This window comes from Anopheles coustani, chromosome 3 (genome assembly GCF_943734705.1).
Source record: "Anopheles coustani chromosome 3, idAnoCousDA_361_x.2, whole genome shotgun sequence".
Classification (NCBI taxonomy): Eukaryota; Metazoa; Arthropoda; class Insecta; order Diptera; family Culicidae; genus Anopheles; species Anopheles coustani.
In genome coordinates this window covers 27,022,613-27,081,093 of record NC_071288.1, presented here as the reverse complement: position 1 = coordinate 27,081,093, position 58,481 = coordinate 27,022,613, and the positions used below count along the sequence as shown (strand labels likewise).

At 45.0% G+C, this 58,481-nt stretch overlaps 4 protein-coding genes across 6 annotated transcripts; 1 reads left to right on the top strand and 3 right to left on the bottom strand.

The window, feature by feature from the left end:
- Window positions 1-27,708: 27,708 nt before the first annotated feature.
- On the bottom strand, window positions 27,709-36,210 carry LOC131271448 (fatty acid CoA ligase Acsl3). The gene is made up of 9 exons (XM_058272881.1): window positions 35,619-36,210; window positions 32,441-32,576; window positions 30,605-31,250; window positions 30,195-30,529; window positions 29,963-30,102; window positions 29,723-29,895; window positions 29,383-29,646; window positions 29,027-29,302; window positions 27,709-28,933 (listed from the first exon to the last, which is right to left on the bottom strand). The coding sequence occupies exons 1-9, from the start codon at window positions 35,639-35,641 to the stop codon at window positions 28,779-28,781; spliced, it is 2,148 nt and encodes a 715-aa protein (XP_058128864.1). The 5' UTR covers window positions 35,642-36,210; the 3' UTR covers window positions 27,709-28,778.
- A 13,558-nt stretch (window positions 36,211-49,768) lies between these two features.
- Window positions 49,769-51,209, top strand: LOC131261219 (queuine tRNA-ribosyltransferase catalytic subunit). The gene has a single exon (XM_058263189.1). It carries the CDS (start codon window positions 49,818-49,820, stop codon window positions 51,120-51,122), a length of 1,305 nt encoding a protein of 434 aa, XP_058119172.1. The 5' UTR covers window positions 49,769-49,817; the 3' UTR covers window positions 51,123-51,209.
- Window positions 51,192-52,077, bottom strand: LOC131261220 (coiled-coil domain-containing protein 25). Its single transcript, XM_058263190.1, has 2 exons — window positions 51,914-52,077; window positions 51,192-51,854 (listed from the first exon to the last, which is right to left on the bottom strand). The coding sequence occupies exons 1-2, from the start codon at window positions 51,984-51,986 to the stop codon at window positions 51,301-51,303; spliced, it is 627 nt and encodes a 208-aa protein (XP_058119173.1). The 5' UTR covers window positions 51,987-52,077; the 3' UTR covers window positions 51,192-51,300.
- A 273-nt stretch (window positions 52,078-52,350) lies between these two features.
- On the bottom strand, window positions 52,351-56,110 carry LOC131261500 (G-box-binding factor-like). Of its 3 annotated transcripts, none has more exons than XM_058263552.1 (6): window positions 55,667-56,110; window positions 55,292-55,555; window positions 54,567-55,224; window positions 54,334-54,494; window positions 53,922-54,046; window positions 52,351-53,862 (listed from the first exon to the last, which is right to left on the bottom strand). In XM_058263552.1, exons 1-6 carry the CDS (start codon window positions 55,929-55,931, stop codon window positions 53,707-53,709), a joined length of 1,629 nt encoding a protein of 542 aa, XP_058119535.1. In that variant the 5' UTR covers window positions 55,932-56,110; the 3' UTR covers window positions 52,351-53,706. The 3 variants fall into 3 exon arrangements, with proteins under 3 accessions (XP_058119535.1, XP_058119536.1, XP_058119537.1); XM_058263553.1 differs by having other exon boundaries at window positions 54,573-55,224; XM_058263554.1 differs by having other exon boundaries at window positions 54,621-55,224.
- Between the last annotated feature and the right edge of the window lie 2,371 nt (window positions 56,111-58,481).

The following is a 58,481-nucleotide window of genomic DNA, read 5'->3' as shown; positions in this document are numbered from 1 at the left end:
CAGCGAAAGCAACATGGGCAGCTTCCACACGCTGCAAAAGAGACTGCCCCACCTGCATCGAGTATGCTGGCGGATCCTAAGAGTAATGATGATGGGCTACCGGTTCTAGAACAGGGCCTTCCACCCGTTTCATTTTCAACCATTGAACGCCGGCTTCCATTTTCAGAACCATTATTTTCCCATCTTCCCGCGAGCGTTGACCATTTCACTTTTTTTTTTGCTCCTTCCCTGCCTTTCGCCCCGGTATGAAAATGTAAATGCATTTTATCAACTGCCAAGTTGAGCGGCAACACGAACCACTGGCGCAACGGAAAGGAAACTCCTCTCGGGAGCTTTTGTGCCCGCGGGACAGTCTGTGTAGTGTATTATCATAATAAATTAAAAAATCATGCATAGAAATAAGCTTCGAAGCATGCTTTCAAACGTGCGGGGAGGAGCCTGAGTTTTCTTCTGCTTCAAAATAATAATGCATAACAATGATTATTAAAATGCAACCGGCAATTATTCATGTTCCAGGCAAGCCCAGCAAAGCGCTCTAAGTAGTGGACTATGTGTATCGTTTAGGGGCAGCAGCATTGGCGACATGTCTTTTTCTGAAAGAAAGTCTGAAAGATGCTCTGACGAACGAAACTCGATGGAATGAAGATTCTTCTATCGTTTCTTATGTGCTTAAGAAAGTGTCATTTTAAAACGTTCCGAAAGAAAGTATTACGAAATTTTATTTTATAAACATCGTTAAATCACCTAGTCCAAATCAAAGGCAAAACCGTTCCAGTCCAAAACGAAACATGGGATTATTTTCTCTGACTGCTCGTAGATTAAACTTATCGAAACGATCCGTCGCCGGTGCTTTTTATTCATCTTTTATCTCATCCCGTCAGCAACACTCAGCTTCTTGTTAAAAGTTCTGCAACTTTGCCGAGGGAACGGAATGAACAAATGGTTGAAGCATATTTTCCCATAAGTTCCCTTATTCGCAACCTACATCGTGCCATCGAATCGATCTCGCGGGACCGATTCCGTGCGCGTCAAACGAAGGCGAGGAATAAAATACGAGCGAGTGTCATAAAACCGATTCCGAACGAGCAAACTCCTTGGTATGGCGTTTAAGAATGAAAGAAAAAGGTCTACTACACTCGTCGCCATTTTTTTACGATTTAATGCTTTGTAATGAACTCTAGGATCAGTTTCAAACACTTCTACTGAAGAATACGGACCAAGCTGCCACCCGTTGAACTTTTGCAGTTGTGCATCGTTGTAGGAAATCCCAGCAAACTATAAACCCCTTTAGAAGTGCTCCATGGCCCGTCGCGTGAAATAGCGGTGTTAGTCCATTACTTGTTCCGAGAAGGATGTGAGCTGACAGTATCCCAACAGTCCCTTAGGGTTATGCAAGTAAAAGTGGATAAGCTTGGCTAAACTCGCTTGACGGCTTGGGAGGAATAAGTGTGAGTTACACTCACCATGAAGGGACATCCTGGATTAGAAAATACTCTCAAATAGTATTGCATAACTCACCTGTATAAGGATAAACATTCAATTCTTCACCGTTCGCCACAGGTGTTTCGTTAAGGACATGGTAACAACATAAAAAATTAGCTTGCTAAATTCTTCGGAAGAAGAACGAACAGCAGCCATCCATCCAACAATCCCAAAGGGCTGTCTCCCGAATGAGGCACACGTCTCGCAGGTCGAGCAACTACGTGACGTATTTTACGATAATGGATTTCATGCCTTCCCCGACACTGGCAGCAGTCTGAAGAGACTGGATCAAGGAACCTTGAGTTGGAGCAAGAACTGAATCGAGGTGTTATCATTCACGGTATAAACTCCAAGACTAACGCAAGTAATACAGCAAGAAGCATCGTCATCGGAGTAGAACTGAGCTGTTCGTTTTACAATCATTAAGCCATTACGCACTGCCGATGTGGAAACTTTCATGTTACGGCTGGTTAGTGTCACACATTCGAGAAACCTTCATAAAATTCATGGCAGCAGCAAACCCAATTCCTACGGCTGGGTGGCAAAAACTTTTCCAGTTCGATTCTCACGTCCACAAAGATTGAGTTTCATAATTGGCAAAAAAAGAAATAGTAGGAGTATCATTTCCGAGTGCCAAAAACCCGCAGCAGCTGGAGTAATATGATAGGAAGTGTTGGGTTGAATCTGATTTCAGTCGCATCGAAACGTTTTTATTTGATCAAGTGTTATAAGAACAGGCGGAAGGAACCATCATCATGATGTTTGCCTTGCTGAAAGCATGTGTCAGCTGGTAGGTCAATAAATTCGAATAGGTCCAACAACAAAGTGAGGGAAATCTATAACCAGAACGAATACATTTTACGTGAGGTAGAAAAAGCTAATAGGATAGCAAACTCCAACACAAAGTGGGACGTACAAAAGTTTCATGGAGATCTCCAGAGATTGAAGCGGTTCACGTTTCGCTGCCTAAACGAGAGTCAAAACAAAGTTTTGGCTCTGATTGACTGTCCATCCCAGGTTTTCCCACGTGAGTCCATCATGGCGGTGCGGACGCCCGCCATATCTAATGACATCTCGATAAAGACTCACGAACATTGCAAATTAATCACGATCGCCTTCGAGCCGGCCATCAGCACGGTGTTTAACCGACGGAGAAAATCAATTCGTTCGGCTGACGCGCACCGGCCTATCATTACCAACGGGAATCGGGTAATCGATTGGCTCGTCCCAATTTCCACGGGAATAAATCTCGGCTCGTCTGCACTATCGGCCGCCTGTCATCGCGAAGGGGCGGTGTCGGCCGAGTGGCCGACCTTTTGGGTCGCCTTGGGCCGGAAGTTTAATTTTCTTCCCTAGCCCGAGAACGCTCCCGTTTCGTGGCCCACTTCGTGCGCAGGGAAGAGACGTGCGTTACAAAATTCAGTCAAACTCAAATTATACCCACGCGTCTCGTCGGTTTGTTTCGACAATTTTTCCCGCCCGAAGAGTAAAGGCCAAACCTAGAATTACGGTCCCGGTTGGGCCTCGGCGCAGCTCGGCGAGTTCTCGGAGTTCCATCACTATCAGGAACATACGGTCACGACACGGTCTGGCCCGAGCCTCGAATCGACGCTGTCAATGATGGCCAGTGCCATTGGAGGCCGGGTCAGTCGCAACCATCGGGTCCACCATCGCGTTTCTAATGACGGAGCCCTGCTCGGCACAATGTGACTGCGAATTCTCGGTGGCAATTTAAGTTGCAGCACGTAGCCCGATAGGATCCGATGTCGTGAGTGGAGTCCCTAACCAGTTCTAGGAGGCGTCATTGCAACTGACTAGATCCTCGCTGCAATTCGCAAGCCTCATAGGGAGCTCCTACCCCTTCCCTGAGCCACACGAAAACCCAAAACGCACGCGGGTGAAAACCCGCCGACATCCACATCGGGGCGGCAGACATAAATTTCCCACTGCCAGGGCGCACCCCGGCGATAGATAGCAATCAGCCGAGACGTTCCAGAACGCTCCGCGAGAACTCCTGGCCGGCCCGGAGCACCGTGGTGCGGTGTTGCTATATGTTCTAAAACCGAACCACCATTAATTCGTGCCAAGTCGAAGATCGAACCGTGCGGATAAAACTCATCGTCTCGCCCGAGGACTCGTCGGGACGTAAGTTGAGCCTACTCGTCGCAGGACCGACCGCGGCGTTGGCTCATCCGCTGGGCCACCTCATCCCCCCAGGCTCCGTTTGCCAACACTGTTGTTCGTGAGAAAATGGGACTCCACCGCGAAACGTCAGGCCCACGATTATACCTCGCAATGATAGCGATTTCGCAGAAACTCTATGCACTTTTTGTCCCCGGTGGAAGGATTCTTGCGGGTCTTTAACTTTTCCCTCCGTTTGACTCAAGAGAGTACCTATCTTTGTCCCAATCGAAACCATTACACAGTTCCGTCCGACATACGGGCAGGCTCCAAGCTTACCAAGGGGGACGACATGCAGTTACGATTGCTTCGCTCTCATTTGGAACAGCACAGCGCCGGCACCCGAACGCGGAAGGGTCTGTTCCGGCCGCTGAGACCGCCCATAGCCATGGATAGAATATCGACGATTACGACTAAGCTGGCGGGAGAATAGTAGAGTAGTAATAAAAATGCAACCCAACATTGCCACCGTCGCAATCGGAACGGCCCATAAAGGGATTAATGGGACTATTAAGTCACGTCAACATTTGTTCGCGCTGTAAATAATCTCTTAAACTCTCGCTCACACACACACACACACACACACACACACACACACAGGGTGTTCTTGCGTTTATATGAAAGTGTTTATGATGCAGGTTTTGAAACCACTAAGGAAGATATGATGCTATTGGAACGTGCGACTTAAAAAGAAAACTATTAACCGATATCTTATAGCCTTATTATGAAATATTTCTTTCAATTATAAAAATGTATCGATTTACTGTACATTTTCGCCAGTTTTGCAACAAAGACAAAAATAAGAATAAACTTTCTGCAAAAATTAAAATATTTCAAACCTGAAGCACTTAGGTTTCGCAAAAGTTAACACCTAGCAATACTTAGACTAAGTGGGGACCGTCAAAACAAGCAGCGTTGATGGAAACATCCGCAACGAAATTATAAATCCACCCGACAGCACGAACCCTTTCCGAAACCGACATCTTAACTTATTGACCCTTTCACGGCAGAATATGATTAATGTATTCGGTGGTCTCATCCTTTTCCCGCCACCGGCACGTTCTTTCGCCGACGCTGTACAGGGAGTTCGATGATGCATTATCCTTTTTATCCCCAAATTGCATCACAAGCAGCCACCATTTTCCACTCCAATCCGTACCCTTTAACCCCCGTGTTTCGAGTCCTATCTGCCGCCTGGAAAGGAGCGGACTTTGGAACGATCGGATGGGAAGGGTTGCAACACACCTCGACAGTTTGACTGATGAGTTTTCGAAAATGCAAAGGACTTGATGAGTACTTTGGGAGGAATTCGTTCGAGCGTATCCTGAACGCTTGAGCTGTGTTGTACACTTCTTCGGTGCGGCGTGTGTTAAGAAAATTGCTGTGGGAAATGGCATTTTCTTAATGTAGTAGTTTTATATTTCCCAGGAAAGTTGAAAACCTGAACAAAAAGCAACTGATGCAAGGAGCAATAAACATGGGAAAGTAAAACATTTTATTTTACCCTCCGGGTGTCAACGATGTAAGAATGTTCGCAGAGTTTGGTTTGGCTTAAACTCAAACATTAAGTATGGGACAAAAACATCCAGCGAACAAAATCTGAGTGTATATCGGGTATGTTTGGGTGAATGAAATCAAATTCTTGTTTTCCAAAATCACAGCAGGAGCTTCAAAATGTAAGGAGCGTGAACCTTTTCTGCCTCGCTTTAAAATAGATTACGCTCGTGAGCATACGAAAAGCGACATATTTCATGCGGCGTACAGAAAACTCGTCCCGAGGGAGAAAAAGGATGAATTTTAAATTACATTTCCGATGCTCAGGGATACGGGACGTCTGGTGCACTTTTGACACGTGCGAACCTTACATACTTACCCAGTGTGCACGCGCTTTCGTTCCTTCTTCCAAGAACAGCTCATTTTTCGAGCAAATACTGCCCAAAACCATCATCTCGGCAAGCTCGTGGCGGAAATATGGCGAAGAAAAACATTCCACTTCAACGCGCTTAAAAGCAACGGTTTTCTTTTTCAATTTCTCCCGTCGTAAGAAGTGAAAACCCACACTTACCAACTTTCGGCACGCTCTGCGTCATGAATCAGTCTAACGCGTGTATTTCCTAAAACAAGCACGTGAAAAAGCGTGAAGCGCCAAGGTTGGGTGCGGCGATCCTCTCGATTGTGGTTAATGGATTTTTAACATACAATTTAAAAACTCATTTCCCGCATAAAGGACTCGTTAGTGATTCAATTAAAATGGTATTCTTTCTTCGACGCGCGCTCGCCTGGTCGCGAACCGTTGGGGAGGAACAACTTTTTGGAAAATGGTACAGCGGTGCAAAGGTGTCAAGTATTTACAATGTATTGATGAAAAGTTCTCTTGCGCCGATGAGAGTTTGCTTAAATTTGATTGTTTTTGTTTGATTTCGGTGAAACCGATTGGGGGGAAAGTAAATCAAAAATGGTTTTCTGTTTTGTTTATACTTTTAATTCACTTGTTAAGTCGATAAGTCGTTGCAATGGTTAAGATATGCAGTGTTTTCTTCCTTTATTTCAGTTTTCACCAAACCGGTTCAATCAGAATCATTCTCTTCATTAGCATCATCTTGATCGTCGCCATTTCACCCAAACCGCTCCGCTCCATCGTAATGAAACGTAAATTTAATCCACAACGAAACTGATTAAAAACAAACGCCAGCCCGACGAAAGTGTTTCGAAGCGAAGGATGAACGAAGTGGAAAATTAAATTCACTTCCGATAAGAACAGGGTGCCCGCAGCACACCTATGGCACAAGAGCCCTAGGAGAGGAGGGTTTGGGGAGGGGGTGGGATTTGTCGAGAGCTTGCGAAACGGCGGACGACCCACGATCATCACACGTACGGCGAACGAAAATACCTTCGAATTAGCCGCGTACGATAAGCGGTTTTCGACGCGACGCGGCCTTTGGAATTATTCTGATAATTAAATACCGGTGATTTCCGTCTTCGCGGGTTCGCGCCGGGAGACGCATTAAGAGTACTGTTAGAAATTACGATCCGAACCGCTTCGGGTTTGCTGGCCCTCCGCTGCTGTTCTGGCGGACAATTAACGCAAAGTTGGGAGAACTCGGCTGGATTTCGTCGTTGTTTTTCCTTGCCTAGGTTTTGCCTTAGGTTTTTGTTGGCCCAAACCGACCGACCATTAACTAACGGTGGTTCTCTGTTTGGAATTGTCTTACGGAAAGATGAGGTTTCTGTTTCAATTAGCGATGCTACCGGTAGCCCGGGGCGTATGAAACCTGTGACCAGCCGGACCGATGCTAAATTTACATTTTGCTTTTGATGGAAATTTACATTAGCCGGGCATGTGGTTCGTGAACGTTTTAATAAAGGAGAATTTTACTTAGATACTGTGTGGTGTAGTTTCAAACTGTTTTAAAATAACACAAAATTTAAATGATTATCCCTGGTTTCAGCTTCAAACTTGAAAAAATAACTCAAACTGAATCATCATTATTTGCCATTGAGTTTTCCCCGTTTCCAACCCATTTACTAAAGTAAATTCTATATTGTTTGGAAATTGATAGTGATATAATTACCCGACATAATAATTATGGCATTTCAACACATGAATGGCATCATTAATGGAATGTTTAGGAATTCCGGCAATAATTTCATCCTGGAACCGTTCCATTTTTAGCAGAAAACGATTCTACGACTCTAGAAAACCGACGTTGCAACGTGGCGTTCTGCATTAAATTACAGTTTTCCGGAAATGTCGACTTGTACCAATTACCCTCCCCGTCGTACAAACCCATACCAGTTGCCAACATTTCAATATTCCATTTACATAGTTTGGCATGCAGGGAAGACGTTTGCCCGATGGGAGCAAATTGCTTAACTGAATTCATTAGATTATGGTCGGGGCAGAACGGTTCGCCCGACAGGAGACGGCTCCCCTGAACATACTCGGCAGCATCTACTGATACTGGGCCCTCCGCACGGCACCATTGTTGTGGTGTTGGCAACATTTTTGCTTAACACCTTCGTGGGAAACATTCACCGAACGCATTCCGACCGGCTTTTCTCCCAAACGGTCGTCCTTGTCGTGTGCTGAAACAGTTATCGAATTAGCTCGTACTAGTAGCATGCGGAAAGGTTACAGTTTTCCGTTTAGTGGATAAGCGAAAGGTCGGAAAGCGGCGCCGAGGCGCATATCGTGATAAGCCTGTTTGTTCGTCAATCAAGCGCAAGAAGAAGATGCTTGTTTTGCTAAGGCAGGCGAGGCAGATACTAGACTAGGGCTTTGCACGTAAACTTCATTATCCCATTCAGCTCACGAGTAACCACAAACAAGCTAACTTCGGGGAAAACCATCACTTTCATTCGTTTTGCTAGCGACAGAGTGGCGTGTGCGAGAACAAGAAGCTAGTCAACAATATTTCGATAACGACGTGGAATGGAACCTACTTTAAAGATGTGCTAAAAGACGTCAATTAACTTTCGACTGAAAGGTTAAGGCGCTATGGTAACCCAAGATTGTAACAGAAGCACATTACTTCAAAATTCGATTGAATAAACCTTGTACTTGGAAAACCTTATTTTCGCAGTAAACTTCGTTGTTTACTAAGTTAGCAAGATTAATCAAAACTGAATTTTTTCCAAGAAATAATTTAGCTAAGAAATTTACTTCTGACGGCAAATATAGATCAAAAGCAAAGAAAAATAACAAAATGGCTACAAAGTAACGAACGAACAATTTGCTTCGACTAAGTTGACGCTCGCACTTTGTACAAAACGTTTTCTTCGCCGTGATTATCCCGTTTGATGAAAATTGCTCAATTACTCCAGCGGAAGCAATGGGATACGGAAAAACCACTCACCTTCGTTCCCATTATCGAAGTAAGTTTTCTCATGCAACGTGAGCGGACCAACGACGGGCTGCATTTTCATGCGCCCGCTGGGATGGGATGGAATCAAAGTGACCACCACCCTCACCGAGGGCACCCAGCGGCAACAATGTCAACAAACTCACTATCCAAACCCACACACTCAATACGAGTACGGAGTTTTCCCTTCTGACATTGGGGCCATTTTCCACCCGTTAACAATCGTCATCACTGTCAGGAGAATGTCTTCACCCGCCCTACCGCGCTCTTTGACCTCTAGAATCGTGAACGGGTGTGCTGAAAAGCGGCACTTTTCACTCTCCGCCACACCCACTCCCACCACCCAATTCGCTAGGCAATATTTCATCGTCCACACGATCGTGCTTTGTCCATTCTTTCGAACTATTTCCCATCATCATCATCATCATCCTCGCCGTCGTCGTCGTCGTCGTAATGTCGTAATGCTGGCGTAGGGTTGTCCGGCGGCTTTTCGGGTTCACTGAACCTCTTCTGACCATTCTTCTCGACCAACACACCACCACACGTCGGCGGAGAGATCCATCTTCTGCACGAAACCGAACGCCACGATTTGCGCCGGTTCGTAACAAACAACAACAGCAAACACCGGTGGTGCATGGAGGTTCCGGTGCAATCCGTTGGCGAACCGAGGCGACCAAGAAACGTGGCAGGGTTTGAGCTATTTATAGACTCATAAATTACTCGCGGTTCGTATTTATCATTACTCCACGTGAGCCAAAGACTTTGGCCAAGCCGGCGAAGGGAGATGGGGGGTAGGGAATGGTGTCTCAAGGGGTCCTGACCTGGGCGCACAATTATGTGCTGCATGCCGATCCACCGGTTTGACGGCGTGCGATCCTGAAAGGAAGGAAATGCGAGAAGGAACGCGCGAGAGAGAAGGTAGGAAAAATCAATGACCGATAGCCGATCGCAGCCTACCCGATCGCGGTATCGATCGAAGTCGTGATCGAGTTGAAATAGAGTAACACACACACACACACACACACAAACGTGCAAGATACTGCCACGGATCGAAACATTGGACCCGCGAGAAGCGAATGCGAGAAGACTTCGACGAAAGAGCTGGCGCGTGGTACAAGCGACGAACCCGATCCGGCGAGCAACCGGCAAACATTAACGAACCTGTCGTTGGCGGACGTTGCAGCCGGCAAGAAGAGGGTATGAGTCATACTGTCGAGTGATGTCCCCGTCTGCCAGCTGCCAATCGGACAGTTTCAAGCCGGAGCTGATTGTCATTTTCCGGCCACCCCGTCTGCGAGCCGGCAAATAAATCATAGAACGCGAGTCCGCCGAGCAGCGATTCTACCGCGAAAGAAGCAGTTGCACTTCTTGGACGGTCAATCTCCGCGACGGTCCTACGTCTCCGCTCCACCCAACTGCAGAAAGAATGGAGGGAGAAAAATCGCTGGTAGCTTCAAACGGCGAGCGATAAATCTTCCTCACTGCTGCTCGAACGCGCTCCAGTCGGTGGTAATTACGACGATTAAAGACGCGCACCGGCCAAGATGATGCATGTTAGCACCGGCCAAGCGTGTGGTACTCCGCCGGCGCTCCCGATTGTCAATCGATAAACGGATCAAACGATCGACGCTGGTGCCCTCCGTTACCGTACGACAGGCACTTTCCCACTCCGTTCGCCCCCCCATTTCCCCAACGGTTTCCTGCTGAACCCGCGCGCAACCGGAATCGCTTTATTTATTATGCTTATCCGATTATAAGCAATTTAAATTTATTCACCCCCGATGGCGGGCGCTTCCGTCGGGATGGGCCGCTCCGGGTTTGACTCCCCCGGCATGGGCTGGGAATTGTTCCGAACGCAGTCGGGCCAGTCCTCCGCCGCAGCATCAGCAACGACATGGGAATGCATTCCAATTATGGGAAGACGCTTGTACGAGCAGGGGGGTTTTTTTCTGCCTTTTCCACCAACCAGGGCCCTTCAGAGGAATCAAATAGAAACACTCGCGCACCAGCGCTCGGCTTCCTGCGATTGCAACCTTCTTGCCGACGGCTTCGTGCACTCGCTCGCTCGCTGCAGCGATCGGTTCTTCGGGGGTCCTTCTCGAACTGGCATGACCCCGTGGCGGGTCGTTCCCTTGCGACTATTGACCTGTGGCACGATCGTGGATGCTTTATGTTTGCTCCCCCGTGCAAGACGATTGCGGCGGGATGCAATTTGCCACATCACTCCTGTGCGAGGTTGTTGGGTCCAAGCTCGTCAGATGGGCATGGGAGGAAGAAAACTTACACGCTCCAGCTGACAGTCTAATGTCCGAGCCCTGGAGTGCGTTCTAGTACCGCACACAATATTTCCTAACGATCCTAGCGATGGGATCCCACAATGGTTCACCAATCAACCGCAGACCAGCGTAGTATGTTCGAAACGATGGAGCTGTTCGTATGGCGTTCCAAATATTTTTCTTTTTGTCGGTTGATTGATGCAGTTTCTGGTTGCACCATTTCGCCGAATGCAATCAATATTCTGCACCTTCTAACCATGGAAGCACATTTGCGACTGCGTTCCTGTTAAAAGTTCGTTAAATATTTCAATAAATGTCTATGAAATGGTATCAAATATTCGGCAGCAACATTTTTAAACGTTCTTGCGTTCTTCATTTTTAAAGTCATTGAATCCATCGAGAAAAACCAACCTGTCAGTGTTCATTAGAACTGGTGCATCATGATGTTCAAACAACAATGTTCAATAACAAAACACGTCAATCACCACTGCTCGGCACAAACTAGGCCGGTACGGGGAAAAAACTGAAACATCATTCCCATTTCATCGCGACATCATCGAACCGTTAGTAGTATTGTTTTCGTTAGTAGTAGTGTTTTGTTTTTGTTTCGTCCTGCCACACTAAGCCGATTGTTAGTAATGTATCATGTTTGAACACTGAACAGTTTGTTTTCACAAGAAATTTACAAAATATTTCCCTTTGACAAATTTTGGTGGCGTGGTGTGAAATACGAAAAATGTTACGGAATTGTTTCAAAACATGAAATTTTTAAACGTGTTAACATTACTTAAAAAAGAAGATTTAGGTATACTATCCCGCACTCTTTCATCATTCATATAATTGATAATTCTTAATAACATGTATGGTTACAAAAAGAGTATCAGTTTAGCAAATTTGTTATTTTAAATCAAACATATTATTTATTAGTATTTAAATTATATTTAAAGTAATTACGGACAAAAAACATAAATATTATTTTGATGATTTTTTCTATCAGAATCCTTAAGCCTGGATTTGATCCCTTTGGATCTTCACCCCATTCAAGGGTACTATTTAGACTGATACTCTAGCAGATGAACTCGTATCTATGAAGTAAAGCTGTTGAAAGTACCTCAGTTAGTAATTAAAGTAAAAACTTTAAAGTAGTTGAAAGTAGCTTAGTTGATAATGAGATGAACTTCACCAAAATAAAATTATTAACAATTTCTGAATAATATTCCTACCTGACTTCATTCGCCTCTGATTGGAACAACATTACAGAGCAATAAATAATTTTGCTGTTGGTGCAGCCTCAACACAAAACAAAATGCACCCATTAACAGAAAAAAACGAACTCACCCCAAACGGGCTCGTTTACCATGGAATCGTCAGTCGCCGGGCTTGAATACAGATGAAGTGATAAGGGTACAGGGTACTGGTAGAAAAAACGATTTCGCACCATGTCACGCCACATTACGTGGCATAATTATCCACCAACCTTGTTCGTTTCGCCAGGACGCACAACTGTGCGAACTGGACGGTGGAATTTGTACGAACAAAAAAAAATAAACAACGCCAGCTTTGAGGTGTAATTTTCGGTGTATTTTGTCTCAATTACGACGACATTCTGTCCACTTGACAACCGCGAGCGGCGGGGGCGATCATGTCGGTACAAAGTGTAAACCAGAAAAAATGTACTGGACAACTTTTGATATTTCTATTTCCGTTTGCAGTGATTTTTTCCTGAAACCCGCCACGAAAATAAGGTCCTCACGGTCGAACCAATCCATCAGGCTTGGGACGACCGGTTTCCGGAAGGGTCACGCTTTTGCCGTCGCTAGGAACCATTTCGCAAACAACCAACGGACCAAAGGGGCAACAAAAAAAAAAAAACCACCCCGAAAACCACCTCACATCAAACAATCAAAAAAGTATGGCGAACGGAAAAAAGGCATTCCTTCCCAAGCACCGACCGTTGCTAAGACGAATGCGAAGGTAATTAGCGTTTCGACCGCTGGACGAAAATGAAACTTGAGCTTGTCCGGAGGGAAGCCTAAACAAAAACATAGGTTTGGTGCAAATAATAAAATAAAAAAAAAACCCTTCACCGGACGAAACCGAAATGAACGAAATCGAAACAAAACTGAAACGAAACGCGAAAGAGAAAACGAGGTGTTCCGTCGTGCGAACGTCAGGGAAGCATACGCCCGGTACGGCCACGAAAAGGCAGAAACCCTTTGTTGATAGTGGGGGGGGTGGGGGCGGGAGAGAATCGGAGGGAGCGGTCAGCATAGGTTCGCCATAAGTCATTAAACTTCACAACATAACGCGCACGGAACGGAACGCACGAGGCAAATCTCTTCAGAAGTCGAGCCGAAGAACGTCTGCCAACGATTCGTTCTAGTGGGGGGGAAAAAACGAGTGGGGCGGCTTGCTCCACCCGTCCTCACCTCGACCCCTTCCGCGATCCCCCAATGCGATTCTGGAAACGCATCTCCGGCAAAAGGGATTCGATGGAAGCAATCGATTACGGCGCGAAAATGGTGGAAAAAAGGGAAAACCTGAAAACGGCAAATCAGGGCTCGGGGCGGGGAAGCCCGAAGCACGTTGTGTGCATTCCTGTGTGCATCGGGCGTCCACCGCGTCGTGGCCGCTTTGCCTTCCGCCACCGGTTGCGGTGCATGTGCATAACCGCTTTGCCGGCCGACAACGCAACGCTCGTTTGCGGCGAAATGCGTTCGTTTGCGTCCTTTTTTATCCTTACTGTTGGGTGCGACATTGTACGATACGCCGGGGATGGAAAGGGAGTGGAGAGGGGAAGGAACAGCACAGCAAAGCTAACCGGTCAGGATTCGTACCGAGAGGCGACTGCGGCTGATGCACCGAGTTGTGGTTCGCCCGCAAACATACTCCATTTGCGATGGCCGCTGGTCGCGTTCGACAAAACTTTCGATGATTCGACAAACCGGCGTACGAACGAAACGAAACGGGCGAGATTCAAGGGAACAAATTGCGTTTCCACCTGAGCTTCACTATTCAAGGGTGGTCGAAACCGAAATTGGAATTACGATTTCACGCTTAAAGGGTTATTGTAACAGGAAAAGTTTTCCCTAGGATTGGATGCTAGAGCTACAGAAAATCCATTAATATCCATGTGCTCTGTACGATTGTTTATCCACAAATAATAAACATCAGATGGTTCGTCCAGGCGTGTCTATTAATCTACGATTCTACTTTACCTTGATTTAAAAAACAGTTTAATTAAATTATTCGAAACTATTTCGCCATTTCAATTAGCAAAATTAATTATGCAGTGCAGAAAATCGCATTGAATTGCATGTATTCCACGTAACGATTTCCTACGTAAAACATAATTCTATCATAAATTACTCTTTAACACGAGACTACATTGATTTTTGTTGGAACAGGGTGTGTAGTTTAATGCAACTGCTAATAAATTTGAATTTGATTAGTGGTGAATTTCCAAATGGCAGGTAAAATTTCATAATTCAGCATGTTTAGCTTTGGTACCAGGTTTAATCTGCTCTTTCAAAATGCCAACAAATATCGAAAATCGTAATGATCAAACAATAAATAAATCTATCAAACAATAAATCAATTAAAATCGTAAATGTCGCAACGATATTCTCTGATAACATCGAATTCAAAAAATATTGTTCTAGCATATCAAAAAGTGGTGTTTATGTATGTTTCCACTATCAAATTCATGAACTGTTCCATAATAAAATGTAGTTTATTTCCTTAACTGCGGTTCCAGAACAACCATCACATTGCATAATTTTCAATCGAAAACTATTACGTTAGTACTTTATCAGCATCGGGCAGATAATTATAGAGATATAATGTGTCAAATTTAACTTTTGGTTGGGTTTTTCCCACACGGCAATCCGTTTCTGTGTTCAAACTCTTTTGTTCTAGGTAATTTTAAGTTTTACCAGATAAGTCTTTAACAATTCGATATTAATATTTTTAAAAAGGGGTTTGTTTTGTATATAGTTCGGAATACTTATTTTTTCGTTTTGTCTGTCCCACCTTATCTAGTTTTGAAAACAAACTACCATTAAATGCTGTTCCATCTTCACAACAATACTATTTGGTCAGCTTGAAATTGCCAATTCGTTGACTCTCTCCCAAACTGCTCGAAACTGCTCGATTTCCCCCCATTGTTCTCTTGAGCTACCGATGGTGTATGTTTTCCTACAAACAACCCGTGCCTCCCTGAAGATGATGAACATTCGCATTCACCAGCATTGTTCCACTGTTGCACTTTGAACATATTCCTTGTCAAGCCGTGCCGCAAACAGCATTCCAAACAAAGCCCACTCGCGCACGTTCCATGTCTTCGATTGTGCAACGCCTATTGTGCCGTACTCGGAGCAGCGTTTTCCCGACATCTGCAGCATCGAACCGCCATTGTCACGACACACTCGCGATTGCGAAACATCCCCGTACCACCACCACTGGCGTGGCATCCAAATCGCACCCAACCGTCGTTGCTTCGGTTTGCTCGGGAGCTTCATTTCTCACGACCCCATCCCGCGGGGCTGCGGGTTCAGCGCTTGAACTTGGCCATGACCGTGGCCGAGCGAGGTGCTCGCGTAAGAAACGCACGACCTGGAAAACTGGAAATCGTGTAACACAACCCTCCATATCCCATCTCACCCCGCCGTCCTTTCCGTCCCATCGGTCGATCCGAACAGCGCCAGCATTCTTTTCTTCGCTCGCCCAACATGGCCACCTCGTGGTTCGCTGTTTTCTTCGCAGCACCAAACGGACGCAACGCGTTCGCCGGATGAAGGTAAACGATTCGTTTCTTCCCCGCTCTCACGTTTGCACGGGTTTTGCGTTGCCACGGTGGGTTTTTCGTATTGTTAATTCCTTCTCCATCTCCGCCCGTCCGCTCGCCCCCGCCCCCCTCCCAGGGTCCGTGGCTAAGCCATCTGATTTCCGTGGCGGTTAGTTTTACTTTCCTGCCACGTTTTTGCCGCGCGCGCCCATCCCCGACCGTTGACCGATGCGCATCAGTATCATCAACATCATCAGCAGCGGGAGCATCATCACCACCACCACTACCACCACCACCACTGCCATTAGCATTACGATGGCGCAGCGGTTGGCCGTTCGGTTTGCTCGCAGCAAGCAAAGAAGGTAATTTATCCGGCAAAGAATGGCAAGCAGTGCTTCAAAGCGAGAACTAAATGGAAGACCGAGTTCGGCGATCGGCGGAAAGATTTCGACCGAGTCGATCATCCGATTCGCTTAGCACACGCGTAGCGCAATCTGCACCACCCGGACCTTCGATGGCGCTCAGGCGTCCCGAATTCGGCATCATCCCCCCCGAAATCCGATCCGATCCGAGTGGATGATTAGTTTCCTATCTTTTTCGTTCCCCCGCAGCAAGTTCCGTCCCGTTCCTACCGTGTGACGGTAGAAAATTGGAAACACTTTTCTTGATCGGTCCCAACATTCCAGCTATTTGTGTTTTTTTTTTCGGGTGGAGAGGGAAATTCCCTTTTCACATTGAAACCGAAAGTAGCCCCTTTAAGGGAATCTATTTGACCTCAAATAATGTTACTTGGTGCAGTTGTCATTAACAAGCGCCACCAGATATAGAAATTCTGCTGACAAAACTTTGTCTGCTAAAACTAAGTTCGAGGCATTGGAAAACACATAAATTTCCCTTATGCAAACGATACCGAGCATGCAAACCAACCAGACACGAGCTTCCGTGCCATGACACGATCGCAACTGCACGCAAACACTCCTGCGGAGTGTTGGGAGAAAATCGTGCCGAAAACTGTTGTCAACGATGGACAAACTTCTTGCACCCGTTCGCCCTCTCACCCCGTCGGAAAACTTACTCACCTCTATCGAAGGGTTTCCCTTTTCGGAGCAATGTCGAGTCAGCTATCGTCCTTTTTTCAACTTTTTTGTCATATGTTTTTTTCCAGTGTAAGTGCACGACTTTGGTTGGCTTTTTATGTACGCTAAGGTCATGGCCAGCGGCGGTGCTTGCCGAAGGAGACAGACCAAACTATAACTGCATTGTCCTTGCAAGTTCGCTTTCGATATGCTGAATCCAATTACTTCTGCCGGACCAGCTCCCGTGGGCAGAATGACAAAAGTACGGTAGCTTATTGAGCTCGAAAAGTTTGGCTTGTTTTTGGGTTTTCAACTCGAAAAACGCAGCTTTTCCACATCATTATATTTGAACGGGAAACATTCCTAAACTTCGTTGACTTCGACATGAACTTGGCGGAGGAATTGCATAGATTCAGATGGTCTGGTCAGATCATTATTTGGAATAAAAAATGTCCCGGGCTTTTCTTTGTCTGCAGAATGGATATTAGTGCAATTGGAATGAAACCATATTTCAATTAAAAACTCTTTCCAATATTCGTTTGAATCAAACCGTAAACAAAGTGTACAGTTGGAACCAGGCTTAACATATGCGAAAGACTCTAAAACAGATTGAGCACCTCTTTAACAACAAGAGTATAAATAACTGCAAACCACCTCACTTGGAAAAAGCATGAACAAAACGCAGGAACTTCCCAACGAGCTTTTCGTAGCGGTGTTTATCCGCCACGTGCGCAGTTGATATCGAGGATTACTATCGAATCCTTTTGAAGAGCTATATTTGCACCGGTATCCTGATATCAATTTTCCTCGGAATTGGTTTCCGAACGCAATTGGCAGCCTTGCCAGAAGAGAACTTAACACAGAGAGAGAGAGATTCATTAGCAGTGTTAAAGAGTCATTATCACTTTCTCGAAATAACCCAGCAAGGACGAGACCATTAAAATCCGAACAACATCGCATTCGTTTGGACTCAAAACAAAATAACAAAATATCACCTACATGTTCCTCATTAAATCGATGAAGCAAAAATGAAGCAACCAGTTTTGACGTGGTAATGTATTTGATTCCATTGACCATTACATTTTGTAGCATAATTAATAACAATCGATACTTACTAAACAATGATATGTTACAATCTTGTTGACTCGAAGCTAAATTTAATAACTAAACTCTGTTTACGATCGTTTTCATAGGCTTCTTTTCGGTTTACATTGTAAAATAGATGTAGAATAAACCTGTTGCACTAACGATGCAAGTCTAATTCACTAGAAGTCTTGAACAGTACAAACCATTGCGGAAAACACCACCGGAACTTTTTCCATACTATTTGATGGACGAGTGTTTTTCACTACTTTGTTTGCACCATCTGTTAATTACTCGGCTGATCGGATTTTATCGTGAGTTTTATTTTTATTCTGTTCTCTGGTGCCTTTTTTGCTTGCAACAAACAGTATCATACACAGTAGATACAGCTAGTTTTAGTTTTCCCCGCGCTTTGTTTTCCACGACCACCGGAACGTGGCGGGCCGGAACTGTTGCGTATCGGTTGTTGTTGTTCTGCGATGCCGGGATACGCTCATTCCACATGCACCGTCCGTACGGAGGCAAATTGCTAATTAGTGCCAGATAAATGTTCCGTTCCAACTCCCCGGCCGTGTTAAGCCGCTCCCAAACGGCCCATAATCCACGGTTGGTAGTAGCTGTAGTATCGTGGAAATAACCATTCCGACATTGGCATGGCTTCGGGAGCATCTCGCAGCAAAGTTCAGGGACCGTTTTACAAGGTACCGTATGTGTGATTGGTTTCATGAGTTTGCTCACGTTTCGCCAAAAAACCCCGCAAGGGTACACCGCTGGGAGCCAATAGACGAGTGACTCATCGGCTGAGGTGTCGTCGAGTTAGAACTGTGGCGAAACATGTTTTCAACAAACTTTATCTTTAATTCCGGCTTTAAGAGCTCGTAGACATCTGCCCCGGTTGGCAGAGGAAAGGCTAGTGGCATTCGCCACGCACAAAGACAGTAAAGTTAGTTCCGTCCCGTCACTCCTTGCCACGATCGACTTCTTCTTTCTTATCCCTACACACCCCTTAAAGCCCCCTGGCTTATCGAGCCACCGAGATCGAATCCGAAGCGATCGGTCTCGTACGTTTGTGTGCGACGATTTGTTCCCGGTTTAACTGTACTCGCCACCGGCATATGGACTCGCGGCAGTCCCGACTCGGTACACACTCCTTAATGGGACTATAAAGAAGCATGCTTATGGGCAGTCGATTGGCAGGTTTTAACCGATCGACAAGCGGGTCAATCCACCGTCCGGTGCTTATGTCATACTCGCTCAACTGGACACCGTACTACACTCGTGATGATTCGTTTCCCCATGGCAAGGGAAAATAATTTGCATTATTTTGGATTGCTCGAGAACGTGGGAGCTTTAAGAAAACAAGAAGTTTATACAAAATCCATACGTATCTTAAAACATTGATACATCTTTAGAAAAGTTGCTGAATCTTCTTGAATCTTTCATGAATCTTTTACAAATCTTCACGACTCTTTGTTTGCCGTAGATGAAGTGAATCAAGAAAGGATGCGTTTCTCCGTATTTAGTGACTTTTTGAACTTCTGTGAATAAATCTTTGGGATTCATCTCTCGTCAATTGATTAATGAATCTCAAAATCGAAGCAAAGAGTTATTTTGATTCATGAATCTAAATAGAACTACCCTGCTCAAGGTATGTGACGAAATTAATTTCTCATTCCAAATTGTTTCTCATTCTTCCAATGTGAACGAACTCGTTGATTTGTCCCTCCTTAGCAACCACTGCTGCCCACTGTGCAACGGCTTCCGTAGAACGTATGTTGGCAAATTTTAATCCCCGCACTTTCCCTGTCCCATTCCCAAGCCAAACATCTTCACAGCAATAGTAGCAACGGCAGCAACATCCTCTTGAGTTGAACAGGTGTTCAAGAGCTTCATAACCATCGACACGGTCATTATCATCGCGAGGCTAGAACTCAACTATTTCAACCGCTCGTTCAAAACACTTCAGCCTCTGACCAGCGCTGGCTTCCGAGACGCCACCGGACGCCGACCTCGACCAAACGAGAAACAGAAAGAGAGAAAAACAGAGCTTGAACGGTAGATCGCTTATTATCTTTACATAATAAAGAACATATCGGACAATGTTACGAATGAAAGCACCTTCAATCCTTCCCCAGCGAACTCTTCACTCGGGACCGATGGTGCTGGTGTGGCGAGGAAACTGGGAAAACAAATGGAACGAATTTCCACACCACCAACTGTCTCGTATATTGAGGAGAAATTATAGTTCAAGCAAAAGGCCCCGGCAAACGGCGCAGCTTCTTGCGGTCAGTTATGCTGAACCCAGCGATGATGATGATGGTGATGAGAAGGATGATGATGATGCCTAGTGCATGTCAATGGCCCCTGTAGCTACAGCGCTTAAGCGAGGAACAGCCGGGACCAAACTGGCCAGTTGAGCTTCGGAATGACTCAATACATCTGCGAACGGGGCTCGGACAAGGGGATTTGATGGTGGAGACCGATCGCGGCCCCACCAACTAGGAATGCCAAACCCGGGCTGCTTATGTCTCAGACGTACTGACTTGGTAAATGGCTGGTAGACCTATTGCACTTGAACCTCCAAGAGGTGGACGAAGGGTTCGCTGTCCGGCCGGGTTAATTATGCAATCGAAGACGACGAGATCGGGAGGTCACAAGGGAAACGCTAAACGCAGGACGTACTGGTTGCACGCCCATTGACGGAGTGCTTCCGCAGTGTTTAATAAGCAGCTCCCGGAGGAGTCCTCGAGAAACCGTAACCGAGGTTTACGAACGGGAAAGATGAACGGGCCGTAATGGCATCCATACCTCACCATTAGCTGGAGCGTTTGTTTGCGGCCGTCGGTGAATTCTTAGTCAACACCGATTGCGCGTACTTCAATCCAATTGCCGTTAGAAGTCATCAGATGCATTAATGGGTCGCCTAACGGAGGGAGACACACGCTTTAGGATTGTTTCAATTATGCACATTTTCTTCGGAAGGTAAAGTGCTTAAGCAGACGGGTAAACCTTTTGTTCGGTGAGGTATTTCAGAGTTGGTTTTTATACACATTAAAGTATATGTTATAGAAAGTGTGTAGGCGAGTGTTAGTATTCTTGCACTAAAGTATCATAAACTCAATTGTAAATAAGAACATAGATTTTAATAGCCAAAAAAAACACAATATTTATGTGCTTTCAAAATTCAGGTAAGAAACATAATATTCAATTTAATTAATCTTGTAATCATAAGTGAGCGTTAGATATAACACCTCCTTGCTAAAATACAGTTTTAGAAATGCAACTAAACTAAAAAATTAGGAAAGTTTTTTATACACAAATCAACTATAAAGTAAGATTAATAAGAACTTATTTTAGAAATATTGGAAACACATAGAACTTTCGAAATCTATCCAAGGTAGCTTTCAAAAATAAAAGCCATCATACCTTCGGAAACAACTGAGTATTATTATTTAAGGTATTATTTATGAAAGTAAGCATCTATGATTAAAATCTAAATTCCTTCAAACCAAAATCATACCCATAAAGCTTTTGATTTTCTCAAAATTGTCGGATTAAAAACTAGGCCCCCAATGGCTATCGAATATGAACAATACTCGTGCATCTTTCACAACTTTCGGGGCAGCAACTCGGGCGTTAAAAGTTTCTGCCCTCTGTCAATATTATCTATTCCCAAAAGAGCCCCTTCTCCTCTTCCGTCTACCGAGGTTGGCAAATAACAAGAAATGAATAAGCAGAATCAATTATTCTTCCTGATAGCACCGGGAGTCTTTAAAATGATAAACGAAATTGTTCGAAGTTCTTATGCGGGCCTGCTAAAGCTTACCCCGCGCGAACCCTAACACTCCCAATTCTCGTGCAGCACTTTCTCTTTCTCGCTTTTTGTCTAACTTCCCATCGGCACCGACATTTTATAGGTAAACTTTTCCTCTGCCCAGCCGGGTAAGAATAATCCATAAATGCCCACCTCTCAGCCGCTATGCTCTGATCCGATGGGTGTTTTCCGGCCCTAGAGTTTTTCCCAGCAACACCCAAAGGAAGCCCGAACTGATGAAGATAACCCCCGGAGGATCAAGACCGCCATGCTGCCCGCAACCAAGACCGGTACGAGACGCACCGTTCCATTTTCCATCGAAGCAGTCGGGCGGAAAGAATTTCTCAATCGATTTTCATTTGTTGTTCACCATTTCGCACGAATCAATCGGCAGGACCAAAGACAATTAACAGTCAGGTCGCAGCATACCATGTAACGAGCCGAAAACCGTGGGAAAATTTTTGACAGTTGGTTAAAATTTTGTTTACTTCTCACGAACAGCGAAGAAAGTGGGGTAAAACTGCAAATTTGGTATGTTTCATCAAAAGAAAAAAGAATTGAGGCGTTCGGAATATGTTCTAGAGGAAGGCTGGGTATAAAACAGACCAACACACTTAATTTCGGCAATCACAGCGAGCAAAAGGATCTATATCGAATGATTTCACACAGAAGAGCAGTTTCTATCCGCAAGACCATGGATACTGTGATCTAGAATTACCAACTACCTATTTCGCGAAGATTTTGGCGGAGATCTCTCACAAGTAAGCTGGAATTTTTTGAAAACACTTTTTTAACCAACTGTCACAACAATGGCGGAGCAAAAACCAGCTTTGACCCGACCTGTCTGTTAATTGTCTTTGGGCAGGACGAAAAAAACACCAACCGGTTGCGGTGAAAATCGAAGAAGAAAATTAGGAGCTGTCGAAAACAAACGTAGCGAAAACGACGGTCTTATTTCGCTTCCAGCAGCGGCAAGCCACTTTGCTTCACGGAATAAACAGGCGGGTAAATTTTCTTGGTTTTGTTTTTGTTTGCACATGTTTGTGCATTTGTGCTTTTCCTCGTATCACTCGGAACTGCCTTGAGTGGAGAAAAACAAACCCCTTCGATGGGGATTAATCGCGTGCTTTTGTTCGGCGTTCGTATTGGCTTTTATTGGTCCTAGCTGCAGCCGAAAGTTAAATTTAAACCAACACAACAACAACGAGGTAAACGCAGACGCCATCCTTGGCGCAGAAATAATTTATTTCGTACCCGGAGTAACTTTCGGCGAAATGACATCGAGTTGAAAATTGGCCACAATGGTTAGATTTTCATTTTTCGCCACCCGCCAACTTTTACCGCTGCACATGGGACATGCTTTCCCGTCCCGTTCCCCGACCATTGGAAAGCTGTAAAGAAGGCAAGGCAAAAGTTTCCATTCACGTGTACCATGTTGGGGAAGTTTTGAGATTTTAATTTTACAATCGCTCCCCCGGGAGAGGTGGTCTGCATTTTCGTAAACCAACAGTCACCGCCATTCTTCAGCTTGGGGTGGTTTTGATTTTCCCTCGCGGGACCCTCTACTTTCATTCATTGTTTCGCAACTGTTTTGCTACCCAAGGGCCGAATGGGAGCTCTGGAAAATCGTCGGCCAGGTAATGAGCTTGTTAACAACGATGGCAGTGGCGTTGATTGCGAATTACCGAAGTGAATGTCCACCAGTTTAATTTAAAGAAGTTTTAATTCAACGAATGTTGCCTTGCGGTGGTGGATTTTGTTAACACATTTATAGCTCGTTGGTGTGTTTTGCAGGCCATTTTTATGTTTGCTTTAAAAGGTCCCAATATCATAATTTAAAAGTGAAAAATTCACAAAACGTCTGCTTATGGCCGCTCCGGGGAGTCGGTTGCGCGAGAGACGCGACACTTTGCCCAATCAATCAATCCATCAATCTTAGGTCTTTATCATAAATCCTCCCTGATGGTTGCTGAAAAAGAAGAAACGGAAGCAAACGAACAACAACCGGAAGGACTATCTTGTCTGCCAATTTGTTCTTCCGGACGTCGACAACTTTTAACCAGATATTAAACAGCTCCACCATCTTCATCGCCGGACATCGGGTGAAGGTCCTTCCAACATCGTGTACATGCCATGTTTTTTTTTTTTATTGGGGAGCGACGAAGGTAAAGAAAAGTTCGAAATGCAGAGAAAGACAATAAAGTCCGATAGAAAAAAAAAGAAACACAATTTACCTCGTTTATGCAAATGCGCAGCAGGTATTGTCATATCTACGCCATCGACACGGCACGACAGGATTCGCTGCCCGTGTGTATCCTTCCCCCAGCCGGAATTCGCATCCGTCCGGCCGCAAGGCAGCCCGGTGTCCTCGACAGCTCGACTTTCAAAGCGCGTTTGCGGTAAATCGCGGCTCGCAACAGACCATTGCGCAAACGTAGACACGCTTCCGGTGGCCTCGGTCGTCGCGGGAGGACAAGGGATGCGGGAGAAAAAAGGAAACAACATGCAAAACAAACTGTCTGTGTTTCAGTGCCGTTGTGAAGACAACAGAGTGTCCGATCGGACGGGTCCATCAACATACATTTAATTCACGCTCCGTAGGAGGGAAACGGAGCGGAGCAGGGAAATCCAACGAGAGAAGAAAGTCGTTAGCATCATATTTTATACGTTACTCATGTGTGAATGCATATCTTCTGCTTGCTTGGCGTGTATCGCGCCTGCGCAATCGGAATTTCGAATGAGGTGCGTCTGGCGTGTGTGCACCTGATGGTCGACGCTGGTCGCGCCACTTCCGGTGCTTCCGGTGGTTCCAGGCTTCCGGAACGCAACGAGATTCTCGATCGTATCTGATGAGTCAGAATAGATTGTGATAGAAACAAAGGGTGAACAATTATAAATGTTTCTGCAAACTGTTGGCTTACGAGGAAGACGGAGATATTTATTGAGCTAACATCATGAAAATAAATTAAACTGATTGTTTTAATATTAACGTTTTTTTATAAATTTAAAAGGATCAAAAATCAAATTAACATCGGCCAGCAGTAACTTCTACGAAAAGCTCAAATGCAAAATACTATCCACATAATAATGATATAGCGTGACAAACAATTTGCATCATGCGTAAAACATTTCATTAGGCTTATCCGCTTAATTAAAATTGACGGTTAAGTGAAGTTTAGTAAATTAAAAATTTAAAATGTTAAAAATATCACGAAATATAGTTAAATAATAATAGTAATTTAGTTGAATTTGTAATTTAAATGCACTACGATATTTGTAAATATAGTGATTTGTTATTTATTTGAAATTAAATGTATTTGCTCTTCCAATTCGCACAAAACGAAGCTTAGATGATCCTAAAAATTATGTCATTCCATGGTGTATAGTTTCATCACACAGAGCAGGGTTTACAATAGCCGTACGATCATCATTCTCAACTGGGCATCAATCATAAGCAACATTACTCCACAGCAGTCAGAGCCAGAGTTCCATGGATATGATTTTACGATGATGGCGATTACGATGGACTGCTTACCATTTCTATAGAGGTACGTTTTTGCGTTGGTACTTGCAAAAGGATTAGATGAGACGGTTCTGGTTGTATAAGATAATTGAGCTGACGAAATGAGATATTTGAGAACGTCAAAGACGTGGATCAAAGTAGAACTTTTGGGATTTTGGTGGCCCTTTTTTTTGTTCACTCAAAGCTTCTCTACCATCGCCGAAAGTTGATGGGAGGAGAACGCCGATCGATCGGTCCGTGGGTCACGGGAACCGCGCAATGTTGGGTGTTGACAACGGGTTCAAAGACCCCCGGATTTAATTGGAGATTCGGCCGGCCGCAAACCGATCCAGGGAAACGCGCCGACCGGGCAGTTTTAAAGGCGGGCGCTTGGCCCAAAATTGACCACGAACACGCACGATTGAAAATTAAATTTTCAACCAAGAACAACTGCGCGCCGAGCGAACCCCCGATTGGGATTGTACAGTTTTCAAATTGTAAATTGCCACCGCGCTGGAATGGTTATTTTTTGTTTTGGGACCCACGTGCTGGAGGGAAGCTGGGAAAACCCATTCATGTTTCATGGACTTCAATTATCGATGATGATACTAATGCATGACGACACCTTTTCTTTCTGTGGCGGAATGAAAGAAGCAAGTGGCGATGAAAATCGAGTGAAAGATGATGATGAAACGCGAACCGCAATTCACCCGCCTGCCCGTCCGACCGCCCGTGCGCTCCACCATCGTTTCACGTGCAACGAACATAATGGGGTTTTATTAAATAATTATGCGGCCATGATTTACCCAATGTGAGGAACAAGCCCGGCACCGAATCAAATGGAAATCTGGCTGAAGCGTGAATTGTGACAACGACAAACCGTATTTGTTTGCAAAAGCACATATTCTTTTTTCCGATTTTTCTTTTGTTGCCGAATAGATATCGAGATGGGTATGCGATATAAAAAAAGTAGGTAATTAAGGTGTAAAATGTTTAAAATAATTTCCTCGCACAGTTCTTCGAAGTTGTGTTCCATGTGAACAGAAAAACTCAAAGTAACGCGCAGATAACGCTTAAACTTTTGTTCGTGGTTGTCCATATTCTGATTCGCAAGAAACACGTTGTGGATAACTAATGAATGCAAATAGTTTTAGTATTTATTAATGTTTTGTGTCTATGATTTGGGCCTGTTAGAGTTGTATTACTGTAAAAAATCAAGAAGAGTTTTCAAATATTGAAAAACGCTTCGTAACGCTCCGAGGCAGCAGTAACGGTTGATCAAAACTTAACGAACAATTGAACGAGACAATTCAAAAATTGTCCGTTAAGCGTATACATTCGAATTAACAGCGTTTTTCCACGCACAGTTTCGTAATTTTAACCGAATCCACAGGATTTGTAATCAGTTCTCAATAAATTTTTACATTTAAATATGTGACCAAACTGTAAAACGTAGACTTTGGATATTTCATAAACTTTATTGTTTCACCTTTCATTTCATGATACTATTATTTCTGCTGCGCGCTAATTCACATAGGCTTCTTTTTTACGCCTGGTACATAGCTAGATCCTGCCTAATGTCGGCCCTTACCTAATCAGACTCTCAGAAAACGCGCACAGCTACCCCTATATGGTCTTGCGTACTGATATCCCTACAGTCCCTATGGTATTGTTTTTCTTCCATCATCGGATGAGAATAGTGAAATTTCTATTTATTGTATGCGTATTTGCCACCATAAGTTAACCCTCTACCCAATCCCCGTTCCCGGCAAGTATTTTATCCGCTATAATGCACCATCTCTCTTCCGGGGTTTCGTTCGACGTGCTCAAACGCGATGTTAGAATAAACAATGAAATGAACGTTGAAAAAACAGATAAAGCATTATCGTAATTAACTAACGACTTTATATACAAAATTCTCCTGCCGAGCGTCATATAATTATATAGTTATATCGATTACTAAGCCCAACCCACTACCTCACCCTCTCTCGTCTCTATTTACAGATTGCCGATCGAATTCTAGCCTCGAGTCTAATTGAAGTCCTTCGTGTCCACCTTATAAAGCATTAGAGCATCCAATACACCAATGTGCGGGCGTACTTGTACCGCTTCCTTAACGGTAAGATAAGTTGCCCTATATTTCGTTTATACTAGCCTAACCAAGCAACAATAAACTCGCGCTGCCGGAACGCTGCTTGCTGAATTCTATTCCCGATTCCCTGGTGTGCTTTAAAAATGACGGGTGCGCGTAACGAAATTGAAAAAAAGAATCTGTGTATGCTTCTCGTGCACCGTGCATCGTTGCCTAATTCATTTACATGTTGTTTTCCTTCATCCGTTTTCCTATCGCACGCGGTGTTTTTAGTGTTTGGTTTTCATTAATTGTTTTATACCGCATGATTTCACCTGTGAGCTAAACTAACTTTATTATTATAACAATAATTTATTACTGGTACACTTTTTATTCGTTTTTATACATCTTTTTGTATCCTAATGATCGAACAAACAATCGGGGAAAGCACCTAACGCAGCTTTTCAAGACATCCGGATGGAAAGCATAGGAAGAAATGGAAATAGAGTCAAATGCAGATGCTAGGACAGAAACAAAAAGAAAAAGTGATGTACAGAAAAAGATAGGCGAAAGAGTCGGTAGGAAACAATTTCACTATTGTTTATTTGCTGCTAAACTTGTTTTTTTTTCTTATAGTTGATTAATTTTTTCTCATTACAGTTCCAAACGAAGCAGATTTCGCGAGGAACTGGGTTTAGGTTTGCTAATAGTCTATTTTCTACCCCCTACGTACAGTCTATACATGTCGACGCGTGTACAAACACTGCCGCATCCGTTCGATGCCCGCGAGATGGTAGTGGCAGGGAAATTTTGCCGCGTTCCCTTTTGCGCTCTGGTCAAGAGTTTGATTGTTTGCAACGTAGCTGTGAAATGAATTTCACTCCAACCGGCTACACACAACAAAACCAAGGAAAATCACACTCTTTCCTAACCATCTAGCAGTGCGAATGATCCTTTCAACAAGCAAGGATACCAAGTAGGTCAGAAGAAAGGTTGTCCTTCTTTCTTCCGATTTTGTTCACTATTTTCCTTCGGTATCAACAAAGGAACTGTCTACAAGGAAAAATAATTATAACTAGCCAAAAATTAGAAACGAAAAAAAAACGAAAAACAAAACACTCAACTCATTCCTCCCGACTAGTGTTCTAGGGCTTTACGAAAGGTAACACTTGCACACAAGAAACGTATGACCGTCGTCAACCACTAACCCGATGTTACACCGCGGTCCATCTAATGCACTTTCTCTTCCACTTCTAGTCCTCGGCAGATTTTGACCAAAAACTTCCAGCGCCAATCATCTTTCGGTACACACACACACACACACCCGTTCTGGTGCCAATTTGGTGTTTGTGTTTTGACTCATGAGTTCAGCACATCGTACCCACTAGCCATTTGGATACCAAAGTGACCTGGGCGCTAAAAACACAGCAATCAATCTAAGGTACGCTCGTTTCAATGCACGTTTTCTTTCCCTTGTTGCTACTCGTCGTGCTGTTGTGGTGTCATTTGAACTCTTGGATGTACCTTATCTCATAAGTAGTGTTGCTGCAACGGGCTACTACGACGGCCGGATTGTTTTAACGGATGGGAAGAAATAGCTCTCATTGCTACACCGCGGGTTGCTGCGTGGTACTGCCTAAAGCATCTACGATGCGTACATTTTGTTGATCTCAGCCTGGTACCGCTCCTGGATGTCTTTGCGCTTCAGCTTGAAGGCGGCCGTCACCAGGCCCATATCGGGCGTCCAGATGTCCTTGCAAAGGTGTACGGCGGCGGGAATTTCGGTACGGTGCAGTTTGCCTATACACGACCCATGGAGAGGATTGATAAAAAAGGTTGCGGCATTAGCGGTTGTACAAAATCGAAAAGAAAGGTTGTAGTAATTAAACCTACATTTGCGCCCATGTTCAGCAAGCTCCTGTAGGACGGCCTTTTCTAGTTTCTTATTATCGCAAAGGGCTTCAAACTCGACGCCACGAATCTCCAAACGTTCGGCGATCTCCTCCAGATGCTTCGGGTTCGGCACAACCAGTGCCACCGTGAACTGCTTCGTCGAGTCACCGTAGACGCAGATATTTTCCACCACGGGACACGTTTTCAGTTCCGATTCGACCTTGCCGAGTGACACGTATTCGCCTGCCTGCAGTTTCACCAAGTCCTTCTTGCGATCTGCACACGAGAAAGGGCAAAAAGAGGAAACATTTTCACCAACGTCTTCCAACTAGCCGATGGCTATGCGTTTAACTAACCGATAATCTTGAGGGCACCATCGGGATGAATTTCACCGACGTCACCGGTGCGGAACCATCGCTGGCCGTCCTCCTCGAAGAAGTCCTCCTGCGTCTTGCCCGGAAGTTTGTAGTAACCCTTCGAAACGGTCGTGCCACCGATAACGATCTCACCCTGCGGGAACGGTTTGTTCGTGACGCGATAGTTACCCTCCTCCCAGTTGATCAGCCGGATGTCATTGCTGGACGACGGTGCGCCGACCCGACTGTACTCCATATCCCATTCTACGTGAGAAAAGAAGAAAGAAAATGATAAAATGAATCGAACTTTTAAGTAACCTCGACTTTAGCGACTACTTACTGTCCATTACTGCCGCTCCGGCCGTGGTTTCCGTCAGTCCGTAGCCCTGAATCACATCGACGCACAGGCAGAGCTTGATCTGCTCGTGAGTATCTGGCGCTAGCGGAGCTCCACCGGAAAGTACGCTACGGATACGGCCACCAAGCAGTTTGGCGATCTTCTTGAACAGGATTCTGCAAATAGGGGAAAAATTGCCCGTAAGTATCTTTCACCTTAACGGTTCCGAATAAACAAACTCACTTGTCCATCAGCGGAGTTTGGAAGCCACGAGCACACCATTTCGATTTGTAACCGTACGCGAACTTAAAGAATGCCTTCTTCATGGGTGCCTCTGCGTTCACCTTGTCGTTGATACCCTTGGAAATTCGGTCGAGGATGAGCTAAAGGGATTCCGGTTCAAGAGAGAAAGAAGTGTTAAAATCGTGGATTTGTACCACTGGTTAGTGGCGAACTGCTAGTCGTCAACACTTACCGGCACTGACGTCATGCAGGTTGGTTTGAGCACGGTCGCATCTCCCTTGCAGCCCTTCATGATCTTACTGCTTGAGTCAATCAGTGTGAGCGGTGTCGAGTAGCCGATCGGGACGCCGGTCAGCAGGCAGACACTCTCGGCCAGCAGCTCGAAGACGTGCGCCAGGGGCAGGAAACCGATAAGCACGTCGTCCGGGTAGATCTTAAAGATATCACAGAAGTTCTTCATCGTGCCGATGCAGTTGGCGTGCGACAGTAGGACACCCTTCGGCGTACCGGTCGAGCCGGAGGTGTACATAATGATGGCGGTATCGTCGGCCGTCGGAGAAGATCCAGCTACAACGTTCGAAAGCCAAAATTAATACCATCCTCGTTACCGTTGCTCCTGAGTTTGAGTAATGTAATACATACGGATTGTACTCTTGTTGCCCGATTCGATGACCTTGCTGAACGGAATGATCTCGACGCCCTCTTTGAAGCCGGTCGTCTCGGTCGGGTGCAGTTGGTCCTCCATGAAGATGATCTTTTTCACATTCGGCGTGACGTTTAGTATGGTTTTGAACTTCGGCAGCAGCTCGTGCGACGTGATCACGGTCGTCACCTCGGTCTCGTTGATTCCGTGCGCTACCCCGTCGTCGCCGAGCGTGGCGTAGATCGTTACCACCGGCATGTTCTGCTTGAAGCAACCATGGGCCGCAATCATCCATTCGGCGCGCGTTTCCGCAAATATCACGATGTTCTGCTTTGGCTGCTGGCCGAGCTCGCGCAGTCCGCGTCCGAAGCAGGCGGCCGCGTGCTCCGTTTCGATGAAGTTGCGCCACATGTACTCGCCCAGGCGGAACTTCTTGAACATCCGCCCGTTCGGCTGCATCTCGTCCTCCTCGCCCAGGATCTTCCGCGTACCGATGCACCGCTTGGTCGTGTGCACCTTCGTGACGAAGTTAAACATCCGCTCGAGCGTATCGATGTTGTTCTGCATCATCTTGACGTGCATTTCACCCGGCGTATCCACCGACCGGTATGTGATCGAGGTGGCATCCTGTTGAATGACCTTAGCCTGTGGGGAAAGGGAACAAAAATCGGGAAAATCAATCAGTGCACATGCGGATTAGCTAGCCAACGAATTTTCTATCACGCACAGAGTATGAGAAAGTCATCCTGCGCAAAATAGATAAGCGCCTTCCTCTCGGTTTGCCATTGGGGCAGGGGGGTAAGCTACGGAGCTAATCCGTACTTTGCACGGGACGTATTTAAACATTCCATCGCGTCCGATATCGTATTCTCGCGGGCACGTGCTAATAAATTGTTTATCGCAAGCGAGTCAGCTAAAAATTCATCCAACTGCTCACAGGGATTTTACGCAATTCTCCCTTCCCTTTGGTGTTTCTTCCTTTTGCAAAACAGCATATACAAATAACGTTGTGAATTGCGCTAGCAATCATTCACAAACCCAAGATTTATTATCATGATTTTCCAGGTGTAAACCCTTTGCCCTTTGCGAATCGCCAAAGGGAAAAATAACCGATGCATATTATTTATGCATGATTTCATGAAAGGGTCAGTTGGATTAACAAAAATTTAGAAAGCACCCACTGGTTTTCTAAATCGTGCCAGAGAAATTTGATAGTTGGGAATCAGTGGCATAAGCTCTTTCGAACTCTGGAGCATTCTGGTAAATAGGTTTAGTGGTAAATATATTTTTTACTACATTACTACCACACAGGAGAGCTAGCTGGAGATAAGCAACAATCAGGCACGAGTCAACAAATTTGCAGTAGAAATACGCACGGCACCGGGTTGTTTTTATGGAGGTGTGTGATAGCAACGTAGAGCTTTAGATAAATTTGATTGTGATAAGTTTCGGTATGTTGTAGCCCGTATGAAAAAAGGCAGTAAAAATAACCCTTAAGCGATGGAAAAGTAATCCACACCTCTTTCGTATATCAAAAATGTCAAAGATAATCTCCGGCAGTCACGGGAACTTTTGCTTGGAAGCGGGCATTTCTGTCTCCGGCTTTTCTTTGGTTATCAGCACTCAATTGTTCGTAATCCTTTAAATTGAAACAGTTGCCTAGCCGATTTCTATGTTGATCCAAGTAGTGACGCACTTGGGATACTTCGCTGATCGAACCACTAAGCCGTAAGTAGGCTGCGATACACGATCCTGAAGCTATGACGGGAGACCTACTACTATGGGTAAAAAGGATACCCACGCTTTCCCCGCACGCAGGAACCGAAATTGCTTACCTTCACTCGGCGTGCCAGCTGCCTCCGCTTCCACGGCCGCTGGATGACTAGGTAGATCGGCATCGTGATGATGTCGTACATCATCGTGATGATCTTGATCGCCCCGATGGCCGTCTGCACCCAGACGCTCTCCATGCTGCAATGATGAGACGTTGAGGGGGAAAATGTAACAAAAAAGAACCAATGAGAACCACAACAACCATCATTTGCACAAGAAAGTTAAACACGAAACTGGTGCAAAGAATAGATGAACGTGCGTGGATGAACACTACTGCAGGACGAAGAACAAGCCATTAAAGAACTAATATCAAAAGAAATTGTGTTAGTTGAAAATACTGAAAGACTATTTTGTTACAGAAATTAAAGGTTAAATAAGTTAAAACATGGTATCAAAAGTAGCATGCATATTTTCCCGATGATTGTGCAATTCCCGATCTTTTACCATTTTTCCTCTTCTCGATGCTAGTAGCAGGCTACTAGATGCTACTTGTATAGATTCTAACTATCAAACACTTTATCACGTTTTCTGAATAAACTTTAATTTTTAGTCGAAACCATATTTACGATAAGTTTAACAAATCTGTACGTTAATCATCGATACACATGGTCTAAGCTTCCTTTACGCTGATCAAACATCGTTCCAGTTCAAACACATATCGTAGCAAGCGAAACTGCTAGGATCTGGGTGGGATCTCGTCACCTAGGCAACTCTTACTTTTTATTATACTGGCTCATCCTTGCGCGCGCGTTGCTTTTTCACTTCAGCAATCACCGATGGCGTACGAGTCAATACTTGATCCAGAACTTGAATCCACAGACCGTAGGAGTGTTGCACCGCAAGTGCACTTGTGCTAGCAAACGAAGAGCAAGTGAGGCCACAAAACCGAGCGGAAACCGGGCAACCGAAGCGGGAGGAGAGACGCTGCCGAAAAACCACCGCACCGTAGCGTGTAGAACCACGAACTGATCGGTGCACCGGTCCGGTCATAAACATAAAAAGCCAAACCGAGCCCAAGAAGGTAAGGGAAAAACGGAAAGAAACGCAAAATCCAGTTTATCCCTCGCGATATGCAAGATACACCGATAGGACACAGTGACGGGAAAGGAGCATGGTGGCAAGGGTTACTTGCGTTACCATGCTGTGTGTCTCCCGGGAAACTTATCGTTCCCAAATGTTATCTATCCCTTCCCCTGTTCCTTTCGCCACATTGCACATTATCCAGCAAGTCCCCTCTAATCGGTGCACACGGTACAGATAATGGTTAACCTTGCACTAAACCACGCGGGAAGTTGGTGGGGGGATACCCAATAGATACACGATAAGCTCTAGGGACGGGAGCAAGAAGAGGAGGATTGCGAAAATGTGTTTGGACATTCAGCAACTTTTCTGTAGTGACATCAAACGGTATCCCCGGGGAGCTCCCTCGATGTATGGGAAATGTGGGAACATGTTAACGGATCTTCTCCAATGGTCTGGAACGGATTAGGATAACCCTCAGTTCTCTGCGCAGGCACCGGCCGTCCTGTGTTGCAGATGACGGGATTGTACTAAGATTTTTCGTGATCGCGGCACATTTGTGATAAGATAAAGCCGACAAGCGTGCGCGATTGTTCGGTTACCTTGCGTCACTCAAAAATTCGATTGATGTGTGGCTTTCGATTGTTGTTTTTTTATTTCGCAAATCCTTTAACGACGGCCTTTCCACCACCACCAGCGCCAACCCGTTACGTAATCAATTTTTGCTAACAATCCTACGTTATCGCTTATCGTTCCCCTAAAGCTACACCGGTTGCTTGGATAAGATCGAGCGGGTGCGATTTACCCGGGGGTTGGCAATTTAAGAATGGAGTGTCATAAAACAAAGCTACCCCCTGCGACAAACGCGATGGACATGCGCTACTGTAACCGGATTTGTTAAAATCGCAATTTATATCGCCTGACGTGATTTACGGGTCCCGATTCAATTCGTTACAGCCGGCGCAGGCATAAAAAAAATCGAGTATCATTGACTGATAACGTAACATTTATCGTCTCAGTGAGACCCTAGGCAACCGAGTGGTATATATTTGGGTTGCATTTCACCGTCAGTTGATGTTACCGAGAGGAGCTCTTGGTTTCCACCTCTTGCTTCTCCGAGACTTCTGAGAGGTTTTCCAACGTTCACATGCCGATAACAATCACGTGGTTCACTGCACGGGGTCTATTAAGGGGTTGGACTCTGACCCACCGGAGGCCTAAATATCAACGACGGGATCGGTTTGTGCTGTCGTCGGCTTCATAATGTGACCTCTGTCCGTGCCTGGTGCATTTCCTGTCGCGCGCCATCTCATATCACTTCACGCGTGTTGAACCCAGGCCCTTATCGACGGGATTTAAGCGACACGAAGATTATGTAGCCAACGTGCCGGTAGCTAGAAGAAACAAAATCAAATTGTATAGGAAAAACCGAACAGATAAACGTTCGAAGAATCCCTTCGAGAAAGTTAACCTTTGGAACTTCTTTCCGCTTTTTGATGTTTCTTCGTCGATGAATCAAACATAACGACGAACGTGATAAGATAAAATAACTTACACCACCCAGATAAAAAGCTCGTGAACACGTGCACTTGTTGATGGTTAGACACTAAACGCGGTTTGGTGTGGTTGATTCCTAACAACGCTCAGAAGTCTACAGTGTTCTTGTTTATTGCTCTAAGTTAATGGTAAAAGATAGTAGTGATTTAAAGCAAATGAGGGATACTTATGGCTAAAAAAGTTACTTAGTAGATGGTAAAAGATAGCAGTGATTTAAGGCTACTTGAAGTAGAAAAACTAAAGCAACGTGCGAATGAAGGACACTAATAGCTAAAAAAAAGTTACAACGGAAAAAACATTATTAGAAAACTGTGTGTTCTTACAGCTTTCTCATTTTGTCATGCAAGTTAGTGCTAAACGTAGGCGAAAGAGATTGTAGGAACAGAAAAAAGAGGATTTGATCGTTATTCACTCTTGACTGAAGGGCGGTTCGCTCGCTCAGTCCAGCGTTAGGTAGTAGATTAGCGGAGCCTTACTCAGTTAGTTCGTTAGGAGTTTTAATCGTATTGTACATAATTTTAAAGTAGAACCAAAAACAAACAAGAAGAAAAATTGCAAACCAAAAATAAGCCAAATCTATTAACCAACGTTGGCCACACTTACTTGCTGTCCTCCTCGATGAACATTTTGGAGTAAGGAGAAATATCGATGCCGTCCCACCCAACACAACGTTACCGCGGTTGTGCGAACTACTTAAGGGTGCACTCCACTTAAATTTTTAAAACCCCTCAAGCGGGTATCTTTTTGTTTAACTCCTTATCACTCAACACTACCCGTTATGGTCTTGGACGATACACGACTGTGGAGGTGAACAACAAACTAACATACAAATATAAACTATTCCTCCCGAAATTCGGTCGGGTGACTCCTCTTGGTGTGATGCACACTGAAATACAGCGACGTTAACTATTGTTTCTCCGTTTCACTAACTTTTAAGGACCCAGCACAAGGACAATGCACACACCCCTTACAAAAGGATGACGATGGGGTGATGATGATCAATGGACGATCGACACGGACTCTGTTGCCACTTCCTCGATAAAAGCAGCACGTGGGACGTACGTACACACAAGATGGTGGTCAGTGCGTGATGAACGGTGGCAAACAAATGATGGGCAAGCAACGCATAAGAACGATCGCCGACACTTTGCAGCCGCGCGTGTATCGCTGTTGTCTACCTTTATTACGTCCAGAGGGAAGACAGAGCACAAGAGGTTCGATACACTTCTGTCCAAAGGATGATGTTGTTGCGAACTAAAACGATATGGAGAAAACAAAAAAAAGGCATTAATATATTTCTAGATGACCATCTGCAACACTAGAGACACAGCAACATCCAACGTACGTAAATCAGTTAATCTAATTTTTTCGTAGAGTTCTCGCTTAGTTTTTAGGCAATGCTTGCAATTCAACCGCCAGCGTACGAATGACGCCAATCGGTGCGTAAAAAGTAATTAGTCCCTCGACATACGCTCCCCCTTCCACTAAAGGCCATAAAAATGCCCTGTATGTTTCGATTGAAGGGTTATTATGGTCATATGACATATAACGATCAAGCTCGTTGATCGTGCCCCGGAAGAGTGGAGCCTAATTATTTTCTTCCTACAGCTACTATGGAAAGGATATCAGGAAGCGTGTGGAAATACCCTTCCAGCACTAGGTTTTACGAAGGATTTTGTTTCCAAGCAAGTACTTCCTTATGCAGTACATGTTCAGAAACTTTGTTGTATCTACATTTTGTTACACCATGCCTCTAAACACACAGAATTTTTGCATGTTCAAAACATACTAAATGGAATCATTACTCAAATAATATTGGAGGGTTCTATTAGTTGCTTACAACCGTAAGAAACCCACACCTCATGCTGGCCACTTTGTATTCACATTGATACATGTGAGCACCGACACAGTACAAGCTTACCTTATCAAAAGGTACACTAAAATAAGCCGTTAGTTGAAGAGGTTGTTGGGCAAGAAATGTGGGTCAATTTTCAATTTCCTTCCGCATGGTATATCTCCCTCTCCCTAGAGATCTAGGGGATTATCTATTGTCCATGTTGGACAATCTTCCGAGACATTCAAAGTCCAATGCACAATTTTCCTCCCTTTCTTGCATGTCTCTCGAGTCCACTGGTGGGACTTTGTGGCCCGATTCCTACGTTCAGAATAAACATGATAGAATGAATGTTAGTGTAATCAGCACATAGGTTGTTGCCGCCATCATAATTCGATTGTTCTAGCAAAGTAGATGAACACAAATTGAGCTTTGCAGTTGAGGCGCGACCTGTTGCATGCTGCGTTCCTCGCAGGCACACTTAACGATAAGAGAAGTGCGATGATCTCAGGCCGGAATGAAAGACGTGAGCAAAGGCGACGGTCAGTCGAGGTGGCCGAGGTGAGATAAGCTGCAATTCACGCCGAGTCGCTACATCTTGTCAGATGTTGTTTCCTCATCTTCTAGGCACTCGCGCCTACTGGAAGTCCATCATTAGAACCGCCACAAACCCTTCCTCCCTTCATCTACCCCATCGAGGGGTTGCTGCCTGTGTGTGCTTGTGGTCGTCGTTTGTGGCGAGTAATTTGCCATAATGATCACTCGCACGCGCATCACGTGGCACAGGTACAAAGTGCACCAGGGGGGTTGTGTGAGATTACCAGAGTGGAGCTTGGTTGGTCCATACATACTACGATCGTACACACGTACCGTGCACATACACACCAACATCTGGGTGAGTGGGGGGTCGGGAGATAAACCTGGCCCGGTCACGTACGAACGTCCACTGCATGGCGCTGGAGTTCAAGCCCCACTTCCGACCGATGGTAAAAGTAAATGATGCGAAATGATCTCTCCAATTTTCCCCGACATTCGCTTGACGTATGAGCATAAGTAAATAAATCAAAGTAATAAAATTACTTATCTCTCTACTGGGGGAAGGGAAGTATAAAGTATGATCAGGTATTGTTTCGCACGCTTGTAGAACGACTAGAAGGTACCGACCGTTTTGTTTTAGTTTTAAAACCTAGAATCATTGTTACTCACAAATAAATAGCGTAAGATATCAATTCAGCCGCAAAGCACGTTTCAAAAAGATAATAACTTTGTTGTGACTCATCATGCGAGAAACCTTTTTTTGTTAGCCAATGTTAGCCAAGTGAGGTTCAAATGATTCACACCATTTTCGCAACTCTCAATGTCTTTGTGTACAGCCGTATTGATCAAACATATCAAACATCGCAAGAAGCTTATCCCTTATCCCTTGTTAAGCATTAACAACTCTATAAAATGTGTTCCTCTGTTCATTTACTAAGATAATAACCAATCAGAATCCATAACTGGGAAATAAAACAAGTGCGTTCCGCATCGTAATTATAAGAAAATAATTACACTCTCATGATAGCCGAACAAACCAATTGAAAAAAAAACACCCTTCCTATGTGCCTAGTTATTTAATAATGGTACTATATTATTAATGGGAATGGTACCCACTCACGTTACCACAAATCATACAGATAGTTCTGCGCCCACACCTCCATATAACACCCAACAGACAATAATTCATTACGATGGAAAGCGAAAGCTTTCAAAATGGTACAAGTAAGGTCGACGTAAAGAAATGAAGCTATCCTCATCCTTTGAATAATGCATCACAAGGACACGTGAGCGGAAACGGTCACACAAAAAAAGCTTAAAGAGTTGATGATCCACCTAGTAGGCTGGTAAGTTAGGAAAGAATGATGTAGGACCAGGTGGAAGTAATACCTATTATTATGGTTAACGAAACAAAGTCGATTGACGAACGGTATCGATTTTGAAGCTTATTTTCAACAAATCCTCGAGAAAACTTTACCATCAACATCCTACCTCATGCATGGAGAAAACATTATGAAGATTTAATTGATATATCTTTCCATTTCTGAATCATTCTTTTTCCTTCGGTTAAGTGGTTTGTTAACTTTCGTTATAGTAATCAATCATAATGCTGGGCTCAACCTTTCTACTCGCTGACTAAGGGTTTCTTACAAAGCGCTACATTTCTTCTTCAGGTACAAGCTGTCACCTTCAAGTGGCATTTTCATTGTCCCCTTCGATAGTGCTTCAAACATACAAACCACTTTACTCGCTCAACTTGTCACCACAAAGGAAAGCGCCAAGCAATTGCCTCATTCTGGTTCCGGTCAAGGTTCATTTGAACGACGATAACACGATCACTTCAGTGAAGGGAACGATCGACATCGGATTCGATTTAATCGATCGATCATACAAACACGATGGCGCCACCACGGGTCAAACCGTCTCGATGTTAGCAAGATCAAAGTTCAAACGATCGCAATTAGCGCACATTAGATAACGGAAGTGGGGGTAGAAAACCACCCACCAAACGAGGAAGGAAGTGTCTGAGGTCGTGTTCGGGGAGGATGAACTGTACGAGGTAAACAAGATTAGCACCAAGATTAGATCGTTCCCCTTTTGAGGAAAGCAACGCTTCCGGTACCGTGTCTCGAGTGGTGTCTCAGTCGACGATCGACGCCGAGTGTTTACCAACAAAACATCGAGAAGACGCTAATAAATGCAACACGAATGGAAGCAATTGATGCCGGGCATAACGAACCTTCTAATCTGTCATTGACACTCGAACCGATTCGCAATTTATGATCGAATAGTAAGTAGATAAGGTCATAACATTCGATTACCAGCCCGATCCCGCTTATCAGGGGTAAAGGGTGTACGGTCTATAATTAGTCTGATAGGCCCTTCAACGTTTCTGCATCTGTCTGGTACAATGTTATAACAATCTTCGTTTCATAACGATCGAATTCAACATATACTTTTGAAGCAAATTTACAAAAAAGCAAATGAACAATAAAATACATAAAAGAAACAAATGAGCACATACATTACGTCAACTGACGAATTCAACCTTTTTTTACCATAAATCCCCTTTGATTAAAGCCTTTCTCGCTGTTTGGACTTTCACAAACAACAAGCACAAATTGATTCCCCATTGAAATTGGCGATAGAAAACATTATCATTCCCACCGAAACCACGATCTCTACTCTGCGATTTTCTTCAACAACCAACAAGAAGACCCCAAGCAGTTTTGGGGTCAGCTCGTCAATCAACTAACGGATACCGGTTGAAACCGGAATGTTTGTACCACGCGCCTCACCGGAACCATCGTTTGATCCATCTTGAGCCCCTCTATGCTCCATGCCGCGTGGATCCTCTGGCATGGAGTCGTGATCAATCGGCATCTTCTCGCTGGCGCTGCTGGCGGTTAACGAGCGAACAAAGCCGTCCAGCAACACGCTCGATCATCAACGCCATGAGACCGAGGCCAGGAGCTGCAAACAATTGAACTTGAACTTGAGAGACTGTCACATCGATGGTTGTACCCGAGGCCACGACTGGATGCTGGAATGGCAATGATTTTTCGTTCCCTCAAACGACTTCAATTGACCCATCTTTCATTCGATCTCCCTCTCTTTCCTGAGGGTCTAAAGTCGCAAACACCTTGATTACTTCGCGGGGAAGCTAAAGTGATCGCAGTGCGCACGCTAAGTAAACTTTGCACTGGTCCACGGTAAAACTCCGCGCTACACTGAAGTCAGCTGATTGACCGTTGGACTTTGCCCCTTTGAGGTTAACGTGGGATGGGAATAGACAAGAACGCAGCGGACGCGAGAAGAAGCGCGTTCCACACGCACATTACGATCGAGATTTTGATGCAGAACGATGTTTTCAAGAACCGATAATGAAAAGACCAGATTGCGGATTGGTTCATGTCTGCTTGAACTAGGCTAGCTTGCGAATCGTACGGCAGTTTCAAACTGGTTTCGATTTGTGCAATATTTATGATGTAACAACACACGGTACACGGCACCAATTATCCCCTGATCGATCGATCATGCGAATCTTCTCGAACGAGTTATCAAGGAGATAGTCTAGAAGAAAAAATGGTTTGTTTTGAAGATGTATTCCCTATTGCCGTCCCATCGGAATGCTAGAGTATCGACCCTCGTGCCAGGTTGGAAAACGAAATTAGCATTCTAAAGGAATTGATCATATTGGAAATAGTTAGGTCCGGTAGCAAGCTTCCTCTTGACTATTTCAACACGTGTTCATATTGAACAAAATACAAAATTAAATAATCATTCTTTTTTTATTTTCAAACAAATCCTATCTTTTCGATCAATCACACATGATCATATTATTCGCATGAAGTTTTAAAACCATCCAATTAGAAGCAAATAGTAAACGATACCTCTCTCTTATCAGCTGAACGTTAGCAAAATGTTGTTTGTTGACGCAACAGCGTTCTCTTCTTAGGATTGGCGGTAAACCAGGTCAACCAAACTCTCCATAAGCCCTATCGCGTAAGCGATATTTAATTGTCAGTAATTACGCAAATGGCCGTACACAGGCTTCACTTAATCTTGCCATCTCATTCTGTGTGCATGCAATCTTCTGCAGAGTGTATGTTTTACGAGTCCTTCCGAAGTCTAACGGACATTCGCCAAACTTTCTACTGAAAGGACTGAAATAACTTCCAGTTGAAGTTTATACCGAGCAATATAAAAAAAAACTATGGCATATGTTTATAGCTGCAATAAAAGGAAATTAAAATCTTTGCCCAAGTGCCAAAGAAGAAAACACAGCTTTAATTAAAAGTGAAAATGGATGAAGATTGCCTTTCCATTTTCATCTTGCTTTCTCGGCCCCGGTTCGAGGTGAAAATCCTTCCTACTGATTACGAGATCGCAGACTAACGATCGCCTAATGGGTCCGCGACAACACTAGCGCGTCAACGGCCGTCGTCGCCTTCGCCTTCGTCTTCGTTGATTCGGCGCGCAAGTTACTCCCGGTCCGTTGGACAGAAGCATGCGCCCGGCGAGGTCATTCGTCTCGTAAGTGGATGCGGTGTTACGCCGTTACATGACGACATATATGCTTTGCTACTCCCAAGTAAAAACGTTGTGACACGCACACACGAAGGCGGTTAAAGGCGCAGCAGGAGGAAAAAAACAGTGCGATGAAAATGGGACTAAAAAAGAAAACCAGCATTAAACGTACGTCTGTGCAAGTTTGCACCGCGAGAGGACAAAAAAAACCGGTTGTACCTGGTGGGAAGATTCGGAACGGGCGAAGGGTAATGTGTTTGCGTACGTGCCAACCGATCTTTGGACTCATCGTACGACCCACGGCGATCGCGAGGTGGTGCTGCACGCCGGACCGAACGACGGTTGAGTGACGAATCCGCCGCTGCCATCCGGTTTGCCATCAATCAGCACTGTAACTTCCTTATTTGAATCCAGCATAAAAAAAGGAAACTCAAAAAACAGCAGAAAAGACGGGTCACTCGATAAACGCAATTTTGTACACAGTTTCGTTGCGAATGCTGGGGATATGCGTTGCTGTTGCTGCGAACAACACTATACTTGAAATCGTTTGGGACTAAAGTGCATCGGCCAACCGATCATAAAACTCATTTTTCCTCCCACGTGCTCTATCTCTCGAGAAATAGAACGATTTTCGTACGCGTTATGCGTTACGCAACGACACTTTGTGGCCATACTAAACGCTGAACGAAACCGTTGCCTCTTATCGAAATCATAAGTTTATTTTAAATGTAATCCATATCATACAAAGATTTTAAACATTATCAAACAACCTTTGTAAACTGTTTGCTCGAATAGTTGTATCGATAAACCAAACTGTTCGTAGATTGATCAGATCCTTCCACGTGTTTTCACTGCTTCAGTCATTCAAGTATTTCCTCCTCGACCAAGAGCGCAGACGAGTTTTTCGTTGCATTCGTTAATTTAATTTTAGAAACCCAACATACCTCTCCCCGGTCTCACATGGTACGGCACGGAACAATCCATCCCGAGTGAAACATTGAATCTATCCGTAACTTTCATGCTTTAGTTGTTTGTAGGATAAAAATAAGTTGATTTGTGGCTGTTAAAACCTTGTTAAATTGCAGGGTTTTATGAAAAAAGTCTTTAAAAGACTACTATTATGGCTATTTTTATACACTTTCAGAAAAAGATGGACAAAGTTGTTAAACATTTTTTCATCACAACAAACAAGTCAATTGTTTTTAAAAACTTTGAAAATGCCCGTCATTTCAACATTATGCCGACAAGTAGGAAACTGTTTTAACAACTTGTCGCGTTCATCCAATGTTCAAAATAAAATGTTTAACAATTCTTTTAAACTTTTCTGTTATAGTCACGACTCGTGTTTTTTTTACTAGAAAACCTATAAGCAATAAAACACTCGATTGTTTTCTTGAGATTATTAGTAATAATAATTTACTTTTACGACATATTCACGTTTTAACATTTATTGCATATGTTAATGGTTGCGTCCTCGCCATAGAGGCATTAAAAGATCAGACAGATCAGTTCAAAAAGAGTTTTAAACACTTCCTATAACAACAAGTCAATCGTTGTTTACGCTAGAAAACCCATGATTCCAAAGGAATTTTAACGATGTAAAGTTAAGGGACATTATCCGCAGAAAATGTTCACAGCTAGAACACGAAGTCTTTACAAAGAACATGCATAAGTTGACAATTACAAGCTGTATGCCACAAGCAACAATTATGAACGATTGCACTAAACAGGTTCTAACCATGTCGAATAGCTTATCCACAACTGCATAAGGTTGTGTCTTATGCGTTGGGTATCTATCTTTGGGCAAAGAATGTAAAAGATGCCATAATAAACCTCATCAAGCAAAACAAAACTGGTTAACATACGATCGCAACCCCACCGGACGCAAAGGTCATAAAAATTAGCACTTTAAATGGCCACTTGAAGAGGAGGTAGTTTGTGTTTGCTCAAAAGAGCAGCTCAAGAAGAAAATAATCTGGAAGGTTCGACGTACCATATCACAATCGCAAACAACTTCTCGCGAGTCAACAACTCGTTTATCACATCTAGCACGGGCAATATAGATGGTGCCCCAGTGTTGCAGTGTCCTACTCTGTGACCACGTTTCATCCCCGGTCCGAAGGCATCTGTGCTCTAGAGGAAACTATCGGTACTTTTTGGTTGTACAGTGAAACCGGCGTTAAATCAACCAACAAAAATAATTATCTTCCGGTACATCTGTTCAAATCATTCCTACGATTACTCTAGCACGATCATTACTGATACTATCTTTTTGCTTCTTGAGCTCCAAGGCGAGCCCCCGCAGAAAGAAAAGAGCATCAAAGAGTATTGCACCGAAGCAGAAGCAAACAAACAGTTCTTTCTTCCTCCAACCGATCATGAACGCGAGACAACAACTGCAAGAACCAACTCAAGCATTTCCATCTGAGGAACGTGATCGTTCTTCGCTTTGTTCCCATGGCAGACTGCATTTCGCGTGCATCGAACGGGTGGAAAAAAAATCCCACTCCCCGGGAGGCCATCGTCTTGCTTTGGCGAAAAATTTACGCATAAAGAGCACAGAGTTGGCGAAGAACAACACACATAAATGTGCAATTATAAATCAATGTTCCGTTTCACGGACCCGGCTGCACACTGTGTATATGGGGGCCCAGTACCATAACCTCTCCCACTGTTCTTTAGATTGCGGTTGGACTGGAAAAATTGCAGAGTGCACACGAAGGAAAAACGGGTTTGGGAGCATAAACAACAAAAAAGCCAAAACAGGTTTCAATACCAGGGGATGGGTCGGTCATGCTGGGGGGCTCTTCCGGTGGAGTTTACGAAGGTGGTTCAGTAGCCCCCGTATCAGGTGAAGATGCTGGTGTTATCTTCTTCGATCGAAGGGAGCGAACCATGACCAAATTAAGAGTAGTGTAAACCTTCACCGGGTTTGGAGTACGTCCCTGGGTTTGAAAAAGAGGCTGCCCTTGAATAAGTGCAAGAAAACAAAGCAGGCTATGGAGATAAAAATAAACAATTAAGCAGGACTTCGCGAAAACAAAACCAAGGTTGCGTGTTGTGGTAAGAAATCGATTGGAATCGCGTTGAATGTCGTCGGTAAGAAAATAACCGGCCAACACCGGGAGCGGAAGAAACGTTTGCTAAAAGCCACAACGTAACGCGAGTAACGTACGGAGTGGAGGGCCATTTACCACCCCAATCCCCGTCGTCCAAATCGAAGATTGTGGAATGTTCCATAAGGAGGACACACGCCAACCAAAGCGTAACACGGCGGATGGTGGAAGAAAAGGTAAAATACCGCTAATACTTAATTCAATCGTCGATGAAAACAACACGCAAACCAAGACGGTCGGTGCTGGGGGTTGTATTGTTTTTCCCGGGTGTATTCGTGGCCTACCTGGTGGCTCCGGTTGATGGCTGACGCGAGCGAAGCATAATCTGGCCTTTGTATTTTGCCACTCCGCAACAGTGGCTAACATGTTTCGCGAATGGCAGGGAGGTTAAACTGCATTCAAATAGTTTATTCCCTTAAAAGCTTCTTAAGGCTACAGAATGCGGCATAACACAACTGCATAGTAGAATTTCTCTTTATGCAAATTGCTCGCTGCCTTCACTATGAAACAGGGAGCCAAGCATAAGTGGATTAAAATACCGGTACAGTATCGAACAGGAGCGTGCGTTGGGAGCTCAAAAACACAAGTATTCCTCACAATGCAAATCGATGGGAAACCACCGGTGAACCTTTCGCAAAGGGCCTTATGGGGTTTCTTTTCAATCGATAATTTTTATGTCACTCGGACGTATCGTGTGAACTTTAAAATTACCGCCGTGCTTTTGTCAGAAAGGAACATTGAGCAGACACATGGAGCGTATACTGCTATCCTAGTCCCATGCGGATCAGTTTGTCTTTTTTTGAGTTTGTCCACGGTCTATTGCGCAATAATGAGGTTATTAGGAATCCTTTTTGGGTGTAGGTTGCCTGCGAATTATGCTTTTTGCCTTTTTTTCGCATTCACGTCCACGTTTTCTGAGATGTTTTCAATAATATATTGAACGTTCACTGGAAAGTTTCTTTGTCATCGGATAACCGTTCCTAAGATAAGGCACGAGTAGGCCATGCTTTTTTTAAGAAAAAAAAGACCGGTGAAAGAAGGGACCAAAAGTCCCTAGGAACGAAAAGAAACCCCATCCAAGCCGGCTAGTGAAATGTTAAAAAAAAAAAAAAAAACAATTTAGCCCAACCGGATGGCAAGCAAAAGGGAAGGGTAACGAGGGCCCAGTCGAACACGGTGATGCGAAAAATGAGGTCGAACCGCTTCCTCTCTCGCACACAGCCAAACGAAAACTCCACCCGGCATCGTACCCTCCCCCTTCTACCACTCCAAGGGCGCTAGTGACCTCCTTCGGTATGCGCCGTTTGCATGGGGTGTGTGGGCATTTCCATAGTCGGTGCATCAATCCGTATGTTGTTCGATGTGATGGGAAAAGGTATGTTTATGTTCGTTGGGGACACCAATACCAATGTAAGCAAGTGTCCTCCACCTACGCAATTCTGCTGGCGGATGTAGCATAAGAAAGGTGCTCGGCTATTTCCTCCATTTTTCCCACCTGGCGCGGGTGGCTTCGCTTCCAGTGCCTGTATGCGTGGCTGAGTAAATGCGAATTGTTGTGGGCTACGGGAAAAAATTCAAACATAAATAATCAACCATAGAGAAATAGGAAAATATCTATTGCAAACAGTAAGAAATCGTATTCGCTTAACCCATACACAAATACATCCAACACAGCACGCGGTGGTGTTTCCACGGCACGCTCGGTCCTGCGCCGTACGGCATTCGGCATCGTACGATCCGCTGACCATATTCGCGCGCGCGGACTACGGACCGGCAAAGGCGGCCAGTATGATTGCGTCGTGGTTACCGGTTATCCCGACTGATGGTGGTGGTTGCTGTTGAGCGGTACGCACACCGGGCAGCAAGAGTTTATCGAGGCCAACGTCGGATGATGGTTTTGCTGCTGCTGCTGTTGTCGCTTCGTGAGGATTACAACAACATGTTGCGGTAACTTTCCTTTGCAGAAAGAGAATGTCTGCCGACCGGGTCCGACAGTCGACCTACAAAAGCTGCAGCGAATTTGCAATTGCATAGCTGCACTCTTTTGTCGCAGCAGTCGATAATCAATGACGGTTTGCGGTGGGGTATAGAGTTGCACAAATCGAAACAACGTACCACGAGGGGGGATTTCCCCAGAACCGCCTCCTTTGTTGAGGATTTACTTGTTCACAGAAATGATTCAACCGAGCTGATGACGGACCTGTTTTGTTCTCGTTCTAATCGCACATCTTGAGGGCGAAGGAAATGACGTCGGCATCGGACCACTTTTTAGTGAACATGCGACCCATGACGGTGCTTCGAAGTAGCGAACTGCAGCATAGATTAAAACGAATTGAAATCTTAAATCCCCATACGATATACGGTACACTACACCGACCATCTCCACACGGCTCATCTATCCACCCCTCCGGGGACCACAGACTGCGTGCGTTTGTGCAAGCAAGGATCATGTAACACATTTTTGGGATGCTTTACCCAAACGCAGGCGTAGGTATTTCCGAACCATACGAGGGAGATGATCGCTGCTTACGCACACGGGTTTTATTGTGGGGTTATTCAGCGGGATCGATCGAGGTGATCGAAAATGGAAAAAGAACAACATTTACCCTTCGGTGCGAGTCTATTTTTACTCAAAACCGACCCGAGCCGGCTCAATAAAGAGCATTTTTAATCCATTTGTTAGCTGCTGCAATGGTTGCAAACATTTTTTCCTATTTCCCGGTACCTTTGATTATGACGGTGTTTTCTCTGATGACGTTTCGATATGCCAACACCTAGAATCGTTGGCCAAAGATTGTTCCGTTCACCACCGGGAACACCTTTTCGCGCTCCGTCTCTTTCTCGCCCTATCCGCGCTTCGATGAAACGTCAAAACTGAGGCGAGGTCGCAAACGACCGTCTTCTTTCACCAAAAATGTGATGTGAATTTCGCCGCTGCTGTTGGTGCCTCGCGGTTCCGTTCGATTGAAAATCCGGCCACACGGGCAGGTGGTACTTCTTGCGAACGTGGATGATGGTGGTAACGATGTAGGATGAAAGCACTTTCCCTCCGCTAGCACACAAGAAATGTTCACACCGCGCGTACACTGCACCGGTTTCGCTAAAACTCTTCTCACTGCCTGTTACTGCCAAACCTTTTGGAGGATGCAACGCGTTTTTTAACCTCCTTCGGGTAGCATATCTCCGTTTGCTTACTTTTCGCAAGGAATTTGATTCCACTCCACTTTGGGCGAATACGTCGCAGAGCACGGAAACGGAACGCTGGTTTCACGGAGCAGAAAGCCTCATCATCAGTAAAGCGGTGAAAGGTACGGTACCAATTTTGCACAATTTTCTTATTTTCGTTAGCACACAAACAAACCACGCGTACACGTAGTCCACCTTTGAGACTTTGGTAAGGATGAATAATGAATTGGCGAATAAGTACCGTTCTATTTCTGTTTTCCACGAACCACTTAAGAAGACCTTTATCTTAACTAGCGTACACAGAACGTAATCCGTTATCAGATGATGCGTGTTTCATTTGCCAGCATTTCCACGTTGACGACGGTCTAGCAAGCGACTGACAGCAAACTGCTTAAAGTCTGCAGTCGGATGCTTGCAGCAGCAAAATACGAGAGGAAAAAGGTGTACTCTCTGAGAATACGAGAACGAGAGTGAGAGAAAGAGATCTCATCTTGTTTTCGCAGCACTGCATCATTTTGTTTATTGACTCATGTTTAGGTAAAATAATCATTTGTCACATCGTTTGGGTGTAGAAAGTCATTTTCAGCCATCGAAGTACACAGTATTCAATCAGATTCTTCATTTGTAATGCAATTTCATTGATGAATTACATTTTTTATCCCAATCCCGAGCGTACACGTTTGCGAGAAGCGATTTCAAAAGGCACACGTGTCCTCGCTCGTTTTTGCCGTTCTCTTTCTCTCCGACAAAGAAACAAACTCCCCTTCTCTCTCGCGCTCCCCTTTTCCCATTACTCTCCTTCCAACGTATGCTCGCGGTTCAAAACAACCAACCAATACGAGGGCACGAAAATAGTGGCGTGATTGCTTGCGTCACCTTTTGCTCTCTTCTGCGTATCAGAGCGGCGCGCGAGAAAAAAGCGGCGTGGCACGCGTGATTGTTTACGTTTTGCTGGCGTGCCCGTGACTCACGAAAACGCCACGCCGCAAACGGAAATCCGTCGTTTCAATCAACCGAACCATAACAGCGAACGATTGTGTGTAGCACTTTGGAATGATTGAATCATCCGATGGAAAGTACCCCTGATGATGAATTCCGCGTCTAGATAACGTGCGAGCTGCAGAACCGTTGAGGTGGCGCATCGGATCGATTTGATTGCAGTTGACAGATGCCCCGCGGTGTGACAGCTGGCATTTCAAACCCGTTTTTGGTGCCGAGTTCGAGTTTGCTAAACCATTTGTATTTTAATTTAAAATTATGCTTTGAAAATCAATCAATCAATACCCTTCTTCTATTTTTTATAGTACTTTTTACGCAAGACATCTTCAAACCATTATTTCCTGGGGAATGGAGGACATGTTCATTCGATTCTGATATGTCGTATAATTTTGTTTAAGGTTTTCAAAATATTCTCGTTCAATAATTCAATTGAAATACACGTTGATACTTTGCGCAACGGTTTCACTGACAACATAACAAAATATTTTTGAAACGCAACTGACAATGCCGGTTCTGTCAAATGTTTGCGCAATACAGAAAAAAACCACAAATGCTACGCAGCTGGCACGAATAAAATTGCCGGGCGTTCTGCATCGCTGGATGTTTACGTCGCAAGTAAAAACCGCAGCTGCATCTGGTTTGCACGTGTCAGCGCGCCTACTTTATTCTAGTAAAATGGCATCGACAATGGCAGCGCAAGTAGCTACGCCGGTAAATAGTGAAGAAGCAAAGAAAGGTCCGCCGTTGCAGTACCGCGTGTCAGCGAAGTGCAGTGTTACAAAGGCACGAGTCGGTGTAATGACTGTGCGGCACGCGGATGTTGACACGCCGGTGTTTATGCCCGTCGGAACACAGGGAACCCTGAAGGGAATCCTACCGGATCAGCTACTCGAGCTCGACTGCCGGATAATGCTGAGCAATACCTACCACCTAGGTATGCGGCCCGGTACGGCGGTTCTGGAAAAGGCGGGCGGTTTGCATCGTTTCATGGGCTGGCCCCGGGCACTGCTGACCGATTCCGGTGGCTTCCAGATGGTGTCCCTTTTGCAGCTGGCCGAGATTACCGAGCAGGGCGTAAAGTTCGAAAGTCCGTACGATGGTAGCGAGTGCATGCTGACACCGGAGCGCAGTATGGAGATACAGAATGCCATCGGTGCCGATATCATGATGCAACTAGACGATGTTGTCAAGACAACCACAACGGGGCCACGCGTCGAGGAAGCAATGCATCGGACGATCCGCTGGCTGGATCGAAGTATTGCTGCGCATGGACGAAACGATGACCAGAGCATTTTCCCGATCGTCCAGGGAGGTTTGCAGCCGGATTTGCGGCGGGTTTGTTCCGCCGAGCTGACTAAACGTGATACGCGTGGATTTGCTGTCGGAGGACTGAGTGGAGGCGAAAGTAAGGACGAGTTCTGGCGAACGGTTCATCTGTGCACCGATTTGCTGCCGGAGGATAAACCACGCTACCTTATGGGGGTCGGCTTTGCGTCCGATCTTGTCGTGTGCGTTGCGCTAGGAGTGGACATGTTCGATTGTGTGTTCCCAACGCGGACGGCCCGTTTCGGATGTGCCTTAACACGGGCGGGGCAAATCAATCTTAAGCAACGTATTTTTGCGCACGACAGCCGACCGATCGAGGAAGACTGTGACTGTTCCACGTGCCGTACGTACACCCGAGCGTACCTGCACCATATTGTGACCGTGGAACCGGTCGCTTGTAGCATCGTGAGCGTGCATAACGTGGCATTCCAGCTGAAATTAATGAAGGACATGCGAGACGCCATTCAGGAGGATCGATTCCCGGAGTTTGTAAAGTCGTACATGGCCATTAGATTCCCCGACAATACAGTTCCTCAGTGGATTCGAGAGGCCCTCGCTGCCGTCAACGTCAGCCTTTAAGAACAAAAATGGTCATAATTTATTACTTAACCACTACCAAAACATTCAATGAATAAACCAGTCTTGTACTTATGTGATAAAGTCAACCACTGATCGCAGTACCGTTTTTCTTAACCAAACAATCAATAATTTATTAGTTGGACCGCTCCCGCGTGTCCCTTTCTTGCCGCGTTCCAACCTACATAAACTCGTCCGACTCATTCCCGGCGTCGTAGTTGGTGTTCATATTTTCTGGTTTCATCAGCGAATTGTAACTCCGCAGTTCCGCCTCCTCCTGGCGCCGCTTCTGTTCCTCCTTCTCCCGCTCTCTTATCTCATGTGCGGCCCGCTTCTTATCGGCGCGCTCGAGCGCATCTCGCTTTTCGCGTTCGGCGCGGAAATCGACAGACTCCTCGCGTTTGGTTTTATTGAGCCGGTTCATAATCTCGTTACTACGTTTCTCGACCCGAAACTTGCGTACCTCCTTGTCTCGATGGAACGAAACCTGACCAACCTCCATGGCGGGTGTTTTCTTCAGATTTTCCCACATTGTGTACACAATGTCCACGTTGTTCATCTTGTTGCCGTTGATGCTGTTGGCCTTCACGAGCTGGCAGGCATCCTCCAGCACGGTCGAAGGGATGTCGTCGAGCGTTTGACCTGGTCCAAGCCGTAGATACACGTGCGCCGAGGACACTTTGTCCACGTGAAACCACACATCTTCCGGCCAGCCCCATTTTATAAGATCTTCGTCTAACGATCGAAGAAGGAAGAGTGAGTTTCAGGCAAAACAAATGTGACAACAAACTTACTTTCGTATTTGTCCAATCCCATGAACAACGTCACCGGTGGTTGAACGACATTGCTAGTGAAGTAAAATACCATCGTGAGTCTTGAGTTTTTGCCGTTTTTACATTCCGCAATCGAAAAGAAAAGTGTTTTTCGTAGGTCTCACTGCACACAACCGGTATTTGACAATCTGACAGAAACAAATCGCTAAAGTTGATGATCTGACGTACACCAAGGTACTTGAAGGCAAGGTTCAGTCATATTCGATTGTTGTTACAAATCGATTGTCAAACCCTTCTTGTGTACAAGAATTTGTTTCAAAGTTTTTTCTCGCTCAACCATATTCGAATTAGCCGTTTCTTTTTGAGGAAATAAAATAACGCATGAAACAGTCGTTCTTGGACGCATCAGGGCTAAAAAGAATGTAACAAATATAGTGAACCATAACTAAAACACTCAACTCATCAATTCATCTTATATTTTCAAACTATTTTTGACTTATTTCAAACAATTCATTTCACTACATCCTGTTTTTTCCCATCTTTTCTACCGTTCCACAGATTCTGCGTTTGGTCTTTCCAGCTTAAACATTTAACGTTTTCCTTCATATGCTAAGCAAATCCACATTTATCGCGTTATCCAACGTTTCCTAATAGTTTTCTACTGCTAAAGAAGAGATTCCGGCGAGAAGGAATACAATCAACTTTTCGTTAGAGTTTAAGTACGCGAAACTAATCTTCTGCCTTTCTGGGGCAAGAAAATGGAACTAAAAGCATTTTTGAACGATTTATTTGCTGTCTCCTGCCTATCCGGCAATGGGTGCGAGTTTTGCGGCGGGTCGAGCCAAAAAAGCACCCCACACGTTTGGCTATCGTTTATACATTTTTTCCCGACAATTAAAAGGTGTTCCTTTTCGTCACGTGTGTACTTTAATTAATTTATCTGAGTTTAGGATCCGCTGTGCCGTCTGCTACCATCTTGTATCTCTGAGAAGATTTAAAGAGATCCAGTTCTACATAGTATGAAAGTGTATTGCGGATTGTATCAGTCTTGTCTTAAACACATTTACATTTCTTTTGTATGGGGAAGGGGAATTGGATTTTGCCGGTGGCTTACGTGATATTTCGGATATCTTTTACTACGCGCATTTTTGCAGGTGTTCAAGATTTGCCTACGCTACGACGGTCGCTACTGATGAGCCCGCGGACGTTGCGAACCATTTAATGATATTCAATGCAAATCGATAAAGTACATTTAATGCTACAAATACTCCTGCCAAAGCCATACTTAATTGTATTTCAAACAAATTTTGGAACCAATGTTGTCACCGAGACATTCCAGGGTATGTTTCACGAGACTAGAAATTCGATTCGCTGTTGATGTTTGTCAACTTTTTACTATTTCCATCGTGGCACCATCGTTGCCCTTCTTGGCAACTTTTCTTTTTTTGGCTAAGGAATTGTAAATTTTAAGCTAACAATTCGGAACCATAGCTCCTAACAAAGCGCCCCTGAAGTGCGAATCAGCGCCTTAAGCAAACCTAAAACGTCCGATCGATTGGTTTTGACTAGTTGACATATTTCCTATGACGGTCGCTCCAGCTTTGGGATCGATTTCGAAGCCTCCAACGATCATGTTACGAATACTGCGGGAAACATTTTTCCACAACGCTTCATTTGCTACCGATTTTAGTCTACAGCCGAAAGATTGCGTCGTAAATTATCATAGCTAAGGATCCGAGCCTGCCGAAACGCGGGCCCGTCTAGGGCGGGCCAAGGCAAGGGGTGGTTTATCCGTGTCGCCTCCCTCGCCCTTCCTAGAGTGCCGTCCGTTCGTCGTACACCACCACCGCGTCCTGCTCGGTGGTCGCCAGTGGCAGTGCGGAGAGATTCTGCGAGCGCGACCGACACAGCGCAATGATGGCGGCCTCATCGTTGCGCATTCGATTGCGTCGTTTTTTGCTAAAATTTACCTACGGAAGATCGAATTATGAGACCAGACACTGCCACAATGGTTTTACCATTCCTGTACCTTTGCGTACAACTCCTCCAGGTCGTCCGCGTTCGATAGTGGCCGTTGTTTATTCTTGCCCCAGGAAGGTAACGATCGCGTCCGGTAGGAAGTTCCCGTTTCACCTTCACTTTCATCGTTGATCACTGGAAGCGTGGGTTAAGGAATGAAAATATGTTGAAACTTCTTAAGACAAACCCTTATTAAAAATGCAAAACAATATTTGTATAAAACGGTAAAAGAGTAAATGAGGCTCCATAACAACGCAATAACAACGATTCTCGTTATTCGCTGTGCAGATAACAAAAAAAAAAATAGATTTTACTATCAGGGATTATTTTCATTTTATGTTGATTAAGCAATTAATGAAATTGTTTCCCCTAAATTGACTAATTTTTTCTGAAACGGAGAGTGTTGGTAAATATGTTATTACCTCCACTGGAAGCGTAAAGAGGGTTGATCGCCCACATGGACTTGTGGAGCTGCGTGTGGACTAGCTGTGCCCCTTGATGATGATGGCTAGAGGATGGCTGATGGTGTTGATGCACTTGTTGCTGTTGCTGCTGTTGTTGATGATGCTGGTGATGGTGTTCCCTGCAGGGGAAAAAGATGGTTAGTTAGGGCGTTGGGTGTTACTGTTACTGTTTATATGATCGCTTCACATACCGCTGCTGTTGTTGTTGATGATGCTGTTGCTGATGCTGTTGATAGTGTAGGTACTGCTGCTGCTGTTGCTGTTGTGGCGAGGGGTGATGATAGTACTGATGTTGATTGTACGGGCTGTACTGCTGCCCATGGACATGATGTCCGTGATGCTGCTGGACATGCTGCTGCTGCTGCTGCTGTTGCTGTTGTTGGTGATGAAGCTGCTGATTGTACTGCTGCTGATAGTGAATGCACTGGTGCTGATGGTGCTGCTGCTGCTGTTGCTGCTGTGGTCCGTGGTGATGGTGCTGGGCGTACTGCTGTGCGTACTGTTGCTGCTGCGGCGAGCTGCCATACTTCACGTGCGCATAGTCCTGGCCTCCGCCGGAAGCCATGCTGCCACACTGCTGTTGCGTTCCGCTGCAGGTATGATGGGCCCCGGCAGCGGCAGCGTGTGCGGCATGGTGGTGTATCGAGCTGTTGCTTCCGCTGGCCACCGGTCCCGTGGGCTGGGCGGCGTGCGAGGAGGAACTGGGGGACTGGTGCGATGGCTGCTGGGTGGCGTTGGGCGGTGGAGGTGCACTGTACTGTGGTGGGCAGATGCCGATCGATAAGGGCATCACTAGTTGGTTCGAGTCACTGCTGGTGCACGATTTGGCCACGATCGAGCTCTGTGAAGCTGAGGGTAAGAAAACGCAATTAAAAACGCTCTATTTCAAACAACATGTTAAGGCCACGCGACCTACCGTTTCCGTTGTTGGCGGCGGTCGTGTAGTAGCTCGAGTTGAGTAGCTTTCTCGTACGGGGCTGCAGCCAGCAGCAGAAGAACAGTGTCGCTAGGATCAGGATCAGTATCACGACCGTTCCGATCAGTATTCCCCAGATCAGCGTCGGTAGGCCCCAGATCGACTTTGCCGCCGTGGCCTCAATCGGATACATTCGTGCGGTTAGCGTCACCGATTGCTGGTACAGTCCAGTGGTGGTGTTGAGCAGCAGTACATCCTCTGGCCCTGTGTAAGGTAAGCGACACAAGCGTTTCGAGTTAGTGAAGAGTTGTATTTGATTTTTTAGGAAGATTTGGCCGACCAAATGTTCGGTGATTCCTTTTTCTCCCCTTATACCTGGCAAGACCACGAAATCGTTCGTTTGTACAATGGTCGTCAGAGCGGTCGGTGGGGTCGTTAAGCTCGTTAAAGTACCAACACCGGACACTTCGCCCATCCCCACCGTCGCTGGTTGCGAGACGCCCCCGGATGGTACCGTCACGGGATAAACCCTCGCCTCGTGGAGTGCTGTCGTGCCGACCAGGCGGTCCAGCTTGTCGAGCAGACTGGCACCAGCTCCAGGCACCGACGCCATCGGTGACCGTGTGGTTGACGGCATCATTTGTCCAGCCGAGGCGGGTCGCCGTCGTAGTGGAGTTCAATATCTGGACCGCTTACACTAACGCGTGCGCACACTCTCACACGCGCACTCAGGACACAGGAATCACTTGTTGAATGTTCTTTGGCACTGAATCGAAAATAATAATCCCCAACGCGTTTGGCGCCAAGTAAAAAGCTTTACATCGAAGCCGGTGCGACGATTGTCTGTGTCTGTGGAAAACTTTCGATGAGAAACCTCCAACTGGCGGACGTCGATAGAGTTAGACCCACTTGAAGTTCGAAAGCCACACCGAAGAACAAACAACCGGACAAACACAAGATGAAAGTGAAACCATCACCAGACCACGATTCCGACCCGAGGACAAACAGCAGTTTTAACTCTCGCCAGAGTTGCAGATTCTTGCAGGGCCCATCCGGAAATTTGACCATCGCAAAACTTCTCCCGAGCACCGGAATGGAATCAACCGGGCGGAAATGAAAGAGGATGTGCTACGTTTATTATTGAATTATCAAACGTTCACATTGGTTGTTGTGCTCGTTTTTTTCCTTCACTTCACCCACTTAATTTTGGTTTGACTCCTCCGTCGTGACTTTGCGCGATGGGTTGTGTCACTCATGTCCAACTCAGAACACTGTAGCTACCCTTTTTCCCCAGCAATGATGGCCACCCCCTCCGCCACTCGATGGGACACGTTTTATGTTAATCGGTTTTACTTCAATTAGTGGTACACCTTTCCATGATGGCACTGGAAGAGCCGAACCGAGCGTGCAGCACAAACCACGGTCAACTCGTTGCCTAGGTCGTAATGTATCCGTACCGTACGGTTCAAATCGGTTGCCAATTTGACGGTGTCCGCCAATGGTAGTCTTGATTGAGCTTTACCCATTTTTTCCCCCGCAGGGCGGTAAAGACGGAAGCAATTGCCACGACCGACCGTCGATCACGTCGCTTGGCAGCCCCATTTTTGGACGAATGTTTGGTCAATGTTTTTGAAAGAGTGATGCGAGTGATGGGTGGCGGAATCGCATTCCATGCGTAAGAGTGAAGGTATTTTGGCGGGGACATTATTCTGTCCAGCGTTTCAAGCTTAGAGTCACGCTGGCCATCAACGACCAGCCCATGGATGGTGGTCAAGGTTTTAAGAGGTTGACGACTCGGTCCGTGGATATGTTAATTTCGTCAAATTTTTTAGAGTGAACTTTTAAAAATATGTTTTGTGTAATCTTGAACAAAGAGAATAATTTAAATATTGTTAGTTATTTTTACTGTTGCGTAAGTAAGCATTTTTACTGCCATAGATTGCTATAGAACTATGCTGTTCCAGACGATCAATTTAGTTTATGGGGGAAAGTATATTTTAATTAAAAATTGTTGCTAAGTTTTCCTCACAATAATTTTCTATTTATTATCAGTACACATACGGAACCAAAATATGATCCTTGCATACATTATCCAGGTATAGCAAAAATCCGTAATGAAAAACGTGATGATTGACATACAAATCGACCACTTTTAATCGAAACTTAATGAAATTGGTTTCGATACAGCACTCACCGCTCGTCTATGAAATGAAATGTTGTGTGGAAAATAATTGTTATGGAAGTACAAACCAACGCAGGGACAAAAGAACTACTGCGTGTACACGTGGTTATGAAATGTTTCTCGTTAATGGGGGGCTCATATGAGAAAGCTTCTTTTTACTTTTCTTTAAAAGAAAAATAAAATGATACCACACACCCGTCATGTGCGTGTTAAGTTGTATGCAGTTATTATCTTTTCACAACGAATGGAAAAGACAAATGCTTCCAAACCTTCACTCATGAATGTGCAACTGTGTCACATCTTATCGCTTGCTAGGAAGCTGTCTTCTGCCATCCGCAACCGGCCATTCTGTCTGAATCCTTGAATCCGTTCGACTTGCATTCCATTCTAATAAACAATGATTTCTGTATCTCAGACGTTCGAAATTTTCTTTCCGTGCAGGAATTTTCTGCCCTTTTTTTAACCAACCACAAAGCGACCATGCAAACGATATGCAGAATATGTCGGTTGCCTTCTTTTTGTTTTCCTTCCCATCAGCAATGTCTCTTTTCTCGCGTGGAATCGGCACTGACCTACATCTCGTCACACCGCAAAATGGGGGAAAAACGTGTGTTTGCAATGAAATGGTGGGAAAACTGGCAAAAGGATGGTATTTTCAAAACCAAAACACTCCATTCCACGCAGAGTGCCGGTTTGCATGGGGCAGGTGGTGGTGCATTTATTTTCCACACTAAAAAACTGGTGTACGCATCATCATAGCGGCACCTGAATTTTTGCTCCCTCCCATTTTGTAGAAATGGGGCCCGAATTAGCCCGACAACATTCTTTCAGCCATACACGCGCGGGGTTTCTGCTGAACGTGCAACCACTCGAAACACCCTGAAATAAGCGAAGTTTTCCTTTTCAATCTAGCAAATGTGTGTCAAACATTCAACGCGTCAGTGCAGCATCCGCGTGCCGCGTAACGGTGACACGATAACGATGAGAAAATCTTCTCCTCAAGCATGT

Excerpts from the sequence above, each read along its gene's own strand:
- LOC131271448 (XM_058272881.1), bottom strand. The coding sequence starts at position 35,641 with ATGTTCATCGAGGAGGACAGCAA. Across the intron at positions 30,530-30,604 it reads GGGCAACAAGAGTACAATCC|CTGGATCTTCTCCGACGGCC; the intron begins GTATGTATTACA and ends CGAACGTTGTAG. Across the intron at positions 28,934-29,026 it reads TGCTGAACATGGGCGCAAAT|GCAAACTGCACCGTACCGAA; the intron begins GTAGGTTTAATT and ends GGTCGTGTATAG.
- LOC131261500 (XM_058263552.1), bottom strand. The coding sequence starts at position 55,931 with ATGATGCCGTCAACCACACGGTCACCGATGGCGTCGGTGCCTGGAGCT. Across the intron at positions 55,556-55,666 it reads CGATTTCGTGGTCTTGCCAG|GGCCAGAGGATGTACTGCTG; the intron begins GTATAAGGGGAG and ends TACCTTACACAG. Across the intron at positions 54,495-54,566 it reads CATCAACAACAACAGCAGCG|GGAACACCATCACCAGCATC; the intron begins GTATGTGAAGCG and ends TTTCCCCTGCAG.
- LOC131261219 (XM_058263189.1), top strand. The coding sequence starts at position 49,818 with ATGTTTACGTCGCAAGTAAAAACCGCAGCTGCATCTGGTTTGCACGTG.
- LOC131261220 (XM_058263190.1), bottom strand. The coding sequence starts at position 51,986 with ATGGTATTTTACTTCACTAGCAATGTCGTTCAACCACCGGTGACGTTG. Across the intron at positions 51,855-51,913 it reads GGGATTGGACAAATACGAAA|ACGAAGATCTTATAAAATGG; the intron begins GTAAGTTTGTTG and ends TTCGATCGTTAG.